Genomic DNA, 72089 nt, shown 5'->3' with positions numbered 1-72089 from the left:
CGGAGAACGGTCCAGACTGGCTGAAGGCCCAATGCGGTGGTCCAGACGTGTTGAAGGTTCTGTATGCATGTTGTTGCTGTAATATTTATGATTATGTGTTGTGGTGGTATTTTTGGGAAAATCACTAAGCGTTGGGCTTACAGTTTTGGGTTATGCTTCAGGTACCTCAGATGGTCGTGGGAATGCAAATGCTTGATCGTGCTCCTCTTTATATTATGTTTTGTGATTTTGGGAAAAACTCTAATGTCGAACATGTTTGAAAACTACAATGTAAACAATTATGATTTTGGTTGCTCTGAAAAAGTTTAAATTTTTATGAAATTTTATGGATGTTACAAGTTGGTATCAGAGCCTTGGTTTGAGTAAATTGGAGGAACACTTGTGTGAATACAGTCTCAAACAAAGGAAAAATATTTTTAAAATAATTTTCAAATGGTTTTTGAAATAATTGAGGAGGATACAAGGTATACGATCGGTCGGAGCCAATAAGTGACCCCAAATTACCACACAGTTAATTGAGATTATGTTATGTTATGATTAGAACAACATGCTAGTGATAGGATAGGGATCCTCGGGAATCATATGATAGAATTGCCTGATATTTGAGATTGTTATGTGACTCTTTCGTGTGTGAACTAACTATTGAATGAATGCGCTAAGTCACATACTGCATGAGTTATATGGTCTTGGGGTGGGGGATTTGGTCCTGTTGCACAGCTCTTGTCTAAGTCCAACCATTGTGGGATTGAATCCTTTAGCCTAAGATTGTTTAAGTTATGTAGTATGTGATAGTGTTCATGCGATAGTTATCTAGCACCAATGGAAGGTTGTGTGGCAATTAGTGGTAGGAGGAGTTATATGGGGTCAGCCGGCCAGTCGATATGGGCAGCCTTCCTCTAGGAAGTGAGGATAGAGGTCATGAGTCTGCTAGATGGAAGTTTATTGCCATGGTTGTTGTTAGGGTTGTTGTGATGATGCTCTAAGACGACTACGGGTGGGTGTGGAAGGTAGTATGAGTCTATACTACTGAAAGCACGGGACTCTTACGTGTAACAAAGAAATCACAACCCCTAGGGTTTGTTGGGAGTTGGTTCCCCTGTCATGGTATGTGTATTATCTGATATCTCCTCGATTTATTTTTAGTATGGTGACGACGAGACGAGTTGAGATTGGATCTGGATCAGGATCGGGCACAGGCCACTAGGATGGGTCAGTTGTGTTAGATGACAGGATTAGGGAGATCCTCCATGAGGAGGTTGTGGATATTGTCAGGGATCAGATATCGGAGTTATTTGGGTCTATTAAGACCGCGATGATAAAGTTCTTCGATGACAGATATGCGACTGTTGCTGAGATTGTTGCTGTTGCAGCCTCTGCGACTGTTGCAGTTGTAGGTGTTGGACCAGGTCGAGTTTTTCAGTATCGGGACATCGACAATACGAAGCCCTTGACATTGATGGAATTCAGGACCCAATCATATCCATGATGTGGCTATCAGATGTTGAGGGATGCTTTTTCACCTGCTCTTGCCTAGCTGACCAAAAGAAAGGTTTTATGTGAGAAGTAAATTGATCTTTTGCACATGAAAAATGCTCTCTTTGGCTGCCAAATTCCATTGATAGCATGTCATTCTTTCTCTTTTTCTTTCTTCCATTTAGTGCTAGAAATGAAGGTCTTAAATATTGTTTTTCTTTAAGCATATTTTGGAATATGTCTTATAGCTTAAGTGTTGGATTAGTGTCTAAGCTTGTAACTATATTTGGTAAGTACTTGACCCGGTTGTGCATGGTCCTTTTGGGTTGTCTTCACCATAGCAACTTGACAGAGTAATTTATGGAGAGAGAGAGAAGATATTATGATTATTAATATATTATAAGAATAATATATTTAAGGAGTAATCATATTATTTAATTAATGTTAGTCATAAATTAATTAGATATTAACTTGGTGACTAAAAGAGATTAATTAAATAAATGGGCTTAAACTGTCAAATGTGTGATGGTTAGATTTAGGGTTGGGAAACCTTATGGATCAAAAGGGGAACGAAATTATGATGGGGATCCATCAAATTTCGTCCATAGGCCCTATTCTGGGGTGCTTGGTGATTAAGTTGTTCATTAGGGTTTTGGCAAAAACCCTAGTAGCCTACAGTATAAATAGAGACCCCTATATGCAATTTTCGGCCACTTGATTCCAAGAAAAACCCTAGGGCCGATTTTAGCATCCTCTCTTCTCTCTCCTAATTGACTTCTTGCTAGTTGGTGTTTGTAAGCCATTAGAGGAGTTACACTTGTGACTCTAAGCTCAAGGAAGAAGAAGATTCAAGCAAGTAACAAGAGGTAATCTTCTAGATCTGTTTTGGTCATTATAATTTTGAATTATTATCATTAGATCTAGGGTTAGAAAGTCTTGGATGAATGCATGTACAATTAGAGAAACCTAAATCCAAGCATTAGGGTTTGCATGAGCACATAGGATGTTCTTGTGGCTCAAACCCATCATTAAGAGCATTTTAATAAGTGTTATACTAGCATATTATGGTGGTTTCATCTTGCTTGATAGATACTTCTAGAGAGCTTCTTCTTTGAAGCTTAAAGTCATCTTTATCAACTTCGTAATTGTCAAAAGGAACCAAAGTCTTCAAATGTTGTAATGTTTTTCTTTCTATAGTTGTTTTAATCTTTTCAACTTTTGCAAAATGATCTTTTGGTGGAATAAAACTAGTTTTATTTTGTTCAAATCTTAAGTCTTCCATTGCTATGTTTATGTTTTTGAAATAATTTTTGAATAAAAACCCAACAAAAATAGTTGCATATTTTGCATATAAAAACAATTTTATAACAAACTTTATTGATAACAATTAAACCCTATTTTGGTGTGGTTGTAATGCATTCACCCTTCATAATCAAGCTAATAACTATTAAAATAATATGGTATGTATTGTAGAAAGTATTCTAAATAGATGATGTAATATTATGTTTCGGTATTTTGACTCCTCTAACGTAAAAGAAATATATATTCCATTAAAAAAAACATATGTGTATGGCATTAACTAAAAAAATGGTTATTCATGAGCTATATATATATATATATATATATATATATATATATATATATATATATATATATATATATATATATCTACTCTAATAAATGAAAATGACTTTGCCATATGTCCTTTTCTCATAAGATTAGCCACATGTCATTTTGTCATAATTTGAAATATATTTATTTTCCACTTGTCATTACTTTAATTTTCGTTTTCAATATATCATTGATTTACTTTCCATAAATTAAACCTACCATAATGACTATCAAATTTTAAATTTCAAATTCAATTCCAAATAAATTTACAGTTTAAACCTTTATGTTTAATATTTTGTTATAATTAACCCGTTTAGTACACACTAAACTCATAATTTTAATTAATTTATTCTTTGCATATTTTTTTCTCATAATTTTCACTTATTTCAATTTCAAATTCAAATAAAATTTCTATTTAATCGTTCGTATTTAACATTTTGTTTTAATCAACCCGTATATTATACGGGTCTCACAACTAGTATATATATATATATATATATATATATATATATATATATATATATATATATATATATATATATATATATATATATATATATATATATATATAATTTTTTTGACAAACACAACAAAGTTGTGAATAAAAAAACAGTTGGTATCAATAGCTTCTGATTTGTCCAAGGCAAAAAAAAAAATAGAGCATCAAAAACTTTGATACATCCCAAAAAAACTTGTAAAGTTACTAAAATCTCTTAGAAGAATAGTAGTATACCGCGGATTTACAACCGAACCAAATCTGACATCCACATACATAATACATTATGCCACATGTTTAACTAACTACAGTATATAATTATATACCAACTCAACCCAACCACCTTACAATTTATAAACACCCAACGTATACTATCAACTAATTAACCATTGTAATTCCCTTTACATAAATTCATTCATACCACCTTCAGACGTTGAGGCTCCTTCACTTTGCAAATCTCCTCGTTGCTCCTGCAAAAGTTGCTCAAATATTAAAAAAATAAATTATATTGTTATTGTTATAATATAAGAGTAAATATATTTATTTATAAATACAAAAAAGAAAAAATGACAGATTGTTATGTTATGTTGGTGAGACCTTGGCGAGGCGATATTTGTGAAGCATCCGTTGGTATTGCTGCCTTGCTGGTTGAGATTGGACCATAGAAAGCACCCTGGAGACAGCTTCGGTTAGAGCCGCATCCACTTTCTGCTTCCTAAGTGCCTTCACAAAGTCTTCTTCTTCTTCATCTTCACCAATAATCGAATCCACATGAAATCCCCTTAAACCCACTCCTTTCCTGTACCACCTCAACACAATCTTCTCCACTATCCCAACTGCCCAACAGATTGTTTCGTAATTCTTCCTTGCCTGATAGCCTCTCACATGAGCCTGCCAACCATTTAAAAAAATTTCATATAATTAGTTGGTTGGTTGATTGGTTAGTTGGTTAGTTAGTTAGTTAGTTTAGTTGGTTAGAGAGAGAGAGAGAGAGAGAGGACCTGTATCTTAACAACTTTCTGTCGAAGTGCAAGGAAATCCTTACGACCTTTCCAACCACGATATTTCTTCTGAATAGATAAAGCTGCTGCATGATGAAGATCACGATCACGTGAATTTGCAAACACCGCCTTTGAAGCTGTTGAAAGTCCCTGAATCTCACTTGGAAGAATGCCATATTCATCCTCTACTTCACCAACAGCTGATGCTGCTTCAGCAGCAGCTTCCTTCTGTTTCCTTTTCTTAAAAGAATGTGCCCTGAAAGCCGCCTGTATACGTGCAGCAGCTTGAGCCGCGTTCCTCACAGCAGCTAACGTGGACTTGAGGGACACCTGATCCTTGGTGCTATCCAGGTATGAGTCTGAGATGCTATTTACTGTTCTTTCGGCTTCCACGTCAGCAGAGCCTTTAGAGAGTTGGCTTTCTTGGAGGGTGAGGGATGAAAGATGGGCAGTGAGTGCCATCTCTGAGAGATAACCTGCAAGCCCTTGGTGCCCATATTGGGCTGCGATGGATGCAGGGGTTTGTCCGTTTGGATCCTGCTGACATGGATCTGTTACTGCTCCAGCATTCGCACCACAGGCTAAAACCTCGGCTACCATCTTTTCCCTGTTACAGTTTACATTACAGACAATTGAAGGGATGAAATACACATTTAAACATATGTTTTTTTTTGTTTTGTATAATTAGAAACTTAAATAAAAAAATAAAATTACCTTCCAAAACGAGCAGCCCAATGAAGGGCAGTCCAGCCATTGCTGTCGCGGAAATTGATCCCAACACCAGCTTTAAGTATAGGTGTCAAGGCCCAGACAAAGCCCAATCCAGAAACCATGTGTATTATCTCTTGTTCTTTTTTTGACAAGGTGGGAAGGGCATTTTCGTCCATAGATTTATTGGAAATCCACCTTTGGAACTTGTCCTTTAGAAGTTGTTCAAGAAGCCAATCTGTTGCTTTAGAAGATGCTAGACTTCCGTCTGAAAGAGCTTCAATGACTTGAGCCCATGAGTCAGCAGCTATTGAACCTTCCGGAAGGTCAGTTGTGGTGTTTTTAGTATCAGATAGCAGTAACAAGTGCACAAATCTGACAAGTAATGAGAGTTCCTGGTGGGTCCTAGTTGATTCATTCTCTGTTAAGTTGGTTGGTTTATCTTTATCTTTATCTGTATCTTTAGGACGATACTCAAACTCCCTGACCTCGCTACAAGCTTCCCGGTTGCCAGAAGTGATACAGATGGTAACTTTTCCAGGTAAATGAGGTGGGGCCCGGCAACAGATGACTCCTTCCTGAATGATCTCAACAGGAACTTCAGTGTCACCAAACATACAACAAATCCATTCAGAATCTGCTACTGATGGATCACATGTAAAACTCCCGACTATCAGTACCTGCACAGGGTCCAAGGAAAAATTATTCCTCAACAAACTTTAATCCACTGCATTACTATTCTAGGGTTTGTGTATCAACATTCAACACAACCCTGGAAAAGTTTCTAATAAAACATTACCTTTGTTGGCTCAGTTGCATAACCCCAGTCTGGGGATATTTCACGAATTGTAAATTTCTGCTCTTGTGCAATGGTTAGACTTGAATCTGATGCAAGTGGCGTTTCAATTTGACCTAGGTCAAACAATGTTGAGTATATGTCTGCATCACTTTGGTACATGTTGTTTGCAGGGACATATTTGGGAAATGTTGAAATATCAAGTTCTTGAGATGCCAATATGGATGCTGGAAACACAATATAGTTGTCTTGTCAGAGATTCATTGTTTCAGTTGGTTTACTATTTTAGAATCCATTTTTGTTGCAAAAAATTGCACGCTAGACTTACAGTCATTACTTGCACCAGTATCTGTCCTTGGTCGAGGCAAAAGCACTTCCTGTTTCAAGAACAACATAACAGTGAACATACTCAAATAAGGTGTGAATTGCAAACAACTGTGTAAATTAATTAACAAGTGAGGATATTAAAAGGATAATAGAGAGAGAGAGAGAGAGAGAGAGAGAGAGAGAGAGGTGTGTGAACATGTTTAACGTGTAGGTGCAATCCTTTTGCACAAAAAAAAAAAGTAAACAATAACAATTAACAACAGGGAGTAGTTATCAAAGTAGACAATGAAAATAAGCTTACATTTTCATCTAATGGGTATCCGTAAGACTCCAGTGAACCATCATATGTTGTACTCTCATTGGATTTTTGCATGTCTTTCCAAAATAAAGTTTGTTGACTTGGAATAGCAAATTCATCCTTGGGTAGAGACACATAATTATCTGAACCATATTGCAACCTTTCAGATCCACCAAGATCTTGCTCACTAATTGTGAATCCTAATTCATTTGCATACTCATTCTCATTCTCGCTATAAAATGTGCCAATATCTTTCATGTGGTCCAAACTCAACTGCTCTTCAAGCTTTCTTAATGCTTGATTAATTTCAAAATCGGGTGAACCATCAATACTTTCTGTTTGATTGAAGTGAGTTGCCCCATTGGATGTGATAACAACATCTGGACTAACTTCCACAGAACTGGGACCAGATGTGCTGTTGTAATGTTCATAATATTCAGAAGCAGATGTTGTGTAGGAGTTGGAACCCTGAACGATGTTAGAAGATCCCAACATCAAGGTCGAAATGGGCCCCGCACTATGCTTACCCTGCAAAATTATGAATGCATCTTTTTATAGAAGCTCAAAAAAAATAAAAAAAAGCTCAACAGACTTACTATGGTTATATCCCTGTAATGAACAAGTACAATATGCTCCATACCCCTGCCACCAGAAAATCAACAAGAGTAAGGGGTTGTTTCTTTTTCTTTCCCCTATAAAGTCTTGTATGTGTAATGATGTATGTTTGAATGAAGGTAAATGACCGATTTACCTTTATATTCTAACACACAATTTTTGCAATGCACAGCAATATCATCAATTTTAAAGTGACAAGTGTTGGGAGGAAAAAAGAAGGTTTTTTTTTGGCTTAACCCATTAAGACTAAGTCAAAAAGAAATAGTCATGTACAGCTGTCCAGATTAAGTGCTTAACCCATTAAGCTCTAAGTCAAAAGAAACAACCCCCATATCTACAGAAGTGATGCATAAATGTATCTATGTTTGACAGTTACTACCATAGAACATTGAGGTGGTGGAGTGGAGTATACTTACGGATCCAACATCCAATAAGATCGCCTCTGGAAATTTGGGTTCTGTTCGCCATGTGCATAGTAACAGCTTAAAGCTTCAACATTTCCAACCTATACACAAAAAAAAGGTTGAATCATTGGTAAAAGATGGAAGCCTCTATTTGCAGTTAAAGAACAACACAAAAAGATTACAATTTACAATCAAAAGAGCAAAAGAAAAAAAAAAAAAAAAAAAAAAACCTTTAGACGTTCATGCGCTTCCCCTACATTTTTTCCATCCTTTTTTCTTCGCCAACTATGACCATCTTTACGGAAAAATCGAAGGACCCTCTTGTTAAAAAGAAACACAGAGCCACCTGTCACAGATTTAAATCAACAAGATCAATGGAATATCAGGAAACAATATATAAACAAAGGCAGAAAATTACTGGGAGGCTTTTGAGGGGGCGCATGGTTAAGCTGCTTTTCCTCATAATTTTGCAGTATAAAAAACACCTCTCCTGGCCTTAGCCAACGGTATTGTGCTTCTTGAATTAGATCCTGGAGGTTATACCCTGAGAATTCATGAAATAAAAAAAGCAAAAAAAAGAAGGAAGCTTTAAGCTTGGTGTCCATTTGTATAGTCCCTAATGGTTCCCATAAATTATGGATAGAAGAAATAAGTAACAATGAATGATAGCAATATGAAGGTCATATTAATACTACTCATGTGACAAAGTACCATAGACACCTGAAATCATGCACAGGGTCAACTTCCTTATAACAGTAATTTATAACTTAAAGTCTTATAAGGACAAACATCTCACATGATAACAACCATAGACTACCTATTTGTCTCTCCCTTTCAGATTCTGTCCCCTATTTCCTCATGTAATAAAAAATAATAATTATTTAGAACGACAAGTCTAACAAAAGGACCTATGTCTCATCTTTAAATCCTTCTTTATATCGTGTAATAATGTATTTATCCAATCTTTTTGGTTCCTAATTAAATATCACAAACATAGCTATTGTGGTTCTAAACCAACACCACAAATGCTTATTTTTCAAAATGCAAAAACATGATTGTTAGAAGTTGTTTAGTTGTTATGAACAACTTACTGCCTCAAATATGAATAAAAAATAATTAAGCCCAAGCCGATGGTGATGCTAGTTGCAGGAGATAATGTTAAATTCTCCAGAATTTTTGCAGATTGTTGGTTCATTCACATAACATCAAAGTAACAGCTTAATTTTTCGAATTGTATGAGATTAACAATGCGAGTAAAATTAAGTCATCCATGAACTAAAATACGAGTACGAATTCACGTAATACACACAATTTCCCTCCGCATAAAAATCGCCAGGATAAAGTCATAAAACTCAAACGAAGCATAGGGATATAAGAAATATTCCACAAATGGAAAAAAAAATCAATTAAACCTAAAAGGTCAAAAAAAAAAAAACAGAACAGTACCTGACATCATCATCCGTGTATATTCACACAAAATTGACTAAACGAGTAACAGATTCCAATTCATCCAGCAAATTAACATAAAGCTTTGAACGAAGTTCTGCAACAGTAAGCAAGTTGGGCGTACGGTGGAATAGATCTAACACTGCTGGAGAAACTACGATCCATAGTTTCAATCAAGAAGTTAATCTACAAAGTTGAGATAAAGAACGCCGGTGGAAATCCACAAAAAACTACAAAACAGATAGACGAAATACATACGCTTTTGTTGACTGAAAGAAGCGGTAGGTGGTTCCAACTTCCATGAATTAGTATATGGCCAAGTGCGAAGTGGGTTCCAGATTTGCAGTGAAGGAGGGCCAGAAAACGTTAAAAACGAAAACATCATTCTCGCTGTGTTCAAACTCAGTAATGAGTGCAACGTTTTTTATCCAATTTTTCAGTTCTTTCCCAAATCAACTTTATTTTAAGTTTAGTTTTTCTATTGAAATTTATATTTATCAAAATAATATTTCAATTCTATTAAAAAAATTGTTAAAAATAATGTTAACCGATTATATTGTCCTTTGATCCAATTTTAGGTCAAGAATACTTAATTAATTGCCTATATTTTTTTCTATAGATATATGATGTTTAGGGGCGGAACACAAGCTTAATAACTAGGGGGCCGAAATTAAAATTTTAAAACAAAACCATATAAATAAATAAAATGTTTCACATTATAACGTATCAAAATTCAAAACAAAGATTATTATATCGCTCTTCAAAATTGCATTTTTAAGTATTGCACAATTGTTTCTAGATTAATTTTTTAAAATGATATACCAACCATTATGTATTTTTCATTCAAAACAATATTATATGGTTTTTCGGGATCTTGAGTAGAATTGACATGTTTTTTTTTTTAATAAAACATTAATAGTGGATTGTTTCTTCGTATTGATATATACTACATAAAACAATTAACTATCAATTGTTAAATAACAAAATACAACTAAAAATAAAATAACAACCAACAAATATATTATATCAAACATCTATATTTTGTAATAAAATATAAGTTATTAAATGTTTTATAGATGATTTCAGAGTATAAATAAATAATACCTTGTGATTTTAATCAATTCTATTATACACTACTATACATTATGTATATTCTTTTTTAGTGTTTACAAAGCTTTTATATAATAGAAAATCAATCGATAATCAATGAATTTAGAATTAATGGTAAAGACTTTTCAGATAAAGTACTTTTACAGCTTTGTTATATGTCTATATACCCTCTACCGTCATCTTAGTACAGTACTTGATACTCATAGACATAAAGCAAGAGAAAGGGAAACACTTAACAGACTCAAAGAGAGAGAAAGAAAAAAATATTGGTATAGTCCTCTAGTGGAGTCTGGACAGGAGATCAGAAAGGGAGATTGGTCGCCGGTGACAGCAGGAAAAGAGAACAAAAGATAAAAGAGAGCAAGACGGAGAAGTGACAAGCTGGCGAAGGAGAAGCGGTGGTCCGGCTAGTGGCGACAAAGACCTGTGGGAGAGATGCAGTTAGTCGACGGCGTTATTCCGGTGAGATTTGGATGTTTCGGCTTTTGAAATTTATGGATCTTGTTTTCTTAAACTCAAATCTTTGATTTAATAATTTTGTAGCTTTGATTTTGTTTTATAGAGTTTCTAAGATAGTTTCTTAGTTTTATTAATTTCCTAATTGTAATACGATTCTTTTGATTCTAGTTTATTTTATCAATGATTTTATTTTAAATTTTATCAGGGATTTTTGGATGATTTTGTTGGTTATAACTAAATTTGTAACTCTAAACAGGGGGCAAATTAACAATTATACTGATCATTGGATTTAATTTAAAATAAAAACTATATATGTAAGGTATTAGGCTTAAAACCGGGGAGGCCATGGCTCCTTCCGGCCCCTATGAGGATCCGTCACTGCAATACTAAATGTTTTCTTGATGGCATTAGATTAATACAAACGGGTTGTTTTATTTACCCTAACTACTAAAAGAATGTATTGTTTTTTTTTTGCCGACTAGCCTCTTGTTAGTTTCTGGCTTTTTTTATATATCATTTGTCGTTCGAAAAAAAAATAGTTTTGTTTGTCCATATATCCTTCTATTACACCATATTTAATGTTTGCCACATGTGGTTGATTTAGATATCCATGTATATCTTAATCTTATGTGTTTTCATTCATTTAGATATCTATGTATATTTAATGTTTGTCACATGTCGTTCATTTAGATTTTTGCTTTTCAATCGGTTTTCCTTTTTTGCATTGCCATAATTTCCATAAAATTAGCAAAATTATATTGAAAATATGTTAAACCTAATCGCATAATATTAGGAATCAACTATTCAAATTTGAATCTTTTACGCTTGTGTTGTGCTCGATTTGATATATACATTGAATTGGATACATTATAAGGGATTACCATTTCAATATTCAACCAAATTATTATTGATCTCTGAGTAAACGACTTTAACTCATTGATGTTTCTCTTCCCTTACGAACGATCTTCTTCCTAACTTCATATCTTTCATACCTTCGCAAACAAAACTTCAACCTTTTAACTCTCCTACACGCTTCATTGGTGGACGTTAAAAGCAATTGGATAGTGAGATGCAACCACACCATCCCCCTAGGTTCAAGCACATGGCGTTTAAGGGCTGATAATCTACAAGTCCACACAATGTTGCTCTCTCTCTCTCTCTATGACAAACAATTTGATGCCTTGCTAATGATATGAATCATAGGGAATTTTGTAGACATATACTCAGGAAAAAATGTCCATTGTTATCTGTTGTGGTATTTTTCTTTTCTATTGAGACATTCTCATTTGTTTTGTTTAAATTTCATGGCTAATTTCATATCTAGAAAAGATTGATATGAATATATTCCAAAGTTGTGATTCATTGTTTGTTTTGTATTGCTATTTGTCAATTACGTTTCTAAAATAGATTAAAATTGACAATTTTATATGTTTTATAGTCAACTTCATGTAAACATTTATTTTACTTGCAACAATAAGTTAAACTGAAATTTAGAAATCATTTAAATATTCAGTTTGAACAAGAGGCTTTATGAATAAAATCTAAATGAAATATAATTTTGTTATTTGTTTTTTTTTTTGTATTAGAAATCTAGTGAAAGGGTTTCAAACAAAATAGAAATATACAACACCATATTGGGTAGCTTTTTAAAAATATACGCCTTAATATGAAAAGAATTTAAAAATATAGTGTTGTAATATAAAAAATGATGATCTAATATACAATGACATTATGTTGCTATTTCTTTCATTTATCCTTTTACTTTATTCTGTGACCACTCCAAAAAGAGCATGATAGGATATGTTTCTATGATTGGGTGTGTGTGGTTGAATGTGTGTAACTGTAATTAATCTTTTAATTTTTTTTTTTTGAGGGGTTTGCATTATGTACCCTAATGAAGTGTTTTCTGTTTTAGACAAAAAGTAAGAAGCTGGAAAACATAGTATTTTGTGTGTTGTAAAAAACAGAAACTAAAAGTATGTTGTTATAATAAACAAATAACTAAAAGTAGGATGTTATATTAAACAGAAACATGTCGAACATGAAAATTAACACACAGAAGATAACAATGATTGCTTGATTTTATTAGATTTTGTTTGTTTGATTTTAATTCTAGATTGTTTGAGCTTGCAAGTAATATTAACAAATGTTGCTTCAGTTTGTTTTCATTTCACAGATGCATGGAAACTGGTAAGTCACGTAGAAATCAAACAATAGTTTTCATTTCAATAAATGTTGATTCGCCTTCAAACAAATGTTAATTCATCTTCTAACACCCATCAGAGTCTATTATTCATGGCAATATAGTCATATCACCTAGGTTACGGACGAAAACCGTTAAGAAGTACCTCAAATAGTGATCAAAATTGCAACACAATCTAACTATTATTTGCTTTCTTATTTCTTATTATATATATATGAAAAAGTGATTATATATTACAACCTCATCTAAGCTTAAGTATTAAACATCATGAAACTTCATTGTTTTATTAGATAAAGATTGTGATTAGGGGATTCACAATTAACACTTGAAGCTGCAGATTCAAGATTAAAGCAATAATTTTGATAAGGAAACAAGAATATTGATTATCTCCGACATTCGTGATGGTGAAACACAGTAATATTCAATGGGGTGAAATAATAAACGATAATTGAGGGAAAAAAAATGATGGTTAAACAATAATGGAGGAAATAAATATTATGCGAATGGCATATTTACCAAGTGAAATTGAATCGAGTATATTATTAAGTTAAAACGTCACATTTTAAAGATTTAGTACCTACGCTTAGATAGAACTGTAATGTATATATATTTTGTATTCCCATTGTAATATATGTTATATTACTCTATATTCAAAATGATTATATGATATTTTATATAAAATAAAAATTATTACAATTTTTAATTAATGATATTAACCTAGTTATTTTTAATAACATGTATATTAATGTTTAGGTTTATAATAATATTTTGCTATTCGGCTGCTTCTATGTATTTTAGGGACTTCTGGAGCATGATGCAACAGTGTCACTGTAGTGAATGTAACATTGGCACGTGTGATGGTGGATATATCCTCGTGGCAGTAGAGGGGTAGAATACTCATATTTCGACTGTATAGAAAATTGGAAGAGTACCGGAATATTCCTCTCTGTCTCTTCCACAATCGATCGTTGATGGAGTCGTCGTTAACGATGTCGAAGGTGGAGGTAATAAAACAGGCCATTAAAGAAGTGATGGAAGAGATCAGAGATGGTGCCAACTCCTCATCCGATGACGGCGGCGAAGTTGAAGATGACAACCACCACCGCCTCCTATCCAAATTGATGTCTCAGGTATCTCTAATTCTGTGCCTTAATTGATTGTCTCATTTTCTCTTCAAATCTCTACAAATCGAATAGTTAATTTCACGTATCATCCACCAAATGAACCCTTGATTCTGCCGAACACGGCGTCTGGAATTGATCATTGTGAATCGTAATCGGTAGGAATAAAAAGACATTTTTTTTTTCTTTTCTTCCCAAAAAAACAACAGTTGGAGAAGTTAGAGGCTGGGCAGGAATTTGTTGACGATGAGAAAACCAAAACGAAGATAAACAAGTCGAGATCGGAAGAAGAAGAAGATGAAGAAGAAAAGATAGTGAAAGAGCTTAAGAAGATGAAGAGGCAGAATCTAATAACACACTGTCTTCTTTCAGCCATGATAGTTCTCACAGTCGTCTGGCAGATATCGGAGGTCTCCATTATTTTGAGATTAAAAGATGGAGTAAACCATCCGTTTCGATTCATTGGTAGCATCTTTAAGAGGATTCTAACACCTCCTAAACCAAATGGTAGTGAAGAAGAAATAGATTCATCGATTACAAATAACCTGATCGAGTCCTCGCGAATTGGTGATCTCAAAATTCCAGAGCTTCCCCATGTCGAGCTGCCCAAAACTCAGACTTGGTTTTTAAAAGATAAAGACTGAAATCATCATTCTCGGGTTTCCAAGGTACAATTGGAGCTTAAAAAATAGCATACAACTTTGCTTGTTTTCTTTCGTCATGTTTCAAATGCTGTAGATAATTGTTTTCCGAAGGAACAAAGAATTTTGATTCTAGTTTTGACTATAGTTTGTTTGATATTATTGATTTATGCAATGAATCTTTAATTGAAGCATCCTTTTTGACTTTTGGTAAAAGTTGAAAATCACATTAGATTTCCTAAACACAACTACGGCTTAGCTTTTTAGTATATACTAAAAGAACTTTTAGTAAAAGATCAAAGCCAAAAGATATTTGGCAAGACTTTTAAAAACAAATTTTGGATTTTTGATAGAAGTGAAATTAACTTTTTGGAAAAGTCATAAAAACCTGATTTTGGGCACAATATTGTGAGTAGTGAGACAGATTTAAGGGCGAAATTCCAAAGTTTACAGACGAGGTCAAAAGTAGAACTTCAAACAAAAGCTAAGATGCACAACAAGAGTTAGAAGCAAAGTCTAAAACTTAGAAGCCAAGCAATTTCGAAGAGTAAAACTCATTACCTTTTGGAAACAGCCAATGATTTAGCAGAACTTACCACAATATTTTAATGGACAATATTTAATGGTGACCAAGAGTTTGAGAAAGGGCAAACTCGACTCCAAAGTGATTTCCAGACACATGGGGCATAATTGCAATAACCAAATTTAACAAATTCAAAGATTTAAACTCCCCACCTCAAACCTACTTGGATATCAAACTCGATGCATCATTGCTTTGCTTTTGGTGTACATTATCCTTCTGTCTTCGGTTATTAGAAGCCCAAATTCAGAACTTCGATTTAGTCTAGTAATTTTTGGGGACTAAGTTTGCTATGGGCCACCTAATGTTGGTGATTTCATGGGCATGTGAGTCCATCCTAAAAGAAAAATATAATTTGGGGACTATAAATAGATCTTTCAGTATGATTGTATTGTGGTGCGCGAGCAAAACTATTTTGAAAGCTTGGATTGTGTGTGTTATGAACTGCTTCTTTAAAAAGTTTGGCAGTCTTATGACAGAAGTATACAATCAACAAAACCAATAGAAATAACACAAACGAAATTCAAATGTATGTAATATACAAAAATTAGATTATAGAAAACATACTTGAATGTTGACTACACAGAAAATATATCACGAATATGTATAGATTGAAGCATGCTTTTGCAGTGTCCTAAGACAGAAATTTCCCTGGAATGGGTATGTCTTGAGGATACAACAACCAATTCAAGAACAGATCTTGAATATGTCGAAATTCACCATGATCTCTTTTGACATCAAGAACGATTTTTCAGAGAAAGTGTTTGTGGTTCATTAGCCTCTTAAATTATGTCAGAAATCCTCCATTTATAGGCTTGCAATGATGGTTATAAACCACCAACCGAAATTAACTAACTGCAATTAATCTTTTATCTAAGAGAATTTGTTTTATTATTAATAAATAAAAATTAACTAATGACTAACTAAATTCGGATTATATATAAAAATATTATTTAGTCAAGAAGAGCCCAAGGCCCAAGGCCTATCTTTGACCAATATTAATATTTAATAATCCAAGTCTACTACTAACCCAATTTGACTAGTCCAACACCACAACTCAAACCCAATTTGCACAACCCATTACTTGATACATTTGAATAAAAGAATGGGTACAAGCCTTATAAAATGAGATAAAGTTTTCTTTTCCACGAATGTGAGATAAGTCCCACATTGTAATTTTGTAGAACAAAGTTCCAACAGGAAGTTCTTGGCCAATGTTTTGGTTATAAAATATTGGGACGCACCAAGCGATTAGCTTTTTCCTTTAGGTGTTGTTTGGATGTGTTTATGAGAGATCAATTGATATACGTAAAAAGGATGAAGCTCGATAGAGGATATGATGAAGTATTATTAGTGGCTAGAATGGTTTTATTATTAGTGGCTAGAATGGTTTGGATGTATGATGTAAAATTGTGTTGACTGTTGATCATGTACGTAAAATTATTTGACATCGGTCGTATATTATTCTTGATAGTTAGAAAATATAACTATTAAGTTACCCTATAAAACTAGGGGGATAAAAAGACATACAAAAACAAAAATGTTAAAAGTGAAATAAAGATTCTTTAAAAAACATATATAAAATATTATAAAATTTAATTCTATAAAGACAAAAGTGCACAAATGGTCTCTGTGGTTAGCTGAAAATTGTCATTTTGGTCCAAAAATGTTTGGACTAACATCAGAGGTCCAAACTTTTCATTTTGTTGCGAGTTTGGTCCAGTTTTCTATAAATTTTTTCATAATGATTATTTTACCCTTATATTTTTTTCTTTTAAGTTTTTTTTATTATTTAAATACTTTTTTTACTAAAAGAAAAAATAAAAAAGAAAATTTTTATTTTCTATTTTATTTTTATAATTTTTTATTACAAAATAAAAAAAAATAAAAATGAAATCTCTCTCTCTCTCTCTCTTATTTCCAACCTGATGCCTTCCCCTCCGATAACCACTGTCGACATAAGCAAAAAGGAAGCAACCGCTAGGCTATCGGGCAGCCTCCTGCCACCATAGAGCTGCTCTTGGTCACCACCATCGACCACCTCTGTTATGTTGTTGCTGCTACTACATAAGTCCCCATTGCCAAATTTTTGTGTGAATCGCAAAGGGCCTAACCGAGGAATCAAATGACCCATCATTTTTTTTCTTTCATCATCTTCACCGGAGAGGGTGTTCAGTGGCGATGATAGCAAAGAAGGGCATGTTGCAAGTACGCTATCATTGTTGCTCCAATTGAGGGTTTTCGAGCCCTAATCACACCTAATTTAAAGTTTTTGGGGCCAAGCTTCAATATCTAGTAAAATCACACCATAGAGAGAGGGTAATTCGAACCCTAGAATGTATAATTGGAGAAAATCAAAAGAACAGAAGCTGAAGATGGTGGCTGTGACTGGTGATGGCGGAGTGGGTGACGAAGGCAGGAGCTGCAACGACAACTTGCTGTCTGGTTTTTTCTTGTGTCCGACCGTTTACGACGAAGGGGAAGGCAATAGATCAATACAAGCTTCATTTAATAGAAGAAGAGGGAGAACGGGGGTGGTGACGGAGTTATGGTGGTTGCATAGTGGCCACACAGTCGGTGGTTTTTAGTGGAGGGTGATGGCAGGTGAATTCTGGAACGGAGGCAACAGTTGGAAGGCAACAACCACGTTGGGGTGTTTGATGGCAATGGGTCATGACAGGGGAAGGCGGAGTGGGCTGAGAACTACGGTGGCAGTCGATGGTGCTCGTTCCAGTGGACTCCCGCTGCTTCTGTTTATTTCTTCCGGCAAGGTCGACGCGTGAGAGATGAGGGGAGGAAGGACTAAGGGTCGAGGATGTTTGGGGCTATTGTATTAAGAGAGAGAGAGAGAGAGAGAGAGAGAGAGAGAGAGAGAGAGAGAGAGATGGAGGGATATATTCTTTTTATTTTTCTTTTAATCAGAAAAAAATTTAAATAAATAAAAAAATAGAAAAAGAAAGTACCAAGGGTAAATTCATCATTTTAAATATTTCTAAATCAAATTGGACTAAAATCGCAACAAAATGAAAACTTTGGACCTGTGGTGCTAGTTAAAACCTTTTTGGACCAAAGTGACAATTTTGAGCAAAGCATAGGGACCATTTGTGCAGTTTAGTCTTCTATAAAAGTTATTCTATAAAAAACGAATATTTAAAAGAAATAATGTCATAAAAGGATAACCAATTATTTAAAATTAAACGAATAAAATATTTTATACCTAATTACAATAGGAAAAAAATATGTTACATTAAAATAACTAAATTATTGCTATTAACAGTTGTGATGCATATATAAAGTTACGTAGTTAGAAAAAAATAAAAAAAATTGTTAAAATCGAGATTTTTAAGCTGCGCGTTTCGGCGGAAGTATAAACAACAATTTTTGTGATATAGTATGTTCTTTTGACGTATTAAGAGATTACACTTCTAAATAGCTTACCATCCAAAGTATATATATATATATATATATATATATATATATATATATATATATATATATATATATATATATATATATATATATATATATATATATATATCCCTATTCTAATAAAAGAATAAGTTTAATCTTCTATTGACAAATGTCATACAATTAGAACACCTCATTAATGTTATATATTCATTGTCATGCCACTTGTCAACCTATTAATTATTCATTTCAAATTTTAAATTTTAAATTTTTTCACTCTAATTACATTAAACTAATAATTGATTCTTTTATTTAAATTTCAAATTTTAAATTTTCTCACTCTAATTATATTAAATTGATAACATTATATTGAAAAATAAAATAAATTTAATACATATTATAAGATGATATAACTTTATGTATTTATTTAAATTAACGATTATAATTTTATATAATTAAAAAAATTTCTCTTAAATAATAATTTATTTAAAATAATTAATTAATAGTTTTGACTTTTTATATGAAAGTTTAATTAATTTTATAATCGTGGTTCTCACGGGTTATAAACTAATATATATATATATATATATATATATATATATATATATATATATATATATATATATATATATATATATATATATATATATATTAGTTTAATTTTCGGTTGGTAAAAGATAATTCTTGAAACAAATCCCTTTAATAGCACAGTAAACCACACACCATAAGTACTCACCATCTTCCCATGTCATTTTCAAACTATATATAATTAAATAAATGCATATGTTACATTATTAGAAACTTGGTTGAAACATATGTTACATTATTCATACCTCCTACTTCTAAAATAGCAAGATGCAATCCATGCCCTCTTTTGTCTTCAATACATGAGTTGTTATGACAAACTTCCTCATATGAAGTCCGCTACAAAATAGTGAATTGGATTAAAAAGAATAAATAATATATATTTATATGTTTTAGTATAACACTTGAAATCATACGAACAAACATATCGTTTTGAGACAATAGAACAAACAACCATTACGTTTTGAAAAATAATATTGAACATATTATATGTCTTTTGTATGGTTTATTTCCAGAATTCACAATTTACATTAAATTTAAAAAATATATATATATTTTCTAAAAATGATCGACAAATATTTCTTTTTGTGTGACATCCCCAATTTCACGGCCAGAAAATATTGATTCTTTTATGCTTATTTAAAATCAGAGTATCCTTTATGAGGGATAATATTGCAGAATTTGTTCCTAAAAATATGATAATGATATTATCAAAGAATTTCCGAAGAAATATATTTTATTTATATTAAAACGTTGAGATGTCTTCGTCAATACAGTAACATAAGTATAATGAAATATTACAAGCCTTACAGTAATTAAACTAGTGGCCTAATACTCATTGAATCTCCCAGCATAATGTATCTTTAATATCGCTACATGTGATACAATAAACTGAATGGGTCGGGTTGGGAAACCAGGTAAATACGTATGCTTTTCAACCCACAATAATATAATTAATATGTTTAATCATCAAACAATTAACCTATTTTTCATTCCCATTATCTTTTTTATTCTTAAGGATCTACCCTAAGAATCATCTATACTGACAATACTAATTTAGGGATTTCACCATGATACTTGTTTGTAGGTTTTCTTCTATATTTATTCTTAAAGATTTATCCTAAGGACCTTCTTCTTTATTGACAATATTATTTTAGGAAGTCCACCCACAATACATGTCAATGAGTTTTTAGAGTACATCTGATGAACACATGGTTCACAAACACCTACAAGTTGCGAGCCTGTTAGCGTTCCACTGGACTGTCTAAAATAGTCTGTGATTGCCATTTATACTCTGCTAGATGACATCATCTTTAAAGTCAAGGCCTCTCATTATCTATTTCATTTTTCACCTATCATCATCTTTATCATCTTTCATCTCTCATCATCTATTTCATCTTTCATCTACCCATCTTTACGCAATATATTTTTAGGTATAAAAATACATATGCAGTTTAAATCAAGTAAAACATGTATAAATCGTTCATCTAACATAGATGTCAGGAACACAAATAATAGACACACATATCATGCATTTATCTTAAATACTTCATATCTATGTGTAAGATGAAAGTAACTATGCCATCACATATTAAAGTAATGACTCGAAACTCGAACAATGCTTCGTTTCTATCAACTATCTTTTTCTTTCACATAACCTGGTATCATTATCACTAAGTCTCAGTCTAATATTTATTGCGACTAATTATTAGTCTAGATTTATCATTAATTCAAAGTCTACTGACCTATATCTGATAAGGGACAACCAAGTAAGATCATATCGGAGGTAGGGTATGTTTGGCATACATAATATATTGTTTGCAAAGCCCACTTTAAACACCTCACTAAATCTAGCATTGTCATCATCCCATTAAGTAGATCAATCAATATAACAACTTGGAAACACCGATAAATCTTGTTTATAGATTCATAATAACGATAATGAACTAAAACATAAGTTATACTTAAAGCACGGTAAGCATACCTCAACTTACAGATGGTTTAGCGAAAAACCGGACTTTGCGCGGGCAAAACTTCTAAACCAAAAGCTATATTTCTCGGGGCTTTCTGGCTCTCCAGAGCTTCGCTACTAACCCTTAGGAAGTGCTAGAACAAGGCCTAGGGACCTTGGGGGTTTGGGAGAGATTTAAGGGAAGAGCTGTGAAGATAAGTTTGAAATTCGTGTTCTATTTATAGGCTACCAAGAGGCCTAGTAAGTTGGGCGTACTCTAATTACGTTGGGCATAATGGGTCCAGTTGTCATCATCTGGTGGCAAGTCGTGGGGAGGAAGGGGGTGTATCAGATTGAGACACGTGTCACACTCTTGTTTAGCCGAAAATTAATTATCTTGTAAAATTCATAACTTTTGCATACAGGCTCCGTAGTTGACATTCTTTATATCCACACGTAGCTATCGAAGAGATCTACAACTTTCGTTTAGACTATGTCGGCTAACTTTTACTATATTTTTAAAGTTATATTTTAACAGGTTCAGACAATTAAAGTTCGTTAAAAATTCATAACTTTGTCATCCAACGTCCGTGTTCAACTGTCTTTATATCGTTGAAATCCTATTAATGAGATCTTCAATTCCTGTTAAGATTGTTTTGGCTAAAAATCGACCGATCTAAAATTCGATTTTTAAGATGTATACCGTTAAACTAAATCTTAGGAAAATCATAATTTCCTCTAATGAAGTTAGATTTAAACGTCCTCTATATACATGCTCTCGGTTTGGCGACTAATATGACTTTTGTTTAAATCATTAAGGCTAAAAAATATTTTATCAAAAATTCACTTTTTACGATACGCAGAGTCATGCCGGTTTAATCGTGAAACTTCGAAGAAACATAACTTCTTCATACAAAGTCGAATTTCAGCATTTTTTATATGTACATAATCCTTGTTACATATATTATAACTTTTGTTAAGATTATTTGTCATAAATATTCTTCTATCAAAAAGTTTTTTTTTAAAACTTATTATCTCTAAATTGACTAACCCGAATATGTGAGTATTACATTTTGTTATAACCCTATATGATCTTGTTGTTGGATTAGTGTGTAAGTCCATAACTACTTTGGTATGTACTTGACCCGATGGTGCATGGTCATTTTGGGTTGCCTTCACCAAAGCAACTTGATAGGATGAATTATGGAGAAAAAGGATTTATTATGATTTATTAATATATTATGAGAATAATATATTAAAGTAGAAATCATATTGTTTAATTAATATTAGTCAAGAATTAATTGATAATTGATTTTATGGCTAAAAGAGATTAATTAAACTTAAGGGACTGGAATTGTAATTACAAGATAGTTGCAATTAGGCTATGGATAATCTTATAATATAAGGTTGGACGAATTCTATGGGGAAACCCATTAGAAATCGTCCAAGGCTTATTAAAGAAGGGTCCATAGGCTGCTTAGGGCTTAAGCAGTCAGTTTAAGGTTTCCTAGTTCAAAACCCTAATAGCCTACATGTATATAAAGGACCCTTAAGCCCCAAAAACGTGGTGGACATGTTCCTTAGGGTTTTCACACGTTTTGGCAGCCTCCTTCTCTTCTCCTCTTCATCCTCTTGCTCTTGGTGTTTGTGAACCATTAGAGGAGTGACATTTGTGACTCTAAGCTTTCTAAAGTCATTACAAGGAGGATTTGAGATTGTTATTGCTACATAACAATCAAGGTAATATCTTAAACCCTATTTTATGTTAATATGATTAATTGCATGCTAGATCTAGGGTTTATAACTTTGGATATTCAATTGCATGTTCATTAGACAAACTAGATTCAAAAGCTATTAGGGTTTGAATGAGCACATAGGATGTTCTTATGGCTAAAACCCATCAGTGGTATCAGAGCCAGGTTGGTTTTCTAATGAATAGATGCAAAAAGATCAGAAAAAACGAAAATTTTTGTTGTCTGCGCCGCCAACTCGGCGAGTCCATTTATGGACTCAGGGAGTAGCCTCGACTCGGCGAGTACATCAGTTGGACTCGGCGAGTAGGCTGAACTCGGTGAGTCCATCAGTGGACTCAGCGAGTCCAGAGTGCTGTTGACGAGATTTTCGATTTTTTGAGTAGATTTTGTTAAGGATAATTACCAAAACTCGTTTTTATTGCCTAAAATCGATTTTTTATGTTTGGAATGATTATCCTTATCAAAATTAATGGATTTGGTTAAATATGGATAATATAGGATTATTATTAGATAAATATTTGACCTATTTAGTTTGAAAAGTTTCAATTTGCACCCTTAGGTTTTATAATTTAAATTTGAACTTAAAAGTTTTGTTTTTGAAATTTAAATAGTTAAACCCTAATGTTTTGAAAAGGTTTCAAAACTTGCCCTCAAGTTTTGGAATTTAAATTTTTGATTAAAAGTTTAATTTTGATGTATACTTAAATTCTAAACCCTAATGTTTTGAAATGTTTCAAAACTTGCCCTCAAGTTTTGGAATTTAAAAGTTGATTAAAAGTTTAATTTAGGAATGTTAAATTCCAAAACCCTAGTATTGTTTTGAAAAGTTCAAATCACACCCTTATGGTTTTATTAATTAATTAAGGTGTATAATTAAAAAGAGATTTAATAAATCCATATAGTTGTTGGTTTACACTTAATTAAATGAAAGGTATAATTTTTAAATTAGACCAACTAGTATTTTAAAAGTATAAAGTACACCCTATACAATATATAACATTAAAAGTCTAATATTATATAAGTATGAGTAAAAGTCAGTCTTACCGTTAGTAGGCCTCATTCACGAAGCTGGTCTATAAGGGGTGTTTAAGGAAATTGCCTATAAAATGGCTATTGAATGGGTATCCACTCTTACCCACCGCACTCTTGACTAGTGGAGGGTCGTTAGCTGAACGGATAGGATAGGACAGAAACCTTCCATTATAAGTATAATGAAGTACAAAAGTAACTAAATGCGTTTACAAAATTCCCAATCTTAGTTACTTTAGGCAAAAGTGAATTGATGCAATTTCATGAAATTACACTTTGTACCCTTGCGAAGACGTTAGTGGAGCGTATGTGGTTAACCGACACACTAAATGGTTCTAAGAAAAGGTAGAAAGGGTGACTCAATGTTTTTCATAGTTCGTTGGAGCGTGTGTGGTTAACCGACACATCGAATAGGTGACTGTAACATGTGGGGGCACCATGTAAGTTTGCATGGTTATTCACACCCGCTTTGTGATCCTCGGTATCCCAGTCACAAACTAGAGGGGCATATCGAAATTTAAACATGCCATTGAAAAGTTCAATGAATCTCAAAGGATCTAGGAATTTTCATAGATTTAAAACTTAAATTTCCTTTTCGTTTTTTCATGGTGGAAATTAGTGAATCGTCATTCACTTACCTTCAAATATTCTGCAACTAGATTACGGCATCCCTTTTCTAGGTTGTAGCGTATTGTGTTGGGTCCTAGCCTTAATATCTCATTTGGGTGATTTATTAAGGACTCAATCAATCAACTAACTTGAATTTGCTTTCTCCCGTTTTGTAGATGTCAAGGTATGACAACTATGGTATTCCTAAATCCCGTGGAACAAGCCTTCCACATGAAGATGATATTCCACGATTCGATCGAGGAACAAGAAATCATGTTTCACTTCCTCCACCTCCTCCAATCATTCTCCCTAACCTATAAGATCGAAGAATTGAAAGGTTCAATGTCACTAAAGCCCTATTGGAAATGAAACATGAAGATGGTAAACCCGTGTGTGCCCACGTTCTAGGAATGAAATCACACATCGATAGGTTGATAATGGTGGGTGCGTCATTCCCTGATAAGTTGGCTGTGAACTGGGTTTTGCAGTCACTCCCTGAATCATATAATGAGTTCAAAAGAAAGTATTATATGATGGATCATGGCGATAACCTCATTGACCTAACTTACATGCTCATTGTTGCTGAATCAGAAATGATTTGGCAAAGCAATGGAACATATTTGTTGGGAAAGTCAACCAACCATGCTTCCGAGGACGTTCTAGGAGAGCCGACCTGCGTTTGTTGCCAAGAGAAAGGGTGTTGGATACAAGTCTGCCCTAAGAGTCTGAAGAGTCCAGAAGATGGGAGAGTCAAAGAGTATGGTTGTGCTTCAGGTAAAATCCACTATCTAACTCCATTAAGTTCCTATTCGTTGATTATTAATACATAATGTGATGAGATTACATTTGAATGTTTTGCAGGATCAGTGAAAAGAGAGGAAGCTTGATGGAAAAGCAAGATGAGTCTAATCACAAAGAAATGGATCTCGATCGCATGGACTTGAAGATTAGATTTTGAGCTTAGAAAGTTATGATAGAATTGTTAGGAATATTTGACTACATAGTTTTTCAATGAATTGCATTGTAAGGACAAATTTTTCCGCAATAGAATAAAATTTGATTTTGTTTATTTATTTATCCTTGCAATGGCGTATATGAAAAATTGATGTTTGAATGTTTCTATTATTAGCAATAATGGATTTGATTCTTAATTATGTTATTTGTGGAAATGTCAAGAATTTACCAAATAGGGAGAGTTTCTCATCGCCCAAGTTTCAATTGGACAGAAACTTGGAATCATGCGATTTGGTTGCATGATGAATGAGAAATTTCATATTTGGAAATTAGACTAGTTCATTGACAAAGTGTCAAGTGAAGGACTAGGAGATCGAATACACAAAGTTGTGTGTTGATCAAATCCACCACAAGAGTAACAAAGACATTCGTCATGGTTTACTAAAGGTTTAGTAAATATAATTATACTTATAAGATTAAGTGTAATTCTAAATTGATTGAAAAAGGTTTAAATCAATAGCAGAACAAATAAGAAGAATCAAGTAGGCAGAAAGATAAAAGTTTCTCTATTCTAAGAAGAAGGGAGAGTACCTTTTATGCTTTATGATATGTCTTAATGATTAAGAACCATATCTCAATTGATCCTCTAATTAAATCTTAGTACAATTGTATGTCTAAGAATAGGAATTAAGAATTAAAGAAATGGTTAAATCAAGAAGTCAATCATACTTCATTCCAAAACAAGTCTTAGAGTTATGATTGTGATATTGAGTGACAAGTCTTAAGAAGATTTATAACATTCATCAAATGTAGAATTTAGAAAAGGCTTTTCTTATTCTCGCACATTTGAAATTGGAAAGTTGTGATGTCTTGGATAAGACAAAGACCAACTAAGACCAATTTTGTGAAGTGTTTTATCTTGATAAAAGCTACACTAACTCTTGGATATTTGTTTGTCAAGAAATGTTTATTGACAAGAGAATCTTATATGTCAAGGAGTAAGTGGGAGTCTCAATGGTCTTGAAAAGGTTTCAATAACAAATCAAAATAAACCTTATCGATCATTACTGGCACACGAGTTGAGGTTCACAACCTATCGTAACTCGTGTTGACACTATCTTGTTTCTATGCCATTCCAATTGAGTTAATTATGCATGTGGGTCCTATGAGTTCTCCTTTAAATGCATAAAAGGCAAGGACCTTGATCAATGAAAAGTACATTGATAAGAAAGGGTGAGCTGCTTAACTGTTTGGAAGACATGGTGGGCAGTCGTGTTACCATAAGGCAAGAAATCAAGATTAAGAGTTCGGTCCATATGAGTTTGGATTTGTCGTAAACTTTGGTTTTAACAAATTCACATGGATGGGAACACATACACCATTAAAATCTAAGTGTCATAAGATTCCCTCCTTCATGAAAATGACTGTGAGGAAATGCTTTCACTAAAAGAGATTTTAAGAAGATAGTGATTGTGAAAATTGGATTCTCGAATTCGATTATGGTTACGGCATCCCTTTCCATGATTCGAATTGTGAGATTTGACAATTAGTCTAAATTGTTTAGACACACATATGAGCTATCTTAAGGAAAGGTGTATAAGCTTAGATAAAGGATTATCAAAGCATTAGGTATTAGAAACATGAACTTAAAAAATTCAACAAGTATTGTTTTTTTTCTTAAAGTTAAGCTGTTTCTGAATACATGTCAAAGCTAGTGGGAGCATAAATGTTATGTTTATAATAATCATCGTGATAGTGGGAGCATAAATGTTATGATTGTATGATTATTAAGGCAAGTATTGCAAATTAGCAATATTAATTATAGAAAACAAGAGTCATACTTTGCAAAGTTTTAAGGGTTGAATAGTTATTTTGCTATAATTAAGGGAGAGAATATTATGCTTCATTTCAAATCGAAAGGCTTAGGTTGTGGAATGTTAATAAATTCCGTCAAGGATACATAGTGCGTTCTCAAAATTTCGATTATGATTATGGCATCCCTCTTCATAAATCAAATTATGAGAATGTGACACATAAAATATTATGTCAAAAGATTGATAAAGTATCAGATCTTTATGAAAGACATTATGCATCGTTTCCTATACGCTTCGGGTAAAGGATCGATTGCAAATGCAATAATATTCGACCATTCTAAAATTTTCCAAATGTCTAGTGCATTAAGAGGGAAAAAGGACAAGAATCAGTTTTGACTAAGATAATTAAACAACTATCAAAGGACGATCCAAAGCTCGCTGAGGATTGGTCGCTTGTGAGTAGTTGGAAGTATGGTATTAGATGGACCATATCGACATTATTATGAATAGATAAGATTCTATTAAGAATGAGTTGTCATATGGAAAATATGGAAATGTTTCCATATTGGGAGTTGGATATTGAGAATCTATATCTAGATTAGAAACTTTTATGCAAGAAAGGATGTTCAAAGGAATGTACTTTGAGTGAGAGGCACCATATCTATAGAATTGTTTCTTATAGAGATTGGCCAAGTCTTGATGATTTTGAGCTATGACTTTACGAAAGAATCATTGCATAAAATGTTAGAATCTAGCATAAGTAACAAGAATTTGATATTCTTACACTTGTGATAGGGATTGGGAGTTGTGAAATGAGTATGATTGGAAATGTGTTCATTTGATCTATTTCACAAAGTAAGGACCATAGGTAAACATTGTGTGCATGCTAAGAGCATGGGACAAGTGTAGTAAAAATTCAAGTAAGAAGTTGATTACCCGAAACAACAAATAATGAGTAATCGATATGGTGATAAATAAAAGGTGTTTTATTTATACTCAAGGGTTTGGGACCATATAGGATTAGTATTATTCTTGTGTTTTACTTTGCATGTTTTGACTTCCTGAATAATTAATTATTTCAAGAATAATCGAATTATTCAAACCGACCACAGTCGTTCATATGTTGGAAGTAGGTATGAATGAAGACTGTCGTGAATTGGTGTGTGGATTGTCTAAAGTGTATTATACATAAGCAAATGTTTGCTGCAACGTTCATGAGTGCTTATGAATATGATTTGAGCATTGGATTAAACCCACGCTCACTTGGATCACTTCATGGATTTTATCACGAGTGATTGGTGAGACGATAATATCTTATATTCTTGAAACCGAGATGTGTGAGTTGTATCTTGCGAGTCGGTTGCACATTGATAATATGTAAACGCACCAGTAACTTGGTGTCATAAAACATATTGTTGTGCGTGATTCAGTGAGTGAGTGCAAGCAAGCATTCAATCAAAGTTTATCCGTTCCTTTTATCCAAAGTAGGATAAAAGCGATATATGTGGGCCCCTCAATGATTTAGTGATGGCACCTAAGCGTTTGGCCAAGCCGGGACTAAAATTGATGTGTTCAATTGTAGTCTGTTGTCAGTCATCATAAATCGGAAGTCGGGAAATAGTATAGAGAGAATGATTAAGTTCATGTCTCATATCTATACGATATCTAGAATGGAGGAATATATGATCCCTTATCTAAAGGACACGCATATCTGATAGGATCAGAGTTACCAGCAGCTTTTGAAAGCTACGATTGCAGATCGGGATCTAAAGTCATATGCATAATAGTTGTTAGACTTATCCAAGTGGGAGACTGTTGGATTAGTGTCTAAGTCCATAACTACTTTGGTATGTACTTGACCCGATGGTGCATGGTCCTTTTGGGTTGCCTTCACCAAAGCAACTTGATAGGATGAATTATGGAGAAAAAGGATTTATTATGATTTATTAATATATTATGAGAATAATATATTAAAGTAGAAATCATATTGTTTAATTAATATTAGTCAACAATTAATTGATAATTGGTTTTGTGGCTAAAAGAGATTAATTAAATTTAAGGGACTGGAATTGTAATTACAAGATAGTTGCAATTAGGCTATGGATAATCTTATAATATAAGGTTGGACGAATTCTATGGGGAAACCCATTAGAAATCGTCCAAGGCTTATTAAAGAAGGGTCCATAGGCTGCTTAGGGCTTAAGCAGTCAGTTTAAGGTTTCCTAGTTCAAAACCCTAATAGCCTACATGTATATAAAGGACCCTTAAGCCCCAAAAACGTGGTGGACATGTTCCTTAGGGTTTTCACACGTTTTGGCAACCTCCTTCTCTTCTCCTCTTCATCCTCTTGCTCTTGGTGTTTGTGAACCATTAGAGGAGTGACATTTGTGACTCTAAGCTTTCTAAAGTCATTACAAGGAGGATTTGAGATTGTTATTGCTACATAACAATCAAGGTAATATCTTAAACCCTATTTTATGTTAATATGATTAATTGCATGCTAGATCTAGGGTTTATAGCTTTGGATATTCAATTGCATGTTCATTAGACAAACTAGATCCAAAAGCTATTAGGGTTTGATGTTCTTATGGCTAAAACCCATCATTTGTAACATCCATAATTTCAACCCCATTTTTTGATTTAAAAATAAAAACTTTTGTTCCAATTACAACTTCAGAGATCTAAATAAAACCATTTGGTTCAAATATTTATCAGAGTATACAGTGAAAGTTATTAAGTGTAGAATCTCCAATGGATATGATGCAATTAAGTCGTGCCCTTCCTTTAATATAAGAAAACCTAAAACATTTTAAACATCAAACTGTAAGCACAAAGCTTAATGAGTTCCCCAAAATACCACATAGCAAACATATCAGTGCGCCCAACCGTAGGTTATGTTTCAACCCAATACACATCAATGGTCCCAACCATGGGGTATATTTCAACCCAATACACATCATTAGGCCTAATAATGGGGTATATTTCAACCCAATACAAATCATTGGGACCAACCATGGGGTATATTTCAACCCAATACACATCATTGGGCCCAACCCTAGGGTATATTTCAACCCAGTCATACATGCAAAAGTAACAAAGACAAATAGCACAATCCAATGGGTCGGCATTGGTGCATTCGACCCATGAGTATAATGAGAAGACTCACCCGAAGCAGTTACGTATAATAAAGCCACATAAGTATCTAGGATTGGTTTCCAACTCTTATGACACCTACAATCACATTAATAATCCTTACTTAGCTCATATCATACATAATACCTATTGATACTTCATAATATACTTCTTATTCACTTTTATTATCGTTGTAGCAATTGGTTTTATGGGACATTAAACCTCACTTAACCACCAAACCCATGAAAGGTTGATATTACTTCTTATAATACAGTTCCTTAGCTTTTCATAATCTACGACAAATTCTCTAGTTAGTTTTCTATTAAACTCTAAGGATTTTACAAGTTGATTATAAGAAATGCCCCTTACTGGACCAATTATAAAAATGGTCATCAACACCCTAGAAGTGATGACAATCCTTCCATTCAAAAATTATTTGACCAACTAGACCCTTCTATCTAAACTCAACCTTTGAGTTTATGCAATTTAGATTTTTCTAGATTTAATTATGCATTTTACAAAACGACTAATGAAAACAATATTTTTCTGGATCAACCTGCAAGAAATGTCAATTCCATCTAACTTAGGAATGGAATCAGAACAATCCCAATTTATCACTGAAACTAAACATAAATATTAACACTTAGGGAAAAACCTCATTAAAAATGGAGCTTCCTGGATTTAGTTATGATTTTTACAAAACGACCAAAGTGGTTAGTGAAATTTCTTGTCCAATGTGTGTTCAAAGTGAAAACTGTACAGTTGACCTTAAAATCAGGTTATTCCATTGACCAATGTGTGTCATGCAACTAGATCAGCTCACAAATTGCTAGATATCGCTCCTCAACATCTCGTGGTATCTCACCTTCTTCATCTCCTCGTTTGCCACATACTGCAGAACTAATAACGCCCTCTCACAGAACATAACAGTGATTTACGCCACCGTCTCAGTAGTCTGGCGAGGGTCCTGAAACTCCTACGCCAACTGTTGGACCTCAATCGTAGGTGCAAAATCAGCCCAAAACCTCGTCATAAAATCCTCCCAAGTCATCGAATCAACCGCCTCTCCTCCCAAGCCATGTCCAATATCCTCCCACCAGTCTCGAGCTATGTCTTTCAAAAGATAGGATGCAAGTCTGACCTTTGCCTCCTCAGGATAGAGGCTAGATCGGAAGGCATTCTCGGTGTCTGCTAACCAACGCATGCTCGCAATCGGGTCCTTCTTCCCAAAGAACTCCAGGGTTCCACATGCCCATAACTCACAAAAGGTTAAATTGCGAGCTCCCATCCACCATCTCATAACGAAAAGCGCCCCAAGCATTCATCCATAATCTCCGTAATACCCTCCTTGACCGTACTAAAGATCACCGGAGTCTGCTCAAGAATACTATGGGTAATCTCTGATGAAATGAACTCCCGCATCTTATCATCCATATGTGCAACCCCAGAGCCTGAACATGAACCATCACCGACACCAGAGACGTTACCAGAACCTCCTTGAGTGACTACCATACTAAAAGTAAGCCATATAAACGATCAAAACGTACTCAAAGAATCCCACATTCTACAAGCTTCCTGGTATCATCGTAACTTTCCTTGACTCGAGTACGGATCCTCTGCTTCCAGTAGTACGGGCCCATACTACCTTCCACATCTATCCGTACTTTCCTTAAGTATCGCCCCGAATCCTCCAAGTCACTCCCTTATCAATTCAAACAACCTTCAACAAGACAAGCACCGAATCGCCTACTAGGTTTTCCTAGGGCTACCACCATACCACTCTCCGCCATCAGCTGCAAAAGGAACTCCACCTAACACCCTCTAACTAGCTTACGAATACAATTACATACCACCGACACCAAATAATTCTTCGAATGAAAGGTCTCACACTACAACGGTTGAACTTAAACAAGAGTTGCGCAATAGAGTTAAAACCTAATCTTCTAAAATTATCTAGTCTCAATAATATGCAACTTAGCATATTCGCTTACTAGTTAGTTAATGTTAATGGGAACTCCTAAAAGCACAAAGCAAGCAACATTCGAGCATCGCGTAATCTGAATAAAAGCATAACCTAAACATGTCATCCTATCATTGAATGATCGGTACTAGCATGCAAGTATACAAGCTCATACAATAGGCATATAAAGCATCTCTCCTAACATCCTATCATGCAATCCTGAGAAGATCCTTATCCCTAATTTAGCATGTAATTCACAGATTCAAAATTCAAAACATAACACAAAACATGTATGGGTATTTTGGGAATACTTACTTGAGCTTGATGGATTGCATGAACCACACTCCTTTCTTTTATCAGAAAAATCTTTTTATAAAATGTTTCTTTTTATGAAAATCTACCAAACCTTTAGTCTGAGTAAAGACATACCCTCTAGTAAGCTCGAATCCCTCAAACCAAGGTTCTGATACCAACTTGTAACGTCCCAAAATTTAAGACCAAAAATTTCGTTTTCATAATAATAATTACCATCAATCAAACATGTTTATAAACCATCAAGGAAAATCAAAGTATGTCAATCAACACATCCTAAATACACCAGAATCAAATAAGGCAGAAATCATGGTGTGACCCAACCCAACGACACTAAATCCCAATAGTGACCTAATTTCCTAAAGTTTACCCTAAAGCCCAATATGGCCCCAAATCCAAAAAGGCCCAAAGTCCGAAAGGTTAATGGCCCAACAAGGCCCCAAACCCTAATTATCTAAATATAGCCCAAACCACCAAAAGTCAATGAAATTCAATAGTTGCCGAGTACGCCCAACGTACTCAGACTTACGCCCGACGTATGCCACCTTTGGCCAGTACGTGTCGCGTACGATCTGGGTACGCCCAACGTACTCCACAACAACCCAATCTCACCATTAAGTGCTTAATTGGTTAAGCCACTAAGTCCATTTCTCATATCATACCCTAAATAATGTATTAAGACGTAAAGTTGGCAACTTTACTCCTTTGCATGTCTTAATGGGACCCAATACTTCTTTTTGACCATTAAAACCCATAATAAGATCCCAAACTTATGCATGGTCTGATATAACACATCAATATTACATTTTTATGCACAAGGAACCTTAAAAATGCTAAGATCTACCATCCTTAGCTTATGGAGTAGCTCATACTTCCAAGCATAACTTAAGGGACCATAAAATACACAAAACAAGCCCTAACTATATCTATCATAATGAACCATCAAGATAAGAGCTTTATACCTCCAAAAGCTTTCAAGTTAGTGATGATTCTAGATCCACAAGCTCCAATCACACCAATGCAACTTCCAAGAGCTCTTATTCCTTCAAGATCACCAAAAGCACCCCCAAAGGTCACGTCCAAGCTCAAACACTCAAATGAAAATTATGGTTTCATTCTCAGTGTTTGGAGAGGTAGATGCTGATCATAAGAAGGTCCAAGAGCAACTTAAGGTGTTTAAATAGGGCAAAACCCCTAAAAATTAGGGTTTGTCACAGGTAACCGTACGCTCAGCATACCCCATGTACGCCCAACGTACGTGGATACCTCAACGATCATCATTTCGACCCGGTACACCCAAAGTACTCCTAGTGTACTGGCCAGGGACCAAAATGCAAGAGTTTTAGGTTAAGGTCAAAATAGAAAAAATACCTGAAATGCAAATGTTACAAAAACCACCATAAAAGTTGGTGCTTTATAGACATGCATTTCCAATGCATGTCTTGAAGCCATAAAGAGTCAAAACAAGGGGATTTCCATAGAAATCTCATGTATGGCTTAAAACTCAACCAAACTTCAGATCTAAACCAGCAGTCATGTTAAATGTTCCAAAGATTCATAAAGTTGCAAAATTTATGAGATCTCACCACTCCAACCAACAAGAACATGAAGAATTAAGGTGAAAACTCAAGATCTAGCAACCTATCATGATAAAAATGGAGTCTTGAACACTTACAAAGGTATAGAAGAGTGCCAAAACAAAGGATGATGACTTGTTTGCTGAATCTTAGCTCACTTCTTCTTCTTTCTTTCTCCAATGACTTGAAAGAATACCAAAGAGGGCTTAAATAAAGGAGGAAGGAAATTAGGGCTTCTCATATCTCAAAGAGGTTGATCGAGGATAAGGGTGAGCAAACCATAGCCTCCTCATTCCTTTAAATAAGAAGCAAAACCCGAAAATAAGGCTTCTCATATGCCAGTTGCCATGTCGTGACGACTTAAATGAAACATGTTGACCATCTTGACTTGCCACGTCGTGGTGCCTCATTCATGCCGTGGCAAACCCTTAAATGCCAAAAATTGAAAACATCAAGTACCTTGGGATCGGGATGTTACAATCAAAATCCAACTCCTTATACAATTAACATGTTTTTAATACTCTAAACCAACTCATTATGATTTTGTGAAATAATTAACAATATAATAAATTATTAGTAAAAAAAACTTAACCTTTAATTACACTTTAAAATCCAAAATTTTAGCTTTAGCTCAGTAGTTGCGAAAGTCTAAAAGTGACTCAACTAGAAAAGACCAGGCGGGACTGTGCACTAACCTTCGGGCCACACAAATACATGATAGGGTTCCCATCATTTTGTCGATGCACGGAAGGGAAGGGGGACCGGTATGCCAAGATGCCTCTTTAATATGTATGCCTTCTTTCCAATGCCATATTTCATTTCTTGCATCATTTATGATCTATTATTTTCTTAGCATCTTTTTATTATGCTAATTGTTTTTTTCTAAGTTTTATCAATATAACTAGTAAAAACATATAAACAAATTAAACACTAACAACCAATAAAAAAAATCTAAAAATAACATGCAATGTCAAAATTTTGATATGGACAAATCACAACAAAAAATAAAGAAACCATATGATTGATTATTCAAGTTAAAAGTTATGGATCTAACAAATGACACAAAAAAATAATATGACATAAAACAAAATTGAGAGAGTTGAAATTTGAATTCATGTTTTTGTCCGTTGTGAAAAACATTTAATGTTCAAAATTCAGTACAATATTAACATGTATTTGGCGTATTTTATATGATTAAATATAAATTAAACAAACTAATTATTATTTTATTTATCTTGCTGTGTCGTGTTTTTAATAATCGTTTTCATATTAATAAAATAAAACACTACATCATATCATATTGTGTTCGTAAAGCATAAAAACTTTCATGTTAAATTTTGTTTTGATTTTAGTCAGAAAACACCAACCTCACATTTAAATGTGTGTGATGTGTTTTTTTCAGAAGAAAAAGAACTTATACTTGATAGTGATTCCTTGGAATACCAAAAAATCATGTTCATGATTGGTTAACCACACCAAGGGTTAAATGTCAACCATAGTTAGTTCTTCAAGTTAAAAGTTAACCATGGTTAGGTTATTTTAATATGAGTTTGAGTTAGGGTTTAAGATGAGGAAAATTAGCAGAGTAGTTTTTGAAGACAAGCGAAAGGGTAGATGTGTTATTTGGGGATTTTTTAAGATTTGGGTGAGAAAAGAGGGACCAAAACTCAAAATATTTAATTCGAGAGAAGACGATTGTAGATGACAACCTGCGTGTAATTCAAATTCTACGACTTCCGCCATTGGTATGTTATCCGAACTTATTCTACAAGCTGCTTTTCGATTTGTTTGATAGTCGGGATTCAGTTACTTTCTAGGGTTTTTTTTCCGACTCACACAAGGATCTGATCGTTGAAAAATGAGTTGATCTTGATTTTCAAATTCTACACAGGTCAATAAATAACCCTAGTTGTTATCTAGATTTTGTATATCGTTCTTGGGCGCATGGATTCAAGTTTGTTAGTTGGTTTTAGAGCTCATTTAGCTGAAATTGTGAACTGAGATTTTTATTTTTCTCGTTTCGAGTTCTGAGCCATTCAGTTGCAGTTCCCAAACATACACTAATTTACTTATTTGTGAACTATTATATGCTTGTTAAGCTTGGAACTATCTAAAGTTCGACCTTTTTTTTATGGGATCTGAACTTAGTTTTAAGCGTCATCATTTATTTTTATGTATAGGATCATTAGCAATTTAGCATATACATCGTATGAACATATATGTTGGTATTTACTTGGAAATTGTGTCTTATACTCTTATTGTCCTAATCAATTTCTTAAAGGAATAATGGAGTGCAATAGAGATGAAGCTACAAGGGCTAAAGAAATTGCTGAATCTAAGTTCTCTAGAAAGGACATAACGGGGGCCAAGAAATTTGCTTTAAAGGCCCAAACTTTGTATCCAGGTCTTGATGGAATTTCCCAACTTATAGCAGTTCTAGATGTGTATGTCGCTGCTGAACACAAAATAAATGGTGAATTGGATTTTTATGGGATTCTTGGTGTAAGCCCATTAGCAGATGATAAGACTGTGAGGAAACATTACAGAGAACTAGCATTATCTCTTCATCCAGACAAGAACAAGTCAACAGGGGCAGATGGGGCATTTAAATATATTTCTGAAGCTTTCAGTATTCTATCCGATAAAGAAAAAAGATCAACATATGACCATAAGAGAAACGGTAGAGGTTTTGGTTTTAAACAGACTCAAAACAATGGTTCACGGGCCCCACCACCACACGCACAAAACGGTTTTCACAACTTCACAAAGAGTACTCCTGCCCAAGCCCAACATACAAAGAGTACACCTGCCCAACAAACAAAAGTTGCACCTGCCCGAACAAAGGTTACACCTGCCCAAACAAAGGATACGAGTAGGACTAATTCTTCTTCAGTGGATGATGTTAATCACACCATGAAAACATTTCCCACATCTGTTCATTTATCATCTGATAAACAGATGCCAATACCCAAGACGTTTTGGACAGTATGCAAGAGATGTAAATTGCAATATGAATTTGTGAGAATGTATTTGAACCGAAATCTTCTATGCCCCACTTGCCATGGACCTTTTTTAGCACAAGAGGTCCCACCACCAAATACAAAAAAAACCTCTTCAGAAGCTCAAGGAGTGAACCCAGAAACAAGTGAGCAGGTGGGTCACGCTGATTCAGCTAACCACTCCACAAGCTCAAAGTGGGCCCCATTCTTGAAAAAGACGGGTCCTGCTGACGTGGCGCAAGCAGCAAGCATGGTGCAAGAGGCGTATGGGAAAGTGAAAAGGGATAGAGAAGAAGCCCAGGCAGTTACTAAAAGAGAGGAAGCTTTGAGAAGGAAGATCTCCAAATGGGCAAACAAATTGTCATTTAAAACAAAACATGAAAATGAAATGAATGAAGTTGGGGAAAATAAGGAAACCGACGCATCAATTTCAGTTGAAGGAAAGAAAGACGTGTCCAATAAAAGCAACAAGACCCGGTTAATAAATAAGGCAACGATGGAAATTAAAAAGAAATTACATGAATGGAGCTCAGAAGTTATTGATGATTTGGAAAATGGAGATTCGAAGAACGAAACGGAAATGTTAGTGATCGACGTGCAAGATTCGGATTTTCATGATTTTGATGAAGAAAGAAGTGAGAAATGTTTTAAGAAAGGGCAAGTGTGGGCTGCATATGATGATCGTGATGAAATGCCTAGATTCTATGCCATGATTCGGGAGGTAGTTTCTTTGGATCCTTTTAAGATGAAGATATGTTGGCTTAATCCGGAAGGTTTGTCTCCCGAGTTCTTGGAAGCATTCGGTGAGTTTAAACCAGGAAAACACGACATCGTTACGGTTGCTAATTACTTTTCCCATAAAGCTAATTTTAAGAAACAAGAAAACGGAAACATTTGTGTTTTTCCTATGAAAGGAGATGTGTGTGCTCTATACAGAAACAGAAACGACCCGAAACCAGACATGGAGAAACAAAATTACGAAATCGTCCAAGTGGATGAATACGATAAAGAAACGGGAATTACAGTTACGCCACTTGCCAAAGTTGCTGGGTTTAAAACGGTGTTTCAGAGGCAGCACATAAACAGCCGTAATAATGGGACAAGGGTAGTTTTGGGAAATGAAATGTTTCGATTTTCTCATCAAATACCTTCATACATGCTTACAGGTGAAGAATCTGAAAATGCGCCAAAGGGTTGTTGTGAGCTTGATCCTGCAGCCATTCCTCCTGAGTTTCTGGAAGTTATGGGAGATGATAAAGATTGTGTTTTAGCGGATTATAAGGAAGGCGATGACGTGGATGTTGAAGACTGTGGTTCCAAGTAGTGACGGTGTTTCTCCTATTTTGGCCATTTAGGTGGAGAAATTTCCTGAACTTGGGAGCGAGTTTGTTTCTTGATGTTTTTTTGGTGGGTCGTTGGATGAAAAAAAGAAAGAAAGATGTAGAATAGGTGGTAAGATGTAGTGTGCATTGTGCCTAAAATGTTGCTCTCTACTTTTTGTTAGTTGCTGCAATGCCGATATTTTGACTTTGTTTTGAACTGCTCTTGTACTTCTTGTAGAACCTTAACGTTGGTTATTACTTATTGGAAAATTAAAATGTGGAGGGAGGGTTGTTTTGGTACAAAAAATTCTTTCCGGTTTGCATGACTCGACTTCATGCTACTCAACAAAACAGATGTACGTTATTGTGGCCCTTTGAATTGACATGCGACATATAGTGCTAACTGCTGAGAGAGGTTTGGACATGGAAACTGATTGCTTCGAGATTCCATTTTCTCTTTTAATCAGATTTTTTTACATATTTTTGGTAAATTACAGGCAATATGTATATATAAATTAAAAAAAAAGGTAAAAACCTGATATTAGATGCAAAATATAAACCAGGTGGAAATAGTAGAGCTCCCAAACATACGTATTTTGCATAAAAAAACCAAACAAATGTGAGGAATGTGGTTGTGAAAAGGGTTGACATTGTTCGTATTTGTTGTTAGTTTAAGATACAATATCGATGTTTATCTATCACTGGAATGTTGAAAAATTGGCCCTCTGATTAATACAACGCTCCTGAGCCCTGAAACATGGGCAAACATAAAGTAGGAATTGCTTTAGAGGACGGAGAATAGAAACCTTTTCCAAAACGAAAAATCAATGCAAAGTAAGATATAAATACCCTTTCAAACCAACCGACCATCCTTTTCAAAACCAAAACATCCACTTGATGCAATTTAAGGTACAACAACACATCTGGATTTTTGTACGAAAGTTGCCAAAAATGTCTTCTACATTTATTGCTTCTCCAACTTTTTATAAACCAAGTAACCTAACTTTCTTTTCCTGCTCCAATCCTTATAACAGCTCCATAAAGAACTAAAAGGACATAAATACCCTTTCCAGTCTTTTTATACTTCTTTAAACAGTTTCAACTCAAAGTTGATGATGCAAAAATAATAAAGTTTACCTCAAATATATATTGTTCAAGTATGTGTGAAGACATTTTGATCAGAAAAACAAATCATTGGGTCAACTCTTACGTTTTGATCCCAAGAAAGTCTTGACATGTGTTTTTGCTATGTTCAAGGTTAACCCTGCAGGAACCACTTCCAATATTACATTATGACCATTGAACCCATTAGATAAAATTTCATATTGCATGCATATTTAACATTTATAACAAAAAAGACTGGAAATTTATACCAACTTATCATTACTGCATTCAAATTAAATTGCCTACCAATACCTTCATCAGAAAGTTGAAGTTCAATGAAGAGGCATGTCGATAGTTGAAGCGCAATGCTACTCTGTTTCAAAAGCTTAGAGAAAAAAGAAACAAAATCATTAGTTTTGTATACATATATACACACAAATAAACAAATTCAAAGCCTAAACTTATCACCTATGTTTTGAGATCACCATGGTTTGCAATCAAGCAATGGAAGATAGAAAGTTTTACTTCCCCATTTTGAGTATTGTTTGACTCCCAGAAAAACTTGAAAAATACTCATTTTATTTTATTTTTGTCACCGATTCAAATCTTGATTTTATGGGGGGAATAAGAAAAAAACACCTGACTTGTGTAATGCATAAGTAGGCATTGTGCCAAAGGTGAACAAATAGCACCCTTTGTTAAGCTGGAAACTAATTTGGTAACAACTAATCAACCGTTTTGTCTTATCTGGAAGTATATACTGGATATCTTTCCATTAATAGTAACAAAAAGTTCAATCGTGAGGTGGAATTCTAATTATACCTGGTGGAGCAGGATTGTTGTGACCTTGCATTTTTTTAAGCCCTGAAATGCAAGAGATTGCATTTGAACCGTTAAGAATGGAACTTAGATAAGCTAAAAAGGACAAGCATCTAAAAGTATCAATGGATGAAAATGTAGTCCAAAAGCTCTCACCTTGTTAGAACGCACATATAATTAGGTAAAATTAGAGTTAGATAAATATAAGCAAAAACAATGAAGAATAAAGGATCACCTTTGCGATTCGGTAAGATTGTAGAAAGCTAAGAAGCACATCCAATGCATAAAGCGTTCACAAATCTGCATGTTAGTAAGAAATTAGCTTTTACAAAGAGTGAGGAAAATTACAAATAGGTTAATATAGCTTAAGCTATGAGCTGTTAGAATTCAAACATTTAGACTTTTTAAAGACAAGTTGATCAACCTGACAATAATATATAAAATGCAGGATAATCGATATGACTAAGTAGTAATATTAGAAATTACATAACTGGATTCAGTGAGACTACAATCTTAATGGGAAATAACAAACATATTCCCGACCTGAGAGGCTGAGACTCTAATCATTTCCTTTGAATAATAACCCTCAAAGTAATCATCAAAGAATTCCCATCAAAGCCCTGAGATGAAAATCTACCCATACTTGAAGGGTCTTTGTTGCGCAATTTCAAATATATAACAGAAAATGAGAAAAGCGATACCTTACAGGTCACGTAACCATTGGATTTCCTATTGGGACTTTATACGTCATTTGTATCCACTTACATTCTGACACGTCACCAAATGACGTGCTTTTGACCATTAACAAGTATTTTGCTTTTGTTGTTTGCACCTCTTCATACAGTACCCAAAAGGAAAAAGCTTCTATAAATACGTTATCGGATATCAATCCTTCACCTTTGTGATTCTCTCTCATCTCATCAGAATCAGAAAACCCGAAAATAGGAATTTTACGGTGTCCTATCCTCGCCGGAATATATTTTTTGTCTCTCAGGCGGCCTTCCATTATCTTTTCATCATCATGGTAATGTTGTTCTAGATCTCAACTCTCAAGTCAATTCTTCGTCGTGATTCACCCTGTTTCTATTTATAACAATATGATTGATAATGTAACAATCATAACGTTGATTTTGTATTTTCCCGTAGAATATTTTTTCTGCTTTAATTGATTTCGGAAGCTGTACCAGCCAGCCTTATGAATTTCAATTCGTATTGGCTTTGAATTTGTATCATGGAATCTGTTTTTTTTTTTTTCCTGCTCGACAATTGTACATTATTTTATCAGATTAGGAATGGATTGTCCCTTCCATAAAAATAACATAACATACCTTAATAAACCAATACATCCTAATATCAAGTCGTTCTTATTTATACATGATTGAGTTAAAATATATTCTTGGAAGATCGATCTAGTTTCTTCATACTAAAAGGAAATTGATGATTTTTAAACCTAATCCAGTAATCTGTATCTAAGATAATCTAATGAATTCATATCGAAATACTCCAGTAACTAAAACGACGATTTGTTATTGAGAGTTTCTGATGTTGTAATTGCATTTGAATAACATGAATTGGGAGTTATTTTTTATTATGTTGGTTTATATTTGTATCTAGACGACTTCAAGACGTGTTGCAGATCGGAAGGTGGAGAAGTTTGATAAGAACATCGTGAGGCGTGGATCAGTTCCTGAAACATTTGCGAAAAAGGGAAAGAGCTACCCTGTTGGCCCTGTTATGCTTGGGTTTTTCGTTTTTGTTGTCATCGGATCATGTAATTATTATATATTGTTTGTGAATTTCAACGATTTTCACTTCTTGGTTCCTGATTGTGCTAATAATTAATGTTTGCTTCTCTCTTCAGCTTTGTTTCAGATAATCAGGACAGCTACAAGCGGAGGAATGGCTTGATTGGACTGCTACGTTCGTATCTGTTTTAATATCCTCAGCAGCTACCGCTGTTTGCCATCTGAATCTAAAATTTCGTGAACGTATTACTCCTTTGTGTTTAATTCTGGGCAATTACTATCAGTATTAGTGATCTTTTGTATAACATTTCATGTTTGTTTTTTCTCTTAACTTGCATCAACGATGCTACTTTTTTTTTTTTTTTTTTTTTTTTTTTTTTTTTTTTTTTAACGGGGTTGCATGGTACGTAACTAACCTTAAGATATACGTACACCACCACATGAATAAACACAAAAATCAGAGATATTTTGGGCAAAAAGATTATATCATGTGCTTTGATCAGCTAAAAAGCATTTAAAGGGCCAACATTACATATATAAGAGAATCTGGAAAGACATATAGCTCTTGGCAAAAATCAATCTATATTTAAAATAGATTCCGTCATATTTAGGCAACGAAGTATCTCCAATTAATCGTTTGCTCATGAAAGTTCTAAGGCTCTGGGGAGTAGTTGTGGTATAGTATACACCACGGTATGCCACGGTGTTTGTGGGAAACTTGTGTGTCACCCCAAACCCCCAATGCCATCTCTCTCTCTCTCTCTCTCTCTCTCTCTCTCTCTCTCTCTCTCATGGTATGAAATAGATGCCACCACTATCATCCTATGTGGAGTTAGTGTAGAGGGTCTTTAACATTGTAAAACCATGACACCTAAAAAGGACAATTTTAATTTGTAATAGTATCATGTCGCATACATGGTATATCATGATCGTGCTATGTGTCCATGTAATGTTGACATTATTAGATTTTGGGTTTAAGAATATCATTAATAACTTGGATAATTCTAGGCTCCATTTCTCATAATTGTTAGTCCAATTTCGAAGTTGGATAGTTTCTGCCAACATGTCGAAACTACAGGGACTAAATGAGAACTACATCACACTTTACAATTTGTTTTTATCAAAAAGACCAAGGGTGTCATTCGAAACTATTCATTTCTTCTTCCCCATTCATTTCACAGGAGACGTTACCTTCGCTAACATTCACTTTTCATCTCGGGATGAGAATTTGGTCTGAAACCCGAACCGAACCGAACCAAAAACCGAACCGAATTAGACCCGAATAAGCAATTCGATTCGGTTTTCGGGTAATTAAATAAGGCTTATTCGGTTTTCGGGTTATTCGGTCCGGGTTACTCGAATAAGGGCTTATTCGGTCCATTTGGACCGAACCAAATATGAAAAGTCACATTTTTTTTTCCATCTGCACGATTGCTTATTCAGTCTTATATTATATCAATCGTTACCCAAAATACTCACGTAATGTTTAATGTTTAACTTATATACTTATAGATAGTTTTTTAGGTGTTTTGGATGTTTAATGTTTAGTGTTTAATATGTTGCTTAATAACTATATCTTAAGATTGTGGCGGTTGGATTTTACATTTTATATATCAAGAATAGTTAATCTGTGTTATTCGTGTTTATCATAAGCTACAAAAGTCATACAAAATACAATATTTATAATCACATTGTAAATGTTATTTGGGTTATTCGGGTTATTCGGCTCCTTAATCATCTTATACATGTTATTTGGGTTATTCGGGTCAGAACCGAACCGAACCGAATAATACCCGAATCGAACCCATATTGCTTATTTGGTTCGATTTTCGGTTCATACAATTACCCTTATTCGGTTTTCGGTTTATTCGGGTTCGGGTCGGGTCGGTTCGGTTCCGACCCGAATAACAATTTAAACCTTGTGAACAAAGCAAAACCGTTCGTTAACGAACAACAATTTATGCCAATCTTTCGCTAACGAACCGACATCGACTCCTCGTTAACGAACCGACGACCACCGATTTTAAAACCAATTTATGTGCTACCGAACTGTGTTCCTTTAAAAAACGAACTTGCAGTGAGACTCCAAAATCGAATTCCTAAACAGATTGCATTCACTTTAGTTACACCCATTTCGAACTAACATATCCAACTCAATGTCGCCTTCCCTTTCATTCGCTATCAAACAAACCAACTTCCCAATTGAATCCACCCATTTCGAAACTCCAAACCAAAATACAATCCAAGGCGAAACTGGTTTTTAACCTCCAATCCAAATTGTCGACATCAAGTAGTTCGACACCGAACCCAAAACGAAATCATCCATTGAAATCGAACAGCAAAAGTCGATATTAATAAATCCATTTCGATTCTAAACCATTTACTATCTCATCGAATCTGTTCGTCATCTATATATCAACACAAAAGTGAAGACTTCAAAATCAAACTCCCATAAAACTCGCAATCAAACAAAATCGACATCCCAGAGTTGATACCACTTTCGATTCCAGGCTTGAAAAACAATCGATACCAAATCGAACTCGATACCAGGAAACGAACAAATGCAGGTATAAGTCAAAATTGAGTTTGACTCTTAAACATAAACCCATTTAACTCAATTCGAATTCAAACAAGCTATCCCTTTGTTATCTATTAGACTCCAAGACTCAGCCTTCATCGATCATTCAACCTTGACATTGATTTAGGCCTATCGACATCAACTTGCGACCATCGATGATCCCATTTCGAATCTGCCGATCTCCATACCAGGTAAAGGACTCTCAGCCTCACAACGTCAAAATACTGGATAAACACAACACTTCCAAGATAGGTTTTGATCTTCATTGTTTCAGACCGGGATGTTCGGTTCACTTCCCTATTTTGGCAAAGGTTCCACGAGCAACTCGACATGAGGCTACATTTCAGCACGACTTATCACCCGCAAACCGACGGTCAGAATGGACGGACCATCTAAGCACTTGAGGATATGTTGCGAGCTTGTGTAGTAGATTTTGTTGGGAGTTGGGATTCCTACCTACGCCTTGCAGAGTTTTCCTACAACAAAAGCTACCTCTCCAGCATTTATGCCCCACTTTTTGAGCTCTTGTATGGTCAGAGATGTCGTGCCTGTAACACCCAGAATCCAAAAGACCAAGAAAGGAAAGAAAAACCCTTAGTCAAGGGTGTCAACTCGTCGAGTCCAAGGAAGAACTCGACGAGTTAGAGCGGGTTCCGTATGCAAAATAAGTGGTCGACTCGATGAGTCGGCGGGTGGACTCGACGAGTCTGGTCTGGGTTGGGAAACCCTAATTCCGGGACTTGGTACCCTATTTAAGCGTCTTATTCTCTTCCCCAGGGTTCATTTTCGGCCTCTCTCGTCCAGAACCCAAAACCCTAGCCACCCAACTGCATTGTTGAGCTAGTTCTTGCCTTGAGAGTGAATTGAAGCTTGGAGAGGGAAGAAGGACCTTGGTGGTGCAAGAAGAAGCTATAGATCCAGAGTTGGGGTAGCATTTCAGACCATTTAGAGGTAAAAAGCTTATACCTTGACTGTTAATCATCTATATCCCCTTTCTAGCATAGGTTTGGTCACATTTGGACCATTTCCAAGGTCAATCCGAGTGATAAGCCTTTGAGGGTGGATTGGACAGCAGATTTGGACACTTTTGAGCTTTGGAAGCTCAAATTGGTTGGCTTTATCTAGTTAGGGTTCCATTTCTTGCCCTTGATCTTCATAATTAGCTTGGATTTGGTGTTCTAGCCTCATAACACCTTGTATGCACGTAAAGTTAGCAACTTTACGTGCAATGCTAGCATAAGGAGTCCAGATCTATGAGTTGGAGGTGTTGGGTTGGACTGAAATTGATAGAGTAAAGATGTCACAAGGAAGACTTGACGAATCAGTTCATGGACTCGGTGAGTCGGGTTGCAAACCCAAATCCTTATGTTTATAAGTCAGATCAGTGAGTGAGGTTAAGGAGGATTCAATCAGTCAGGACCCATAATGGTTATGAAGATCATAGCACTCGACGAGTTCAATGAGCAACTCGGCGAGTCCAAGACAATCTTCTTAGTTATGAAGATGAACTCAACGAGTTGTTCATACAACTTGGCGAGTCAAAGCGTAGACTTTCATGCGATGATGATGAACTCGACGAGTTCGAAGATGAACCCGACGAGTCGGTTGAAGATGGTCCCGAAGGGTTAGTTGAAGGAGAACCCGCCGAGTTATTGCCAGACTCGACGAGTGGAGTCGGGGTTGTTTTGGAGGTATAGGGGCATGGACTCGGTGAGTTGATAGAACCACTCGGCGAGTCAGGTCAACTGGAAAGTTGACTTTAACCAGGACCTTGACCAGAGTTGAATTAGTTGACCTCTGGAGGACAGTTTAGGCTAAGTTCTATTATTTGGTGTTGGTAGCTCGGTGAGCTAGGAGAGTAGCACTTCAGAGAATAGTCGATTAGCAGCCATAGTATTATCAACAGAGTTCAACAGTACAGGTGAGTCTTCCTTCCAGTAGGATCGGGTCTACGACCATAATGTCGGCCCGTTTAGTTAGCAGTAGTTCCGGACTTCGGTCCGATGCAGTAGTTCAGTGTGCTTGAGGTCTTCGTGACTCAAGCATGTATGTGTGTTATGTGTTCCGGACTTCGGTCCGATGCAGTATGCAGTATATGTGTTTATGCTAGTAGTTATGATTATGCTATGTTATGTTCAATTAGTTCCGGACTTTGGTCTGATCCAGTTTCCGGACTTCGGTCCGATGCAGAGGGCAAGGCCCAGGATAGTTCCGGACTTCGGTCTGATGCAGTTTTCGGACTTCGGTCCGATGCAGAGGGCAAGGCCCTGGTTAGTTCCGGACTCCAGTCCGATGCAGTTTTCGGTCTTCGGTCTGATGCAGTGAGCAAGGCCCAGTAGTTGCTTTATATGTTATTGTATGGTATGTGGTAGTTTGGGGGAGCTCACTAAGCTTCATGCTTACAGTTTTCAGTTTTGGTTTCAAGTATTTCCGATAGCAGAGGGAGGAGCTCGGGATGATCGCATGACACACACCATAGTTAGTCAGCCTGGGATGTTTTACTCTGATAATAAGAATATGTTTTGAATTAACACTCTAATTTTATGTTATGATTTATGTTATGGATTGACAATCATCGTTTAAGTAATGTTTCTCAAACGAAATTTTTAGACTGTAATTTTGGGGCTTTACAGCGCCCTAGTTTGTTGGGGAGAGCTTGGTCACAGGGTCTTGGGAATGACCGAAGTAGTCCTTCAGACCACAGAGCTTATCCAACATATCAGGCAGAGACTGTAGACAACTCAGAGTCGGCAGAAGAGTTATTCCGACCGGTGCTGATCTGAGTTGGAATTCCAGGTCAGCGATATGCTTCTACTAAATGTCTCACCTTGGAAGGGTGTGATACGCTTTAGGAAGAGGGGGAAATTAGGTACCCGGTATATTGGTCCATTCCGTGTGATAGTCAGGGTAGGTCGGGTGGTCTACCGGTTGGATTTGTCGAGCGAGCTCAGTCAGATCCACAACACTTTCCATGTCTCTCAGTTGCGGAAGTGTGTTTTGGACGGTAAGGCAGTGGTGCTTTGGAGGATATTCAGGTTGATCAGTGCCTGAATTATATTTAAAGGTCGGTGACTATATTAGAGAGAAAGATGAAGGTCATGTGCAACAAGGATATACCTTTGGTAAAGGTTCAGTGGCAGCATTGGAGAGGCTCCGAGTAGACCTGGGAGTTGGATGCTGAGATGCGAGAGAATTACCCAGATTTATTTACTACACCAAACTTCAAGGACGAAGTCTAAGTTAAGTGGGGGAGAACTGTAACATCTTGTTTCTAGGTACTTTCATTTTTTTACCCTTATATTGAAATTTAATTTATTTTGGTCCTTATAATGTAAGACATGTGGCTGAGAAGGGCTGATATTGCCACTTTTAGATTTTGGGGGCGGAGCTACGTACGTTGGGCGTACGTTTTGTGTATGTTGGGCGTACAGGGTAAAGTCCCAAACCCTAATATTTAGGGTTTGTACTCTATTTATTCATCATTATCTCTCAACCTTGGCTCTTTAAACCAGCCTTTATCCTCTCAAAACGTTCTTGCAACCCTAATCCACCATGTGAAGCATTTCTAAGCTTGAGTGTGTGTGTTTTGTGCCTTTAAAGAAGAAGGAAGGAAGTAGATACCATCTTGAAGGATTGAAGTACTTTAGATCTAGAATCACACCATCTTTGGGCATCACTTGGAGTGATAAAGTTCTGAACTTGGTGAAGTTTCAGTTAGATCTTGTTTTGGGCTTGATTTTAGGTTCTTTTTGTCCCATATGTGGTTATTATTGAGCATAACATGTTCTTGACCCATTAAGTCGTCCATTCAGACCTTAGGAAGGATCTTGAGTCATAAAAATGGGGTCTTAATGGTTGGTTTTGCTCCATGGATTCTTTAGAAGGTCATAATGTATTAAGATGTTGAGTTAAGCACTTAATGGGCATGAAAAGTCATTAATTTGGAAACTTTATGTTTTTTGAGGATGATTTAGCCTTGGATATGAAAGTTGGACGTAAGATCTTAAGGTATTAAGCTCTTAATGAAGTTTTGAGAAGTCTGAGTGTACGCCCTGCATAACTTGAGTACGCACCGCGTACATGGTCAACTCTCCCGTCTGTGCTCAAGATTTGAGTACGCCCCATGTACCTTTAGAGTACGCCCCACGTACGCGTTCTGTGTTAGCTCGACTGAGTTGACTCCGTTGGATTGACTCAGTTGACTTGTTGATTTTGACCACTTTGACTTTGACTTTGACCTAGTGACCAAGGGGTATTTTGGGTATTTTGAATCATGTTTGAGAATTGGTCATTTGGATGAATAGGTGACGGTTGGAGCTGAGATTCGGAGTCGGGACCTCATCAACTATTGTTCAGACGGTGAAGTGAGTCTTCCTCATTGTACTTACGGGTCAAAGGAACCAAGGCCGACCCATTTGATTGATATCCTAGTTTACCGTATGTTGTTATGTTGTAGTGACCTGTTAGACTTGGATCCTAGTTTATAATGTTGTTATGCGGTAGTGATCTGTAGATCTGCCTTTTTGTCTGTTTGTTGATTATATGTTTATCTGTTATGTATATGTCGACATATTTTGATTTGTGGTTGAGGCTTTACTACTTTGTGCATGAGCAAACAGACTAGGGGCATTCAAACCCAATGGTTGATTGGGCCCGAGGGTATTCCATCCCGAGGATGACTGGACCCGTTGTATATTGGCATTCCAACCTAGGGTATTCCATCCCGATGATGAATAGACCCGAAGGTTGACTGGGGTTGGGGTATTCCAACTCGATGGTTGATTGAACCCGACATGCTATTGCATATGTTATATGTTTATGTGTTGGTACTTTGGGGGAATCACTAAGCTTTGACTTACAGTTTTAGTTTGTCTTTTAAGGTACTTCTGATGATCCCAGGAAGGCGAAGGTGTGACCGTACCCATCCTCTGTTTTATGGATTTATGATTTTGGATACTCTGATATTTATAAGAATTTGGAAACGATGATTTCGTAAACCTTTTATGGCTAAGGGTTGTTTTAAAAGTTTAATTTTTTTTTTTGTGATTTTTGATTCATTACAATTGAGTTCCACGACTACCTCAAGGAATGTGAAATAATTTCACAATTGACATCTTCTAGGACACCACAACTTAATGGTGTGGATGAGAGGCACAATCGAACCTTGTTAGACATGGTTCGTTCAATGATGAGTCGAGCTTCTCTTCGAATGTTATTCTGGGGGTATGCCTTAGAGACTGTCACCCACATTCTTCATCTTGTCCCATTTAAGAATGTTACCAAAACACCTCATGAGATATGGAAAGAGAAGGTTCCCTCGTTAGCACATATCAAGGTTTAGAGTTGTGAAGTTTTCATTAGATGAGAGACTCACTAAAAGCTTGAACCTCGAAGTGAAAGATGTATTCTCATCGGCTATCCACAAAAGTCCTTTGGATATTTATTCTATAGACCTAGTGAGAATGTGGTCTTTGTAGCACGAAGAGGAGTCATTCAAGAGAGAGAGAGAGAGAGAGAGAAAGATAATGACACCTAAGTTCCAGTAGAGTTAGAATGACACCTGAGTTCTATGGTTTCCATATAACTTTAGATGGTGATATGTTTATCAGTGATAGTACACTGGTAAATTTGGATGAACCAGAAAACTACAAGGAAGCAATGGCGGGCCCTGAGGCAGCCCAATAGAAAGAGGCAATGGACAACGAGATCAAGTCCATGTATGACAACCAAGTTTGGAATTTGGTATATAATGTACCAGGTCGTAAGACACTTGGTTGCAAATGGATCTTCAAGAAGAAGACCTACATGAATGGAAAAGTACACACTTTCAAGGCTCGAATGGTTGCAAAGGGATTTACTCAAACCCCAAAGGTTGACCATGATGAGACCTTCTCACCAGTGGCTAAGATAATGCTCTCCATAGCTGCATTTCATGACTATGAAATTTGGCATATGGATGTCAAAACCGCTTTCCTTAATGGGAAGTTGCTTGAAGATGTTTACATGAGTCATCCATAGGGTTTTGTTGATGCAAAGTTTCCCAATACTGTGTGTAATATTGAGAAATCAATCTATGGATTAACACAAGATTCTCACATATGGAATCTTTGCTTTGATGAGAAGGTCAAGGAGTTTGGCTTCTCTAGAAGTGAAGATGAGTCGTGTATATATGTCAAAGCTAGTGGGAGTATAGTAATTTTCTAGGTATTGTATGTTGATGACATACTTCTTATAAGAAACGACATTCCAACTTTGCAAGAGGTTAAGTCTTAGCTTGGAAAGTGTTTCGCTATCAAGGATCTAGGAAAGGCTGCTTATATTCTAGGGATAAGAATTCTTAGAGACAAGAGTAAAAGACTAATTGGACTTAGTCAGAGTACATACTTGGAAAAGGTGCTAAAATGTTTTAGCATGGAGAATTCCAAGAAAGGATAACTGCCTATATAGAGTACTACCAAACTGAGTAAGACTCACATACTTGGAAAAGGTGCTAAAATGTTTTAGCATGGAGAATTCCAAGAAAGGATAACTGCCTATATAGAGTACTACCAAACTGAGTAAGACTCAGAGCCCAAGTACCAATGCTAAGATAGCATAAATGAGTAGAGTTCCATACGCTTCTGTCGTTGGATCTATCATGTATGTTATGACACGTACTCACCCTGATGTGGCCTTTGATTTGAGCATGGTCAGTTGTTATCAGGAAAATCCAGGTAGAGCTCATTAGATAGCAATTAAGAATATTATCAAGAATCCGCGGATGACTAAGGACCGGGTCCTAGTACTTGGTGGCAATGATACATTGAGAGTAATTGGGTATAGTGATGCCAACTTTCAAACAGATAGAGATAACTTCCATTCTTAATCTGTCTGGGTGTTTACCTTAAATGGAGGAGCGGTAACCCGTAAAAGTTCCAAACAAGAGACAATGGTTGATTCTACCAGTGAATCAGAGTACATAGTGGTGAGTGAAGCATCAAATGAGGCAACTTGGTTGAAGAACTTCATCGGATACCTTGGAGTTGTTACAACGATCAAGGAGCCAATGGAAATTTTCTATGATAACGAAGGAGCAGTTGCCTTGACAAAGGAACCAAGAGATCATGGCAGATCAAGACATATCGACAGAAAATACCATTTCATATGACATAGAGTAAAAGAAGGACACCTCGTAGTGAAGAGGGTATCATCAGAAGAGAATCCTGCAGATCTCCTCACAAAGGGACTGAGTAGGGTCAAACACATGCAACATGCTAGGAGCATTGGTCTGAGAGATGATATTAGTTTTAGTAGTTAGATAGTTAGTTGAAACTTGTAACATAGTAAATGTAATTGACTTTTGGTGATTAAATAATAGAGAATTATTTATGAGTTTGTTTACTACCTTTTGTCAATTGTTCATTATTGTGTTTCGTTTTTGCATGTTTTACTTCCTAAATAATTTGATTATTCAAACTCCACGGTCGATCATAATTTTGGAAGTAAGTAGTGAATTAAGGATGTCATGAATTAGATTGTAGATTGCCTAAAGAGTTTTAGACATAGCAATGTTATTGCTATAATGTTATTGTTGCAATGTTCATGAGTACTTTGAAATGGAGATTTAAGTATTGGATTAACCCATGCTCAGAGAATTACTTCAAGTAATTTGTCACAAATAAAATTCTGAGACGATAACATCTTATAATCTTGAAACAGAGATATATGAGTTGTGGTTTACGAATTAGTTGTGCGTTGATGATACGAAAACGCATCACTAACTTGATGTTATAAAATGTATTGTTGTGCATGATTTCATGAGTAAATGATGCAAGCATATAAATAAAAGTTTATTCTTTCCTTTTACCTTAATAGAAAAAACGATATCTATGGGTCCCTCTGTCACACCCCAAAACCGAGAACGACGGAATACGTTCTGGGGTGGAGGACGTCGTGTACAGTATCATAACAATTGCATAATAGTAAAAACAAGTGACAACAACCATTTCGTTAATATAGTGATTATAATTACAAACGTGTTCTGCACAGTTAATAGACACCAAAAGTATAAACAAAAATAAAAGATGAATCTTGTATATGCTCCATCTTCTCAAAAGCTGCACCAGTACCTGTCTATCTTTGACCTGAGGATACAAGTTATTTTGAAAACGAGTATCAACATAAAGCTGGTGAGTTCATAAGAATTTAGTGTCGTTGTTTGTATAAAAGTAGTTATAATCATGTAATATAAAAGCTGTAATTAATGTTTAAGAATAGTAGAAAATCCATAGAAAATCCTATATTTTCCAGAATTGAGCATTTGTAAGTAAAATCCTTCGAGTGTGTAAAAGTATTTCCATTGAAACTTTCAGTTATAAAAATAATGTAATGAACCTCCTTCAAGTAACGTAGATGAGGAAAAGTATTGCCGGTTGGCTGTAGTAGTGTTGCAAACTTCAATTAGTAATATATGTTTATTTACTTCGGGAAGTTAGCTTAGACATTAAGTCTTTGTTAATTTGGATATGGATTTGATCTCTTATGTAACCAAACTGAATGATAATAGAGGGTCCAATAACCTTCCCAGTCATACGCAGTGTAGCGAGGTAGTGCCACCCCTGGGCCTAGTCGGCTCGGACTGTAGTCAACAGTCGGGATGTAATAGTGTCCGTCCTGTATAGATCTATACATGTAGTGTTGCTTTCCTTCCGGGAAGCTCTGGTTACATTGTATTTGCGCAGTAGAGTGTCGTATAGAGGGATAGTGTGTTATACTCTGGATTAGTGTATTCTCTTGTGTTATAGTATAGTAAACTTTTAGTATAGTAGATAGAGTGTTCTCTTTAACGTGCATTAACTTGTAATAGTAGCAATTATAGTGAGTATAGTAGTAATAGAGGTAACGAACAGTAGTCTTAACTATACCTATTATAGTTAAACAGAGAGTGGGATTTGCATGCCTTTGATTTACAAAGGTATTGAATAAGATGAAGTCTATCATATCTCACAAAAATATATATGATATATAACTAAGAAATCAACGACAGTCGGACGGATAACAATATACCCTAAGACCACAATCAAACAAGAACAGGAAATAAGGCGAGCTGTCGGTCCTAAGTCCTTCAAGTCTTACTTATATAAATATATTAGTGTAGATATAGTTTAAAAGAAAAGTAATTTAAACACAGTTTGAAAATAGTTTAACAACAATCTAACCTTGAAAATGCGTTTGATAAGTATTTAAAAATAGTTTTATTGATAAGTAGCTAAAAGTATAGAAAATCCTTTTTAGTTACAGTTTATAAATCACATATGATTTAATACTAACACTTGTTGCATTTAACTTGTATCCCCCCCAAAACATGTAAAAACAATTAAAAAGATTCATTAAAGGGGTATGAACTCACTAAACGAGGAATGTATCAGATAGATGCTAAGTGTCAGTTCGGGGCTTGAGAACGCGCGAGGTTCCTATGTAATATGAAGAGATATATAATTGTATCTAATTAGACTTTGAAACACTAATTAGATAAGACCATACACTCCGAGACGCGAAAACACTTCATTTCAAGTGCTAGGAGTGACCCGGGTAGCATCTAAGGATGTGTTTGACTTGGATATGGAGTTTGCTCTTCAAGAGTAAACTCCTTATGGAGTTTTCGGCCCAAATGACCAACTCCCCATGAGTTTACGGCCGTAAAATCATGGTGGGGGTATTCTAGGACGCTTAATGGTCTTAAAACTCTTGAGGGGTGATGCTAGACTTAGTTTTAAGGCATTGGAATGGAATTTGAAAAACATAAGGACCATTTGAGGAGTTTACGGCAATAAACTAGGAGTTTACGGAAGTAAACTAGGATTTTATGGCCATAAACTCTTATGTACCAATTCTCAATGTGTTTTGGTGGTCCTAGGTCAATTGCAAGAGTTTCTAGTGCAAGGTACAAGCCATGGAAGGAAGTTAGGGCACCAATTGACCACCTTATAAGAGATTACGGCCCAGGAACCATTCCTTGGGGGGTTTACGGCCGTGAACTTTTTAGGGGGTGGTTTCTTGCATGTATTAGGTCCCTAACACATTGTTGGATGTTTCTAGACTTTATTCCAAGGCTTAGGAGGTGCTTAAGGGGCATTTTAACACCTTTAAAGGGGGTTTACGTCCTATGAAATGGAGTTTATGGTCTAAGCATGTTCTTGGGCCACAAACTCTTGTTTACCCCTCAAATGATAAGGTTTAGGTGTTCCAAGTCCGGTATTGCAAGCCCCTAAGTCATATCTAAGTTCCAAATGTGGTTTGGAAGGGTTTTGAGGCTAAAAAACCCCATCTATGTGTGTTTGCGGCCCAAGGATGTTCCAGGGCCGTAAACACATGATTATGGTCCTTTTGGATGATTTTTATACGAAATTGCAAGCTAAGCATGATAATCTAAGAGTTAGGGTGGATATCTTACCAAATTGGAGCTTGAAATGGGGTGATTTTTGGATCAAAAGCTTGGAATCTGTACAATCTTCTCGGTCGTTTCTCGAATGATCTCCAGAACCGTGAGAGCGCTGTTAGGAACTCATCCTTTAGCTAACTGAGTGTCACCCACCTCAGCCCAGCACAGAGGGGATCTGCACTTCCGGCCGTAGAGGGCTTCGAACGGGGCTGCCTTGATGCTTGTGTGATAACTGTTATTGTAAGAAAACTCTACAAGGGGTAAGTGGGTATCCCATGCCTTACCAAAGTCGATCACACAGGCCCGCATCATGTCCTCCAGGGTTTGGATAGTCCTCTCACTTTGCCCGTCGGTCTGCGGATGGTAGGCTGTACTCATGTCCAACCTCGTCCCTAAGGCGCACTGTAGCGATTGCCAAAACCTCGAAGTGAACCTACTATCTCTATCAGAGATTATAGATATAGGGACGCCATGCAGTCGTACGATTTCCTTAATGTATGTTCTTGTGAGTTTCTCCATCTTATCTGTCCCTTTGATGGGTAGGAAGTGCGCGGACTTGGTCAATCTGTCCACGATGACCCATACGGAATCCAGCCCACCCGTTGTCTTGGGTAGCTTAGTTATGAAATCCATTATGATCCGCTCCCACTTCCACTCCGGTATCTCCGGTTGCTGAAGAAGACCTGATGGCTTTTGGTATTCGAACTTGACCTTCGCGCAAGTAAGGCATTTACTCACGAAGGTAGCAATCTCTGCTTTCATGTTAGGCCACCAGTACAACTTTTTGAGATCCAGATACATCTTATCTAAACCTAGGTGAACGGAATATCGAGTGTTGTGTGCTTCCTTCATGACCAAGTCTCTGAAACCACCGTGATGCGGCGTCCAGATTCGGTCCATGAGATATAAGGCTCCGTCACCCTTGACCTCCAAGTTCTTATCCATTACACGTAAGGATTCTCCCGCCACATTCTCAGGCTTCAAAGCCTCGAGTTGAGCTTCCTTAATTTGTGCGGATAGATGCGAATGGATAGTCATTGTTAACGACTTGACTCTTCGACCATAATACTCTTTCCTACTTAGGGCGTCTGCTACTACATTGGCTTTTCCCGGGTGATAACGAATCTCGCAGTCATAATCGTTGAGTAGATCAACCCACCGTCGTTTTCTCATATTGAGCTCCTTCTGGTTCAGTATGTGTTGGAGGCTTTTGTGGTCAGTGTATATCGTGCTCTTCGTTCCATACAGGTAATGTCTCCAGATCTTTAGAGCGAATACAACCGCTCCTAACTCGAGATCGTGGGTGGTGTAGTTAACCTCATGTGTCTTTAGCTACCTCGAGGCATAGGCGATGACCTTACCTCGTTGCATCAGGACACAACCGGGCCCCTGGTTCGATGCATCGCAGTATACCATGAAATCTTCTGTCCCTTCGGAAAGGGATAATACCGGTGCGGTGCATAGGGCTCGCTTCAGGGTTTGGAATGCCTTATCCCGTTTCTCTTCCCAGTCAAATGTCACGCCTTTCTGAGTCAATGTGGTAAGAGGTTTCACAATCCGAGAGAAGTTCTGAATGAATCTGTGGTAGTAGCCAGCGAGGCCTAGAAATTGACAGATTTCTGTAGGCGTCTTCGGTGCTGACCAGTTCTCGATAGCTTTAATCTTGGATGGGTCCATGTGGATTCCTTCCTCACTAACCACGTGTCCTAAGAATTCGACTCTTCGGATCCAAAATTCGCACTTAGAGAACTTCGCGTATAACTTCTCTGATCGTAGGGTTTCTAGGACTCGTTGTAGATGATCGTTATGTTCTTCCTCACTCCGAGAGTAGACAAGTATGTCATCAATAAAGACGATGACAAACTGATCTAAGTAAGGGCGACACACCATATTCATCAAGTCCATGAATATTGCGGGTGCGTTAGTCAGTCCAAAGGGCATCACTACGAACTCGTAGTGTCCGTAACGAGTTCGGAAGGCTGTTTTCGGAACATCCTCCTCAAGTACTCATAACTGGTGATACCCGGACCTAAGATCAATCTTGGAAAAATAACTCGCCCCTTGCAGTTGGTCGAATAGGTCGTCTATACGGGGAAGAGGGTAGCGATTTTTGACCGTGAGTTTGTTGAGTTCCCTATAATCGATGCACATACAGAACGATCCGTCCTTCTTCTTCACGAACAAGACTGGAGCTCCCCTGGGTGAGAAGCTCGGTCTTATAAAGCCCTTGCTAAGCAGCTCGTTAAGTTGACCGGACAGTTCTTGCATCTCTGCAGGCGCTAAACGATAGTGCGATTTAGCTATAGGGGTAGCTCCTGGGACTAGGTCGATTCTGAACTTAACTTGACGTTTGGGAGGTAAACCTGGAAGTTCCTCTGGAAAGACGTCGAGGAAATCGCATACAATGGGGATGTCTTTTAGATATTTCATTTTCTGGCTCGTGTCGACAACGTGTGCAAGGAATGCGCGATATTCCTTACGCAAGTACTTCTGGGCTTGAATACTTGAGATGATACGAAGGCTCGTACCGGGTTTGTCTCTGTAGATTAACAGAGTTTCATTATTCGATAGATTTAAACGGATTGCTTTGTTGAAGCACAGGATATCTGCGTGATGGAGGCTCAACCAGTCCATGCCCACAATGACATCGAAACTCTTGATTGAAACTGGTATGAGGTCGATTGGAAATGAATGATAATCTAATGTGAGGGTACAACCTATGTAGATTTCGTTAGAGCTTTCTGTCTTTCCGTTAGCCATTTCTACGACAAATGTTTCTTTTAGTGGTTGAGGGGATTGCTTAAGTAAGTGTTTAAAGTTTTGGTTTATGAAGCTTCTTTCTGCACCACTATCGAATAAGACACAAGCATAAGAGTTGTTGAGAAGGAACGTACCCGTGACTACTGTGGGGTCCGCTACTGCTTGATTGTGGCCAATAGCGAGTAGTCTTCCTATTCCCCCTGCATTCCCGGCCTTCGGACAGTTTTTCTTGAAATGGCCAACTTCACCGAAGCCATAGCAGGCCTGGATCACTCCCGAGCCAGAGACCTGAGAAATGGGTTTGGGTTGGGATCTGCAAAACCGGACGGTATGGCCCTTCCGGCCACAGTTGGTGCAGTGCAATTCACGGCAGGGGCCGTTGTGATGGAAGGGGAACTTGGGGCACTTGGGCAGGTTCCCAACATAGGTTTTTGCTAGTACAGGGGTAGCAGGAGTGGTGGCGGCATGGACAGCCACTATTTGTTTGTTTTTGGAAGAGGATTGAGCTTTCTTGTCCCTCTTTTTGTCCCACTGCTTCCTCTTGTTGTCGGATGTCTTGGGCGGTGCAGTGGCAGTTGTTGTTGCTGTTGCTAGAGTTGAAGGAGTTTCATGATCAATCAACCTTTGGGCCAACTCCTTGGCGCTGTCAAAGGTTGCAGGATGTGAAGATAGAACGTTTCCTTGATACGAGGCACTAAACCCCAGATGTATCGTTCGATTTTCTTGCTCTCCGAAGGGATCATGTTAGGGCACACAGCTACCAGGTCGCAGAACCTGGCCGTATAAGCCACTATGTCTGTCCCCTTCATCTTGAGGTTCCAGAGTTCCTTCTCAAGCTTCTGAACCTCACCTCTAGGGCAGTACTCCCTTCTCAGTAGGTCCTTTAGTGTGTCCCAGCCCATGGCATTGGCTGTTACTAAAGAGAGTGAATTAACATGGCCATTCCACCATGTCAGGGCCCTTTCGGTGAAGGTGGTAGCAGCGAACTTGATTTTGCTTTCTTCGGGGCATGAGAACATTTCGAAAACAGCTTCAGCTCTTTCGATCCATTGGGACAGAGCAAGGATTCCTCCGGTCCCATTGAAAAATGTTGGTTTACAGTTCATGAAATCCTTGTAAGTACACCCCTGTGTACGTGAGGGAATTTCACCATGTCTGGAGTTGGTGCCCATTCTGGCTCCACTAGCATCGCCAGAATTCATTTCGGCCATGGCTGCTGTCACAGCTGTTTGAAACAACATTGGATCGATTTGCGGAGGAGGAGATGGTGGAGGTGGGGTTTGAGTCGCAGATCTGCCTCTGTTCGGGCGCTTGCGAGGAGGCATCTTTTACTGAAAGTTCATAGAGATGTTGACAATAGTAAGAGTCTATTGCAAGTATGATAAGAGGGTTTTATGGACTAAATCAACATAGCCCAATAATCAGAGAGAGAGAGTCATAGCAACAGAGTAGTTAACTGCCATTTTTACTGGTATTAATGATGTAATACAAGTTCGGGAAAAGTGACCTAACAGTAGGTCCTACATCAAACCATAAGGGAAAATGTTGGCAGTCTAGAGGCCTAATTAGAGTACTTTCAAAGTTAGAGATGTTTACAGACAAGTGCTCTACCGAGCATAGAAAAGAAAAGGCTAGTCCTTAAATAAAAGAGTGATATGTTTTGACATCTTCTACTGGAGACGGGTACCCATTGGGCGAACCCTCAGATTAGCTAGTTGGCGCATAGCTTCCTGAAGATGTCGTGCATAAGCCCTTTGACGTGCTCGGAGTTCCCTAACTTCGGCTCGGGATGCAGCTAGTTGTTGCTGCAGAGCCTCATTGGTCCTCCTCGTCCTATCCATAGCTTCTTCCAGTTGGCGAATGCAAACAGTGTTGAGGTTAGAGTTGGCATCCACTTCCACAACTCGGCCAATGGCTGCTTGACCTTGCTCGACGTTCCTGGAAATCCTTTGGACCATGATGGGCAAAACTCGATCCACTGATCCTCCTTCGCTTATGTTGTAGAAGCTTCGATCTCCATTGAAAGGTAGAGGCTGACACTGCTCATCGCTCCATCGGTTCAAGGTTATTGCCCACATGGGAGTGGGACCTCGAAATTCCAGACGGGGGTTGGGGTTTGGAGCTACAGGGGGTAGGTTGTTAACTTCTTGCTCGGAGCTGGAGTTATCCGGAAAGCCTTCTGCATGGTGATCATCCAAAGGGATCGGGTGGTCATCTTCCGACTCCTCATCGAGCCATCCCCTATTGCCTTGGTTTGGGTAGTACGGATCGCCGGGATGGTGGAAGCCAGTCATGCTATCTACGCAAGAATGGGGAAAGAAAGGTTAATAGACGTACTAATCTAGGATACTTATAAGTTGGTCGTTATTAGTCGACCCAATACTTGCATAGTGCATACCAATTACATGTAACCGAAGCAAGATAGTCCTTCGAATAAGTGACCCTAACTTCAGATCCCCAATCAAACAAGAACATGAAATGAAGCAAAGGTCACAGATTCTAAGTCTATAGCGCCTTAGTCACATGTAACTGTGGTGTATCCACCTAGCAACTATTGCCCTACCAGTAACGACCCTTTTAGTTATCGAATATGTAGTTAGTAGAATGCAGAATACTCCTATAGTATTCTTGTTCTAACGTTCTTGTGGTAGTGTTGGTAAGTTTTTAGACTTGCTGCAACACCATAATCATTCTTAGGCACATGCTATTCACTCTTGGACAAATGTAGTTGATCAGGGTACATCTACCCAGATGTGACTATATGTCTTTAAGCTTAATTGTGTTGTTCAACAATCTTAATACTTTTGTTCTGTTCTAGTATGACACTGACCCCTTTGTAGTGGTGAATGTATGTGTGTATATATATATACACTTAATTAAATATTTTAGTATTTAGAAGTATATATTCTTGGTCAGAGTTTTTTAGTCCCGAAGTTTTTATAGTTCGAATATCTTTTATGGGTTGATATACTTGATTCACTATAAACAATGCTCTGATACCAATCCGTCACACCCCAAAACCGAGAACGGCGGAATACGTTCTGGGGTGGAGGACGTCATGTACAGTATCATAACAATTGCATAATAGTAAAAACAAGTGAAATCAACCATTTCATTAATATAGTGATTATAATTACAAACGTGTTCTGCACAGTTAATAGACACCAAAAGTATAAACAAAAATAAAAGATGAATCTTGTATGCTCCATCTTCTCAAAAGCTGCACCAGTACTTGTCTATCTTTGACCTGAGGATACAAGTTATTTTGAAAACGAGTATCAGCATAAAACTGGTGAGTTCATAAGAATTTAGTGTCGTTGTTTGTATAAAAGTAGTTATAATCATGTAATATAAAAGCTGTAATTAATGTTTAAGAATAGTAGAAAATCCCTAGAAAATCCTATATTTTCCAGAATTGAGCATTTGTAAGTAAAATCCTTTGAGTGTGTAAAAGTATTGTTGGGTTTTGAGCATTCTAACACTCCTATGGTGTACATGCAACCCTATAAACCTTGGATCTATGTTTTCTCTATTATACATGCAAATAAGAACTTTCCAAGGCTTTAATCCTAACTAGCATATTATGATGTTCTTAATCTACAAAGTACTAGTTAGAAGACATACCTTTTGATGTAGCTTGATGTCTTCAAGCTTTAAGAGCTTAGCCCCAATAGTGTGGAATCACAAATCACCAAGACACCTTGGAAGACTTTAGAGAATATGAATACTTGGTTCTCTCTTAGTGAAATCGGCTAGCCCTCTTAGTGTATCCATACTAGTGCCAATTTCACCAACCAAAGACATCTTTATATAGTATGGAGGATTAGGGTTAAACCCTAATACCCATGACATTTCATTTCCTAGGATCCATGGGTTAAACACTCCATGGACTATCCATGAAAGCTTAGCCCAACCTAAATGAACTTGGCCCATTCCATATATATAAGAGTCCATATTTAATTAGTTCCTTTTGATCACTTAATTAATTATAAATTAATTCTTGATCAATACTAATTAAATAATATGATTCCATATTAATATATTAGAACTTATAATATATTAATATTAATCATAAACATACTATTCTCAAAAGATTATCCATATAAATTGTGTCGGTGAAGTGCAACCCAAATGGACCATGCCGGGTTGGGTCAAGTACATACCAAATATAGTTATGGACTTAGACATTAATCCAACAGTCTCCCACTTGGATAAGTCTAAAACTATTATTGCGTATGACTTCAAACCTAACTGGCAATCGTAGCTCTTAAAGCTGCTGTCGAACTCTGATCTTGTCAACGAACTTGTCCATTAGATAAGGGATCATATATTCCTCCATTCTAGATATCATATGGACTGAGACATGGATTATAATCATTCTCTCTGTCCATTTGTTGTTTCCCGATTTCCGATTTATGACGACTGACTAATTGAACAAATCAAATCAGTCCTGGCCCGGCCGAGCACTTCCATTTGTCATCATCAAATCATCGAGGGGCCCACTGATATCGCTTTTATCCCGAAGGTAAAAGGAACGGATAAACTTCGACTCATATGGCTTGTTCTACTACTTGTTGAATCATACACAAAGGCACGTTTTATAGCACCGAGTTACCAAATGCGTTTTCGTGCAATCAATGTACTATCAACTCATAGTGACAACTCATATCTCTAGGTTTGAAGAATATAAGATATTATCATCTCATGATCACTCGTGATAAAATCCATGAAGTGATTCCAATGAGCGCGGGTTGAATCCAATACTCAGAACTTATGAGCACTCATGAGTGTTGTAGCCCTTTGTCCAACACCTTAGACCTCTATAAGCCAACCCATGACAGTCTTAATTCATATCTACTTCCAACATATGACCGACTGTGGATGGTTTGAATAACTTAGTCATTCCGGAAGAATAACCTAGTTTATTCGGGAAGTCAAAACATGCAAAATGAAACACAATAATAATTGAATCCAATATGGTATCAACCCTTTGAACATAAATAAAACACCTTTTATTTATCACCATATGATTACACATTATTCATTGTATACTGTTTCAGCTATTAACTTTATTCTTGAATTTAAAACAATAGTTGTCCCATGCTCCAAGCATGTACACTATGTTTTCTTAAACACTAGTCATGCCATACACCAAGTATGCATACTATGTTTGTCTATGATCTTTACTTTGTGAACTAGATCAATTGAACATAACTTCAATGATTCTTTTTTCACACTCCCAAATCCTTATCGCAAATGCAAGAATTCCAAATTCATGCCATTTACTGTAATCTGTTAGATTCTAAACTTATATGCATTGATCCTCTTGTAATGATTATGCACAAACTCACAAAGACTTGGCAACAATCATTACAGAGAATTCCAAAGGAGATCAACTCCTTGGAAACATCCTTCTTGCATTAAGTTTCCTTAATCTTACACAGATTGAAATTTCTAACTTTGAAACATTTCCAGATTCCATTTTGACTATCACTTCTGAACAAGAGTTGCCTCCTTACAGATTATGTCAATATGGTCCTTCCAGAATTATCACTATACTTCCAACTGTCCTTGAGCAACCAATCTTTGGTAAACCTTAGATTGTCCTCGACAATTGTTTAATCCTTTTAGTCATATCCAGTTCTAAACCTTTTCCCTTCTTAATGCCCCAAGCATTTGGAAAATTTTAGAAAGGATGAATATAGCACATGTAATCGAACCTATATCCGAAGCATATGGGACACGATTCATGATGTCTCACATAAAGACTAAACCAGTCTTTTGCTATAACATTTCCATTTCTATTTGCCAAGTTCTCATATTCAGATTATGAAAAGGGATGCCGTAATCATAATCGAATTTTAGAACGCAAATAATGGACCCATATACAAAATTTCCTTATGTTGAGCCACTCCAACATGAAATTCATATATATCCTTGACTAAATGATTAAAACCTCACGATCTAAACTTATAGATTTGAGATGAAGTATACTTTACTCTCCCTTAATTATAGCAAAACAACTTTTTCAACCCCTGCAACCTCACGAATTGAAACTTTTTGTTTTTCTATAATTAACATTGCTAACTTGCAATATTTATCATAATTATCATGCTCCCACTAACATGATGATTATTAGCATAACACTTATGCTCCCACTAGCTTTGACATGTTCTCAGAAATCACCTGGACTTCTAGAAATCAATACTTCATTGACTTTCTTACCAAAGTTCAGATTTCTGATGCTAGATTGTTTTGATAAAACTTTATCAAAATCATACACCTTCCCTTAGATAGCACACTTGTGTGTCCAAACAATTATGAAGAGGTATGCCGTAATCATAATGGTTAGACCTTTTTGCCACTTCTCACAAGTCCAGGTTAGTGTGCCGGTTAACCACACACGCTCCACTAACGACTTTGAGAATGCAAATATCACAATTGCTATCTAGATAAAATCTACTTAGTGAAAGTGTTTCCTCACCATCATTTTCATGAATCGGAGAGAAACCTTATGACACTTAGATTTAATGGTGTATGTGTTCTTATCCATGTGAATTGTCAAAACCATAGCCACAAGACAAGGATAATGACAAATCCAAAACCATATGGATTGAACTCAATCTTAATTTCTAGCCACCTGGCAGCTCAAGGGCCTGCCATTGCTTCCAAGAAGTTGTGCAACAAATTGAGAACTCTAAGAACTCATATGCAAAGCCAACTTTAACTGGAATGGGCACAGAATATGTCAACACGATAGGTTATAAACCTCAAGTCGTGTGCTAGTGAAGAACTTCAGGTTATTCTTGATTAGTTCTTGAGACTTTCAAGACCTTTAAGACTCCCACTGTCCTCTTGACATACAAGACTCCCTTGTCAAACATCCAAAAGATAGTGCGGATTCTAATCAAGAAAAACACTTCACACAATTGGCCTTAGTTGGTCTTTGTTTTATCCAAAACATCACAACTTACCAATTTCAAATGTACAAGAGTTTTAAACCTTCTTTAAGACATGTCACTCAAGTTACAATCTTAGAGTATTACTCTAAGAATTGTTTCTGTAACGAAGTATGAATCATCTTCTTGATTTAACCACTTCAACAATTCAAGTTCCTCTTCTTAGCTATAAGAAGGCTCTTAGAGGATGAATTGTGATAAGGTCTCTAAATCATCAAGATTATCACAAAACTGATACAAAAGTACTCTCCCATCTTTTCAGATTTGAGAAACTTTTTTCCTTCTGCCTAAGTTGATTCTTCTTATTCGCCCTGCCATACATTGGAACCTTTTCCAATGTCTCAGAGTTACACTTAAGCTTGTAAGTATAATCATATTTACTGAGCTTTAGTAAACTATGACGAATAGTCTTATCAAACTTTTGTGGTGGACTTAATCAGTGCACAAGAATGTGTACTCGATCCCTTAGTCCTTTACTTGACTCACACATCCATGTGAACAAGTAATTAGTCTTAATTTTTCCAATACTTGAAAGTTCTCATTCATCATGCTATACAACTTGCATGATTCCAAGTTCCGGTCCACTTGAAACTTGGGTGATGAGAATTTTTCCTTATTTGGTAAATTTAGACATTACCACAAATGAAAGAATCAATTTCATATATCCACTCTTGCTATTAATGGAATCATATAAGCAACAATTTTTCCTCAAATGGCATTGTAAGGATATTTTAAAATAAATAAAATCAAAAATTTTTCTTTTATTTTAAAACTTTGCGGAAAAACTTATCCTTACAATCCATATGAAAACTTGTTGTTATCTATTCCTTAAGCAATATCTCATAACTCCTAAGAAGTAGCTCAAGAATCCGATTTTTCAAACTATACGATAGAAATCCATCTATGCGATCAGATTCAGCATATTCTTTCTTTAAGTTTCTCCACTTTTTCTTTGATTCTTAAAACATCACCATGTGACCCAGTCACATCAAGTATCAAGAATCTCAGAATAGAAACTTAACAGAGTTAGATAGTGGACTTTACCTGAAGTAGAGTCAAACTTATTGACTTTAACATCCTTAGGTAAATCTGGCAGCTTCGCAACCAATGCCCCTTCCTTTGGCAATATAAACATATGGTCCCTTTGATAAAGGTACAAGGGACTATCACAGACTTAGCTTTTCTCTTTACCATTTGGTCAACCGAGTTGACTATGTCCGATCCCTTTACCATTGGGAAGAGAATGCTTTTCTGGATTTCCTGTGTCACTATTGTCAATGTCCATCAAGTTTTAAGGAAGTTGATCTTAACAAATAGATAAGATCATTAAGGGTCTTGTCATAGTCTGTTTCATAGGTGTCCCAAAGGAACTCACTATGTGACTTAGAAAGTGATTGAACCAACAACTTTCTCAAGACTTTGACACCCAACTCTCCCGGCTTGTCAATATGTGACTACATCTCAAAGATGTGATCACACCTAGACCTTGCCTTGCCAATAGGGATTGAGTGACCTTGAACTTGTGGGTTAGGGAGAATAATTGGAGGAGGTGAAAGAAGTATGATTTCCATGAGACATCATCTTCATTTAGGAAAGCTTGTTTCAAGAGATTTAGGAAGATCATAAATGTCTAAACCAGACATCTTTTGGGAGATATTCAAGATAGTTGATCTTAAGTCCTTAATATAACACCCAACATGAAATATTAAGGCTAGGACCCAACAAACTATTTTATAACTTAGAAGAGGGATGCCGTAATCCAAGCTATAAAATATTTGAAGGTAGGTGAATGACGATTCACCAATTTCCACCAAGATAAACGAAATGTATTATTAGGTTTTAATTGGTTTTGAAACTCCTAGATCTATTGAGATTCATTGAACTGTTCAAAGGCATGTTTCAATCTCGAGTGTGCCCTTCAGGTTTTGTGACTGGGATGCCGAGGATCACAAAACAAGGTGTGAAGTAACCATGCAAATCACTTGGTACCCTTAATAAATTACCCCTCAATCGATGTGCCGGTTAACCACACACGCTCCATCGATACTATGATAAATATTAAGTCACCCTTTACCTACCTTGTTAAGTCCAAGTTAGTGTGTCGGTTAACCACACACGCTCCACTAACGACTTAGACAAAGTGTAAAGTGTAATTTCATGGGTTAGCACCTTATTCACATTTTTCCTAAGTAACTAAGATTGGGTATTATTAAGAGTTTAGTTACTTAGTATTATCATTAATACTTTTAATGAAGGAGAATTATAGTCTTGTCAAACCCGTTCGGCTAACGACCCTCCACCGGTCAAGCAAGCGGTGGGTGAGAGTGGACACCCATTAAGTTGCCACTTTATAGGCAACAACCTTATACCCACCTTATAGACCGGCTTCGTGAATGAGGCGTACTAGCGGTAAGACTGACTTTACTCTTATACATATATATATTATTAACTTATAATATTATAAAGTATAAGGGTTGAATTTTAACTTTTAAAATTCTAAGGGCTAACTTGGAATTAAAGTATTCATAAGAGAAAACTTTACAAATTCCAAAACTTGAGGGCAAGTTTTGAAACTATTCAAAACTAATTAATTCCATAACTTATGTGTTTAAAGTAGTTTTAATCCAAAAACTCTTCAAGTTCCATAACTTGAGGACAAGTTATGGAAGACTTTAAACTAATAAAAGAATTAACTTTTCTTTATTTTATAACTTATGGAATTAATTAAGGTTACACCTTTTTTTTTATTTTATTTATTTTATTAAATGAAGAGACTCTTGGTCCTCCATAACTTGAGGACAAGTTATGGAGTCATAAAACCATTTAATTAGAACTAGACTCTTCATTTTTGTAACCTTTGCCAAATTTTATGAGTTTTATGATTCTTAAATGTGACTTTTCATATAACTTGAGGACAAGTTACAAAAACACATTTTAGAATCAATTCTTAGATTAATTTGGATTAAAACCAACTATCACATAATTTTATTCATTAATCTAAATTCACTCATAAAACAAGGTAACACAAAAAACTTTTGGTGATCCATAACTTATTCTTAAGTTATGGAATCCTTTAAAACATTAACACCAAATTTTGTAACTCCATAAAAACTTTGAATCAATTTTTTTTTAAAACCTTTTCATATCCATAACTTATGGAGGTTTCAAAAAATAAAACTCTTTAGATCAAACTTTTAAAACTAATAAAATAATCATATCATTTTATCTTTTATTAAATTTGACCTAATTCAACTCATAAAGCAAATTATTCAAATTTTACAAATAATTAGTTTTTCACAAGAACAAGTAATTATCTTAAAATTTGACGAACTTCATGTTTTTTTTTCTTTTTTTTTTTCAACTTTGAAAATAAAATATTTGCATCAATATAACAGAAAACAACCCGTGGCTCTGATACCACTGTTGGGTTTTGAGCATTCTAACACTCCTATGGTGTACATGCAACCCTATAAACCTTGGATCTATGTTTTCTCTATTATACATGCAAATAAGAACTTTCCAAGGCTTTAATCCTAACTAGCATATTATGATGTTCTTAATCTACAAAGTACTAGTTAGAAGACATACCTTTTGATGTAGCTTGATGTCTTCAAGCTTTAAGAGCTTAGCCCCAATAGTGTGGAATCACAAATCACCAAGACACCTTGGAAGACTTTAGAGAATATGAATACTTGGTTCTCTCTTAGTGAAATCGGCTAGCCCTCTTAGTGTATCCATACTAGTGCCAATTTCACCAACCAAAGACATCTTTATATAGTATGGAGGATTAGGGTTAAACCCTAATACCCATGACCTTTCATTTCCTAGGATCCATGGGTTAAACACTCCATGGACTATCCATGAAAGCTTAGCCCAACCTAAATGAACTTGGCCCATTCCATATATATAAGAGTCCATATTTAATTAGTTCCTTTTGATCACTTAATTAATTATAAATTAATTCTTGATCAATACTAATTAAATAATATGATTCCATATTAATATATTAGAACTTATAATATATTAATATTAATCATAAACATACTATTCTCAAAAGATTATCCATATAAATTGTGTCGGTGAAGTGCAACCCAAATGGACCATGCCGGGTTGGGTCAAGTACATACCAAATATAGTTATGGACTTAGACATTAATCCAACAAGTATTTCCATTGAAACTTTCAGTTATAAAAATAATGTTATGAACCTCCTTCAAGTAACGTAGATGAGGAAAAGTATTGACGGTTGGTTGTAGTAGTGTTGCAAACTTCAATTAGTAATATATGTTTATTTACTTCGGGAAGTTAGCTTAGACTTTAAGTCTTTGTTAATTTGGATATGGATTTGATCTCTTATGTAACCAAATTGAATGATAATAGAGGGTCCAATAACCTTCCCAGTCATACGTAGTGTAGCGAGGTAGTGTCACCCCTGGGCCTAGTCGGCTCGGACTGTAGTCAACAGTCGGGATGTAATAGTGTCCGTCCTGTATAGATCTATACATGTAGTGTTGCTTTCCTTCCGGGAAGCTCTGGTTACATTGTATTTGCGCAGTAGAGTGTCGTATAGAGGGATAGTGTGTTATACTCTGGATTAGTGTATTCTCTTGTGTTATAGTATAGTAAACTTTTAGTATAGTAGATAGAGTGTTCTCTTTAACGTGCATTAACTTGTAATAGTAGCAATTATAGTGAGTATAGTAGTAATAGAGGTAACGAACAGTAGTCTTAACTATACCTATTATAGTTAAACAGAGAGTGGGATTTGCATGCCTTTGATTTACAAAGGTATTGAATAAGATGAAGTCTATCATATCCCACAAAAATATATATGATATATAACTAAGAAATCAACGACAGTCGGACGGATAACAATATACCCTAAGACCACAATCAAACAAGAACAGGAAATAAGGCGAGTTGTCGGTCCTAAGTCCTTCAAGTCTTATATAAATATATTAGTGTAGATATAGTTTAAAAGAAAAGTAATTTAAACACAGTTTGAAAATAGTTTAACAACAATCTAACCTTGAAAATGCGTTTGATAAGTATTTAAAAATAGTTTTATTGATAAGTAGCTAAAAGTATAGAAAATCCTTTTTAGTTACAGTTTATAAATCACATATGATTTAATACTAACACTTGTTGCATTTAACTTGTATCCCCCCCCTAAAACATGTAAAAACATTTAAAAAGATTCATTAAAGGGGTATGAACTCACTAAACGAGGAATGTGTCGGATAAATGCTAAGTGTCAGTTCGGGGCTTGAGAACGCGCGAGGTTCCTATGTAATATGAAGAGATATATAATTGTATCTAATTAGACTTTGAAACACTAATTAGATAAGACCATACACTCCGAGACGCGAAAACACTTCATTTCAAGTGCTAGGAGTGACCCGGGTAGCATCTAAGGATGTGTTTGACTTGGATATGGAGTTTGCTCTTCAAGAGTAAACTCGTTATGGAGTTTTCAGCCCAAATGACCAACTCCCCATGAGTTTACGGCCGTAAACTCATGGTGTGGGTGTTCTAGGATGCTTAATGGTCTTAAAACTCTTGAGGGGTGATGCTAGACTTAGTTTTAAGGCATTGGAATGGAATTTGAAAAACATAAGGACCATTTGAGGAGTTTACGGCAGTAAACTAGGCATTTACGACCGTAAACTCTTATGTACCAATTCTCAATGTGTTTTGGTGGTCCTAGGTCAATTGCAAGAGTTTCTACTGCAAGGTACAAGCCATGGAAGGAAGTTAGGGCACCAATTGACCACCTTATAAGAGTTTACGGCCCAGGAACCATTCCTTGGGGGGGTTACGGTCGTGAACTCCTTAGGGGGTGTTGTCTTGCATGTATTAGGTCCCTAACACATTGTTGGATGGTTCTAGACTTTATTCCAAGGCTTAGGAGGTGCTTAAGGGGCATTTTAACACCTTTAAAGGAGGTTTACAACCTATGAAATGGATTTTACAGTCTAAGCATGTGCTTGGGCCGTAAACTCTTGTTTACCCCTCAAATGATAAGGTTTAGGTGTTCCAAGTCCGGTATTGCAAGCCCCTAAGTCATATCTAAGTTCCAAATGTGGTTTGGAAGGGTTTTGAGGCTCAAAAACCCCATCTATGTGTGTTTGCGGCCCAAGGATGTTCTAGGGCTGTAAACACATGATTATGGTCCTTTTGGATGATTTTGATATGAAATTGCAAGCTAAGCATGATAATCTAAGAGTTAGGGTGGATATCTTACCAAATTGGAGCTTGAAAATGGGGTGATTTTTGGATCAAAAGCTTGGAATTATATATAGAGAGAGAGTAGAGAGAGGGTGAAAAGCTTCAAAATGAAGTTACCTCAACTTTAAATATGGTTAAGTTTGAGACACGGTGGAATTCTACCCGATACTGACGTTTAACGAGGCTTAAATTTTTACCCGATTAAATGATCGTAAGTAAGAACTTTTTCTAACTAAACGGGAGGGTAATTTACGTGTTTTTATTTATTTCATTACGACATTAATAACATAAAATAAAATAAAATAAAACATTTATTGATTTGTCCACCCCAATATTAACGGAATCTTAATAAAATAGAATATTCTATTAACGGAAACGGGTATAACGATGGAATAAATTTTGGGTTGTCACACCCTCAGTGATTTGGTGTTGACTTATAGTGTCGGGCCCGACCATGACTAAATTGTTGTGTTTGATCTAAAGTTCTATGTCAATACAAATCAGAAATCTGGAAACAAAGTATTGGACAATGAGATTGATTCTATAACATGTCTTATGTCCGGATGATATCTTGAAGAACGAGAGATTATATATCATTTGTCTTAAGACATATAACTGACTGGGTCAGAGTTCGACATTGGCTTTTGGAAACTACATTTTACTGATCAGTTTAAAATTTATACTGGAAATTATAGTTACAGACTTATCCAAGTTGGAGACTGTTGGATTAGGTGTCTAATCTTATAACTATAATTGGTATAAACTAGTCATATATAAAAGCC

At 36.0% G+C, this 72089-nt stretch overlaps 4 protein-coding genes across 6 annotated transcripts; 3 read left to right on the top strand and 1 right to left on the bottom strand.

Moving 5' to 3' along the window:
- Nucleotides 1-3776: 3776 nt before the first annotated feature.
- On the bottom strand, nt 3777-9587 carry LOC145100896 (calmodulin-binding transcription activator 4-like). 2 transcript variants are annotated; one of them, XM_079038031.1, is made up of 13 exons: nt 9434-9587; nt 9176-9329; nt 8148-8273; nt 7960-8075; nt 7742-7830; nt 7307-7352; nt 6714-7238; nt 6414-6462; nt 6089-6312; nt 5296-5969; nt 4582-5188; nt 4178-4471; nt 3777-4050 (listed from the first exon to the last, which is right to left on the bottom strand). In XM_079038031.1, the coding sequence occupies exons 2-13, from the start codon at nt 9186-9188 to the stop codon at nt 3982-3984; spliced, it is 2832 nt and encodes a 943-aa protein (XP_078894157.1). In that variant the 5' UTR covers nt 9189-9329; nt 9434-9587; the 3' UTR covers nt 3777-3981. The 2 variants fall into 2 exon arrangements, with proteins under 2 accessions (XP_078894157.1, XP_078894158.1); XM_079038032.1 differs by lacking the exon at nt 9434-9587 and having other exon boundaries at nt 9176-9427.
- Nucleotides 9588-13807: 4220 nt separating this feature from the next.
- On the top strand, nt 13808-14900 carry LOC145100895 (uncharacterized). The gene is made up of 2 exons (XM_079038030.1): nt 13808-14077; nt 14278-14900. Exons 1-2 carry the CDS (start codon nt 13919-13921, stop codon nt 14710-14712), a joined length of 594 nt encoding a protein of 197 aa, XP_078894156.1. The 5' UTR covers nt 13808-13918; the 3' UTR covers nt 14713-14900.
- A 21047-nt stretch (nt 14901-35947) lies between these two features.
- Nucleotides 35948-38912, top strand: LOC145100894 (uncharacterized). Of its 2 annotated transcripts, none has more exons than XM_079038028.1 (2): nt 35948-36119; nt 36656-38912. In XM_079038028.1, the coding sequence occupies exon 2, from the start codon at nt 36661-36663 to the stop codon at nt 38695-38697; it is 2037 nt and encodes a 678-aa protein (XP_078894154.1). In that variant the 5' UTR covers nt 35948-36119; nt 36656-36660; the 3' UTR covers nt 38698-38912. The 2 variants fall into 2 exon arrangements, with proteins under 2 accessions (XP_078894154.1, XP_078894155.1); XM_079038029.1 differs by lacking the exon at nt 35948-36119 and adding an exon at nt 36126-36265.
- Nucleotides 38913-41488: 2576 nt separating this feature from the next.
- LOC145099909 (uncharacterized) lies at nt 41489-42688 on the top strand. Its single transcript, XM_079037404.1, has 3 exons — nt 41489-41642; nt 42233-42389; nt 42480-42688. The coding sequence occupies exons 1-3, from the start codon at nt 41640-41642 to the stop codon at nt 42524-42526; spliced, it is 207 nt and encodes a 68-aa protein (XP_078893530.1). The 5' UTR covers nt 41489-41639; the 3' UTR covers nt 42527-42688.
- The last annotated feature ends 29401 nt before the right edge of the window (nt 42689-72089 follow it).

The sequence above is a fragment of the Lactuca serriola genome, chromosome 4, assembly GCF_051521515.1.
Source record: "Lactuca serriola cultivar US96UC23 chromosome 4, Lser_US96UC23_V15, whole genome shotgun sequence".
NCBI classification, from domain to species: domain Eukaryota; kingdom Viridiplantae; phylum Streptophyta; class Magnoliopsida; order Asterales; family Asteraceae; genus Lactuca; species Lactuca serriola.
The sequence above is the reverse complement of the archived record's forward strand: the minus strand, read 5'-3'. Positions and strand labels throughout refer to the sequence as shown.

Coding starts and splice junctions, on each gene's coding strand:
- LOC145100896 (XM_079038031.1), bottom strand. Junction 7,353..7,741: donor TCTTATTGGATGTTGGATCC/GTAAGTATACTC, acceptor TTCTGGTGGCAG/GGGTATGGAGCATATTGTAC. Junction 4,472..4,581: donor AGAAAGTTGTTAAGATACAG/GTCCTCTCTCTC, acceptor AATGGTTGGCAG/GCTCATGTGAGAGGCTATCA.
- LOC145100895 (XM_079038030.1), top strand. CDS start 13,919: ATGGAGTCGTCGTTAACGATGTCGAAGGTGGAGGTAATAAAACAGGCC. Junction 14,078..14,277: donor TATCCAAATTGATGTCTCAG/GTATCTCTAATT, acceptor AAAAAACAACAG/TTGGAGAAGTTAGAGGCTGG.
- LOC145100894 (XM_079038028.1), top strand. CDS start 36,661: ATGGAGTGCAATAGAGATGAAGCTACAAGGGCTAAAGAAATTGCTGAA.
- LOC145099909 (XM_079037404.1), top strand. Junction 42,390..42,479: donor TTTTGTTGTCATCGGATCAT/GTAATTATTATA, acceptor TTCTCTCTTCAG/CTTTGTTTCAGATAATCAGG.